The following is a 50,768-nucleotide window of genomic DNA, read 5'->3' as shown; positions in this document are numbered from 1 at the left end:
AAATGTGAAGATATGGTTTATATAATAATAATAATAATAATAATAATAATAATGACAAAAATAATTGTATTTTATTATGACTGTAAGATAAAGAAGTATTTAATAATAACCAATATATTAACTATGTATATTTCATTATTTAAATGATAACAGTTACTATTACAATAATCTTGCTCCACTGTAAAATAAAGTCAGTATTTATTATTATTATTACTATATACTGATCTTCCATTTACAGTACAATGATTTCTTTAAGTAATAAAATTAACACAAAGTAAAATTCATATTTGTAATAATAAAAACACTTTTGTGTTCAACAGATTTATAAACACTTCTCATTACAAATGTGTGAAGATGGTTGATGTGTGTTGTGTTTTAAATGTATGTTATAAACGACTCAAACTCTGTTCATTCACGAAACAAATTGATCTGAAATTCATTTGAAAACAGTATGTTTTTCTCTGTTTGATTTGTGAAGATTATTTGTGTTTGTTTTTATTCACACGTTGATCAGGACATTTGAACTTACTGTGAAAAATCTTTTCAAATTTGCAAACGTGTAGATTTATTTGTGTCTCACAAACAGAAGAGTTTCATCTTGTCAAACTCTTCACTGCAGGAGCACAAATCCTGTTCTGTCAATCACAAATCAACAAACTCATTCACTCTCAGTTTCACTGCAGTCAATCTGATTCAAAACACATTCACACACCACAATCAAACTATGTGACGTCATGGACACAATTTGCACATCTGATAATCAACATGTGAATTCATACAATGAGAGTCACACTCTTGTAGTGTATTTTCTCACAAGTACATTATTTTTTCTTGGATATTTAGAACAAATTCCACAAATTAATAAAGGTTTTCTTTTTCTGAAATCACTCACCATAATTCTTATGAATATAATATAATTTGCACTACAGTAGTCAGATTATAGTAGTTAATTGATGCAGTAATTATTTCTCTCACAGTGAATCACACCTTAGCTGATCTCAGTGTGGGACAGTCCTGAAACTGGAGTCTTTGTCCCGTGTGCTGCAGTGAATCACAGAGTGACTTCATTCACATTTCATAAAGACTACAAGTGATTTATAACATGTCTTATGGGAGACTCAGAAATTTGTTGCTCTGTTTGTGTCTTTCCTCTATAGGCTCAGACTCAGAACGAGAAGTGTCTTTTGGATGGGTACCTTTATCCCTTTCCGATGAGGAGGAGATTGCAATTTGGTACTTCTCCATTTCCGTGCTGTGATTGGCTGGTTCCATCAGAGTGGGGGGACACGTGGTTGCCCACCCTTCTTTCCTCCTGTGGAATTTATTTGCATAGTGCAAAAAAAAAAAGTTAGAAAAGTGTCACTAAAGTTTTGCATTTATCACTTTCCAAACCATAACCAGAATGCATCTGGCAATGTTACGAACACATTAAGTCCAAACATGATGGAAAAAGATTGAACTGTCATACATGCATTCATTTGTCCATTAACAGCTGAGTTTGTGTAAGATGTTGCACTACACATTGCTGTTACACGGAATACTTATTTCTCTGAATAAGTATAAGATGTGTGTGTTGTAGTGTGCATCAGTTTTAAGGTTTGAAAACATAGTTATGAATGGATTTGGATAGATCTTCAAGATCTCTCGTTTCACCCACTGCTGCTGACCTTCCTCCTGCCCTCTTCATCGCTGACTGTAAACAAATCTATCATTAAAATGCTTTTGACCTCAAACTGAGTCCAGTGAAAAGCACATGTTGTCTGTGTGTGGATGTGAGAGTCATCAGAGGATGGACCGTTTTCACTGGAAGGAGTGTTATTATGAGTAATGGACTCATAATTTGGAAGTGACTTTAAAACATCTTAATGATGGACTCATTTCTTACAAACACAGCTTTTGGCTTCTCAAGACATTAATGGCACAGCTGAACTGATTAAGCTGCACAAATAAAGCTAAAGTAAATCACTGACACAAGTGCAGTAGTGACACAGCAACAAATCTGTCTTGATGTTGTAATCTCATATTTCTCAACATGGTCAAAAACTCAAGGATTTCCTGATTTGAGAAGTCAAACCAAGTAGACGCACAAATCACATGAATCAAAGTGCCAGAGTCAATCACAAATGCAGTCACAATCTTAACACATTTGTCTCTCTCACTTTATACATTCATTTTGGTACCACCTATGACAAGCACTGGTACACCCACCATAGAGAGTGGAAGTGGGCCGTGGTTCTGCTCCTTTTGTAATCTTCTCTTTCCATGTGAAGCTTTATCACTCCATGTCAAAGATCCATTTCTGAGATTCGCCAAATAACATTGGCTGGTGGATGATGAAGGGTTCTTATCCTCCTTTTCATCTTAGCCAAATAATCCTCAAGTGAAAATCCAGATATTAGGTCCAAGATGAACAAGATGCATGTAATCATGAGGAAAACATGACACCATGCCTATATCTACATTGGTCTTCATCATCAGGCGTCCTTTCAAAAGAGATTCAGAAGAGACACCAGATGGTGATGGCGTCGACAGTGAGCTCAGTTTCATGTTCTGCAGGATTCAGATGATGATGACAGTCGTACTGTTGTAGTTTCACAGCATGTGGCCAATTGTCACTCCACAGAATTGGGCCGTGTACTGTATAGTGTCCCTCTGCCACATAATATTTATATTTGCCGCCAAACAGTGTGACGTCTGGTCTGTGTCCTTTCCACTGGCATCAGGCCACAAACTGTATTATGCCCGACTTCCAGTAAACTTTTCATAAATATGCTTTTCAGTTTTAGGGTTTAAGTGTATGTGAACTCTCTCCTTATAAATATTTTTTTTTTTCTGTATTGTTACTAATACTAGGGTGTTTATATTTTACTTTAATTGTGTTAATTTATTTTATTATGATTTCATCATTATCATATCAAACATGATAAACAGTAAGAATGATTTGTATAAAATGCACATTACAAACAAAATTATTATTTTTTATTATTATTGTTAATTACCACGTCACAGCATATTTTGTATGGGCTGGCCTGGAAGAGAAGGGGACAGACTGTGTCTAAACAAGATGAAGGAGACAAAGTGGAGCAGAGAGTGTCAGTAACACTGTTAACATCACGTGATGAGAACGGGAGGAAGTGAGGGTGAATCTATAGCAGATAGTGAGCGTACATTAGGCCAAATTTTTTTTTTTTTTTTTTTAGATTTAGTGCTTTTTATGTAAAGTATATGCATTATTATTATTTTATAAACAAACTGCTGTTTCCCAGATTGGTTCTGTCTCAATCTATCGAGAGCTACTAAAAAAAAAGATCTGCCTAAACACAGAATGTGTCAGAACACTATTCAACACTGTCATATTATATTAAACATTCAAATAATAGAAAATATGTGTGTGTGTGTGTGTGTGTGTGTGTGCGTGTGTGTGTGTGTGTGTATGCAAAAGCCATTGGTGCCATTTAAAATTTTCTTCTAAAACTACCATTTTTTTTATCAGGCTCCTATGTGTAGGTTCAGTAATTCCACTTAAATGGCAATGAATAGTTATTTTAATTGCCATTAAAGTGAACTAACTGAACATGTGTGTCACGCTGTTGTGTGTGCGGGCAAAGATGAGGAGGAGCGAGGAGGTCCGATGCATAAAGTTTATTAATATAAATCCACAGGGTAATAGGAACCAACAGGAAACAATAGGGAACCAGCGAACACAACGTAAAAAGACATTAAGAACCGACGATCTGAACAGGAACACAACCAAACTTATATACATAGAAACAACCAATCAGGGGGAGACAGGTGAACAATCAAACAGTGACGTAAATAATAAGAAATGGAACAGGAAGACCAAATAAGGGCAACACAGGGAAAAACACACAAAACCAGTCCAAACGGTCTGACATTGTGTTGTTTTATAACATTTTGTGTAACTGGCAGTATCAAATTTTGTATCAATACCGTATCAATATGAGCAGAAAAACAGTGAAGGAATGTCAAAGCTACATTTAAAAGTTGAATAGAAATAACAGTTGCTTTTAAAAACATAGGTATATATTAATAGCTGTTCCTTTTACCAACCTTGATTGAAACTGTCGTGGATTTTCTAATATAATAAAGCAATAAAATAATTGTGAAGACTGAGAATGAAAAACCAAAAAGAGAGGTTGTCTTTGTTTTGCTTTATTCTCTGCAGAGAAGAATGATCTGGTTTACACACAGCAGGCTGTGAGCAAAGAGATTCAGGTGGAGCTCACAGACCAGAGTTTTATAGTCAAAAGAATACATTTCAAAGTAACAAAATCCCTCTTCTAACCAATGAAATGGTTGAAAACACATCACCCCATGGTACCACTTGTCAATTTGTTAATGTCTAGTCACTTTCAGACTAGCCCGTCCCTGGTACAGCAACCATTATTAGAAATTAGTTCACTCTTACACAATATCCCAATCATTATATTCTACTTATAAGAACTAGTGATTATATTTCAAAGGTTAATTGATTAGAAAACATATGTGACTTAAATGTAATCAAATGAGATTAATATAATCAATGTGTTATATGTAATATATGTAATTAGTAGATTTTAAAAATTTCCATTACAAAACTAAAATGAAATCCCATGAAACCATGAAAACTTACCTTTATCTGACAGTGATCTGCTACAGACACCAAGCAGTGAAGCAAGATGTAGATTGATCCAGTTTGTCAACGTGTTCAGATTTTAGTCAAGGAGTAATATGACCCTACAGAAGAAAAAAAAAGAAAAAACAAAATCTTAGAATTTCTATAGGTTTTCTGACAACATGGTACAATGTTTACATTGTTTAATCACTGGTACTGTGTTGTAATTAGGGCTGGGTATTAGAAATAAATTTCAGAAATTTGATTAGATTTCAATCCATTGGGATTCCTAACTGATTCCAAACTAGATTTAAATTAAATACTGATTCACTTCAATATATCAGTACAGTGTATATGAATTTTTCAAGGAAAACAAATCTCTTAATGCTGTAAAACTATACTTTGAATCCTGTCAGCTGGAACATTATTTTAATAGTCAAGTAAAAAATGAACTGGTTTATAAACAATGCATGTAATGGAATTTTTATAGTAATAATAGGAGTTCAAATATAATTATTATGCAATATAGTTTATAGTTTAAATCCTTCACTTGAGAGTCCATTTAAATTCAGGTGCTATCTATTACACCCCATTACAGTGCCAAAAGTCAAAACCACATTTATTGTTTGAATTTTGTTAATAATAATAATAACAATACATTTAAAATATAAATAAAAAATAAAGCAATTTTTATTATTTCAAATGTAACCAGGGATTTATACCTCGCTTAATACATCTGAGATAGTTTGTCAGACATCAGATCTCTGCAGTGATTGGCTGGCTGTAAAACAGCAATGTAATGACATCATATAATTAAGATCAAAGAAACAGCTAGTTGAGCAAATAAAATTAACTGTGCATCATATAAGTATTTTAAGATTTGAGAAGTGGCCTGCTTGTCCTGTAATGATTCAACGCCACCTGCATAAAAGCTCACCGTTTAAATAAATGCATGGCTTAGACGAACTGTACACAATGTGTATATGAGATAACTATTCCTTACTTAATAAATTACTTAATGGGTAGAACTGGCCATGTCTATGGTAATAGATTCCAGTAGTTCTCAAAGTGTGGTATGAGTACTACTAGTGGTACTCGGGCTCCCTGTAGTGGTATGCAGAGGAATCACTAAATTAAATATCAATTTATGTTAAAACACAATACTATTTAATCCTTATTTAAGTAAAGTTTTTATATATTTCTTACATTTATATGTACAGTACAGTTTTTATTTAACCCTTACGTACAACACATTTTAATTTAATCATTAGTTTTTTATTTACCTGTTTGCAAGTGAACTGTGCAAAGCTGTAGTGGAATAGTTAGGCCTACTATGCTGCTGTAATGCTGATCATCATGGTGGTACTTGGCATAAAAAGTTTGAGAACCACAATTTAATTTTTTTTTTTTTTTTTTTTTTTTTTAATTAAGTAAAATTGATTCATTTAAAAAAGAAAAAAAAAAACTTTTCTGGTTGGATAGGGTGCTCTTGTAAGATAATAGCATTGGCTGTGACAAACTTTCAAGATGATCTTCAATTAAAGTGGCACAATTTGTTTACGTGAAATAAACTGCTCCAGCAAGTTTGAGCTAACGGATCTGTTGCTATGACAGCAACTCCAGGATGAACTTCAAATAACCCAAGCTAACAATCCTAGATCTGGTCAAATCGTCAACAATAAAGTCCAGCTAACTGAGAATCCACATACGAAGAACGGGTCCCTGTTCTATCGGAGCGCTTTTTTTTCACTTGAGTCAGCATTGCAGCGCATCTGTGCCACACATATGTGCTTTATAAATCTTTGACATACATCTTAGAATAATATGAGGCAATGAAAAGCTATTATGGCCTAAACATTTGCAACAATCTACTTCCACGATATAAATATGATACACTTACTGTGTACAAGCTCCATTTTCAAAAAGTTTCTTCTTCTCATAAATAATCTGCAGGTTTCTTTTGAACATTCTCTGAGAAATTATATCAGGCATGTTAGTTCTTTTCACTTAATGGCGGTTGGCAAACTAATTTATAGTGCATTACCGCCACCTACTGAGATGGAGTGTGGAGCGTTAATGAGGAGTGTAGTATAGGTCAGTGGTTCTCAAACTTGAAATTACCACTTCAGAAAATATTTGGCTCCATAATGACCAACATGAAAACACAGTAGCATAGTAGGCCTAACTATTCAGATACAGCTCTGCACAGTTTGCGAAGCAAAGCAGTTTTATTCCTAATAAGAATATTTATTGTTGTCAGCCACTTTAACATTGAAAAATAAATAAAAACTGTACTGTACATGTAAATGTAAAATAAATAAGTAAATAAAAACTTTAATCAAATAAATATTAAATTAAATTGTATGGTGTTTTAACATAAATTTATATTTAATTTAGTGATTCCTCTGCGTACCACTAGAGGGAGCCTGATTACCACTAGTGGTACTCGTACCACACTGGTATAGGTAATACATATTAAATGAGAAAATGATAATAATAATTGTTATTATTATTATTTTAATTAATTTTGTGACCTTTACAAGTACTAATACTATTTTTTTTTTTAAATGTGATGACTTTGTTCTCATTCATTTCTGTATATTTCTGTATTTTTTAAGGTCTTCCTAGCTAAAATATTTACTTTTTTGTTTCCTTCCACCCAAATATGAGCCAGTACCCATACAATTTTTTTCCTTGATTTTGTGATCTATATATTGAGTAAAGGTTTTCTAATAGTATTGTGGTTTACATTTGACCTTCATCAAACAAATCTTGTTTCTAAGCACTTGCCACCTGTTGGACTCAAGTGTGGATCAGAAACAGAGAAAAGAAAGAAAGAAAGAAAGAAAGAAAGAAAGAAAGAGAAAAGTAACTTTTCTTATTTGCGCCATCAAACCTGTTCATGTTTTCCTCAATGCTGCTCCAAGAATGTTTTTTTTTTTTTAGCGTATGCATTCCAAGACAATGCATCACAAGAATGCTAAACTTATATATGTACTCAATTTTTTGATTACCATTACAGTGAAATTACTAAACATAAATGTGGGAGCCTGTTTAAAATCCTCATTATAGAAGAAAAATATCAGACGGCACTTAGAGGCTTTTGCATCTGCATTTGAAGTGTTTATGCACACACACAGACACACATATATGTATTTCCTGCTCTGTGGCTTGTACCACTTCAGTTCCAGCAGTTCAACTACATTTGTTCTTCACTTTTGATAGTAGTAAGTAAATATCCCCACTTCAATCATGAAAATATGCTCCCCTCTTATCTACGGTTGAACCAGCCTATTCATGGGCTATTTTTTTTTTTTTTTTTTTTTTTTTTTGTTTTGTTTTTTCATTATTGCCTTGATCTAACATACAATTTTTTTGTTGTTGTTGTTGAACCAGCCTATTCATGGGTTATTTTTCTTTCTTTTTCTTTTTTTCTTTTTCTGTTTTTCAGTTGCAAATTAAGAGTCATTATTGCATTGATCTAACATGCATTTTTCATTTATTTATTTATTTATTATTGCAAAATAAGAGTTATTATTGCCTTGATCTAACATGCAAATGTTTGTTTGGTTTTTTACCACTTGCATACTGTATACTCAATCTATTTCTTTTTTTTCATTTCCAGGTCTGTGGTTTGTACTACTTCTATTCCAGCAGTTCAGATACGTTGTTTCCTCACTTTTGATAATAGTAAGTATCACACTAAATTCCACAGTCAATTATGTAGATGTTAACCTCCATTTTGTAAAAAGGCTCACAATCCATTTACTGTTTTGTGCCTATTCAGAAAACATATTTATCCAAAGACACTAATCCTAGCACTAACTGAATATCAGCTAAATTCTAGTGAAATTAGGCAATGAATATTGTTCTCTCTCTCTGATTTGAGCCATTAGATAGGAAGAAAAAGAAGAGAGAGTATGACAGGGAGTGGGTTTCTTTGAAAAGACTAAGCAAACTACAGAGAAAAAATGAGAATGCAGAAACTTTAATGGCAGCCAAAGAAGTTCAAACTGCAGACACAAATATGCTGGAAATCATGGAGAAACACAAGAAACACGAGAAACACGGAACAATGGAGACTGATGAACATAAAAAACTGAATCTGGAAACAGAAAACATCTCTGAAGATTCAGATGTTTCTGAACAATTTTCAGATGAAGACTCCCTGGAGATGGGTGATTCAAATTTAAATATAGCAAGGGACATTGCATCTTGGAGCATGGAAAATGGAATTGCCCATAATGCTATAGATAGTCTTCTGAAATTGTTGAAGAAACATGGAACAAAAGACCTTCCATCATGTTCGAGAACTTTGCTTGACACTCCAAAAGCTGTAAACATTCAGCAGAAGTCAGGAATGGAGTATTTCTACTTTGGAGTAGAAAAAATGTTAAAAAATCAAAGGCAGCAAGAAGGGCACCACAATGGAGAACAAGAAACTCCACTTTGCCAGCTAAACATTAATATGGTTACTGCTTTCCCTATTGATTACTTGCATCAAGCATGTCTTGGAGTCATGAAAAAACTTGTACTGACATGGATGCGAGGGCCAAAAGAGACAAGGATGTCTGCAGGACACATAAACATTGTAAGCAGCAAGATTGAAAACCCCCAAAACAGCATTCCAAATGTGTTTGCCAGGCGCCCCAGGGGACTGGATGAAATTGACAGATGGAAAGCGACTGAGTATAGGCAACTAATGTTGTACACAGGAAAGACTGTCCTGAAAGGACTTCTGAAACAAGAGTTGTATGACAACTTCCTGTGCTTCTCCACAGCCATGTGCATTCTTGTCCAACCAAGTCTCACAAGGAAACACTGGGAGTATGCAAGAGATCTCCTGAAATTCTTTGTGTTGCAATGCAGAGAACTGTACGGAGAGGGAAAACATGCAGAAGAAAACACCAGAGGCACAGATCAAGTGTACAAGGCCCAACAATTTCTTTGGCACTGACCAGACCTTCTTTGAGGTCATTGAAGAAGATGGTCTGGAAAAACAAGCACTACTATGTAGGATCTACGACAAGACAGCTCCCCTCTTCACAGAACCTTGCAAGAGAAGCAAGAGAAACAAAAATAAGGAGAGTATTAAAATCAGAGCTCAAATCTCAAGCAATCATGACTGAACATGCGGATAAGGACAAGATCATATTTCTTTACATTTTACATGCAGACCAGGGACATTTCTCAAAATCTATGAAATTTATGAATACATTTGCCTATAAAAAAAAGAAAAAAAAAGGACAGGAATCAGGAAATACCAAAACGTTCATGTAAATTCTAAGAACTCAGACTATTCAGGATTGACTCCAGGAAATCATGAAACTTTGTCAAATATCTGTAAGTGTATAATTAAAAAAATTATGTCTGTATATTATTTGCTACATAATTTCTCTTTTAATAACCAAATTACATTTTTTTTAGATTATTACCTACGTTGTGGTTGAATTTGAAAAAGGAAGACAGTTGCAATTGTGTGTCGAACTTGGATTGTGGCAAATGGAAATGTAAGTATTGCTACTGCTTATGTTTTGTTAAAAAAAAAGAAATGGAAAACAAACTAAACAGACTGTATAATATTGTGAAAGACTTTTCATTTTTTGACTGGTTTGTGATTGGGTATTTGTCTAAATGAACAAACAGGTTTTGAGCTGCTACTGGCCTCAATCTGAGCCATCAAAGAAGGCAAAAAAACGGAGAGCAGCCAGATAAGAAGACATGGAAACTTTTCAAGATAAGAATTATAGAAAAATCCTTTACATGTAAGAGAAAATTGTGAAACTGTAATTACAATGAACAAACATTGTAAACTGTTAAAAACTGTTAAAAACATTATTCTGAATTTAAATTCTGACAGTACACTTAGGCTGATGACACACAGGGTAACTTTTCAAGCAATTTTGTGAGGCAAATTTTTTGAGCAGTGTTGCTTGAGCACTTTCCCATTGAGAATGGGCAACAAATTTCCATCTGGATACTTTAGAACAGTTGTGAGCCCTGGTTGCCCATTGATAGCAACATTGCTCAAAAGGTTGCCCCATCGTCAGGGATAGACAGACAGATAGATCATTTTAAAATGCTTTAAAGGGTTAGTTAACCCAAAATAAATATTCATCATCCCCATTACACACAGACAATAAAACATACAACCTTTTTTTTTTTTTTTAATTCAAATTGTGACTTTCTGAATGTAAAGTTGATGTCCCACATGTAACATTAATATGCAAGCTATGAGGGTGAATGTCAGAATTTAAGCAAATATTTGGTTAACACCAAACAACCATGTGAAAACGTATGACCTATTGCACAACTAAGTAATTTTTCTCCTTTTTGGAGTCTGATAGCCACATTTCCCCTTTAACTATTATTCCCTTTCTATAACAGTCATCTGACACTATGGGGAAATCTTTTTCTCTAAAAATTCTGAAGCCTGATTGAATTATATCTGTGTCACTGCACAGACCAATATGATCTTGGTGCATCTAAACTAACAGACCCAAGAAAAGGATTTCCCTATAGCATCAGATAAAGACGCAATCAGATAAAAACTATCTCAGGGAACCAAGGTTACAGTAGCAAGTAAAACAAATGCCTACTACCAGATGGTGCAAAGGGATGGTTGTTACTATTGCTCAGGAGGGCTAAAGTTCTTACATTTTCTATTATACAATAATATACTTGATTCAAATAAATTTTATTTAAATAATTGTGTACTGTAAGAAAAGTATTGGCAAAATCTCACCTGTAGTAAATCATTATGAGTAATACAAGCTTTACAGTTTGACAGGAAGTTATTTTAAATGTTAAAAGTAATTTTAATTACAATGCATTGGATGTTTTAGCCCAGTCGGTGAAATTTTCAGACAGTCCTTTACCCATCAAGCGCGACAGAGCTTCAAAACTTCTCCAGTTTAAATTTACTGCGTCCCCCAGGCGGCGAACAGTCGAAACGGGGAAGCCAGGCGAGGGAACTAAACACAGGGAACTAGGAAACTAGGGAACACGGGAACAAGGGAACAAGGGAAACTAGGAACGTTAACAATGGAAAACACAACAACAATACTCCGTGGCTTGCAAGAGGGAAGTCCGGGGCTTTTATAGCGCTTCTGACTGGCCACAGGTGTATGGCGCAATCAGCGTGGTGAATGATGGGAGATGCAGTCCGGGGTGTAGTGCAACAGTCAGTGTGTGATGATAGGGTGAGAGCGACATCTGGTGGTGAGCGGACCGCAGAACACCGACCAGATTCGTAACAACTGGTAAATACAAAAATGTGCTGTTCACACTGGCAATGGTGTTCTGTCTTTTTACTGGTAAAGCATCATTCACACATTAGTTTTAAATTACTAGAAAACTTTTTGACATCATTGACCCGAAACTACCTCTAAATGACTGCACCTTCTGGTCTTGTGTTTGTAAACATGGAGGGGTAAATGCAGTGTTTTTGTTGATGTTTTTAATTTGGTGTCAAACATTCACATTCATCCAGCTGCTTTTTGTTCAGAGAAAATGTATTATATGACTTCACACCAAATTATACAGCGCAGAGTAAATGTGACATCTTGTGTCACAATGTTATGATTGGCCCAGAGCCATTCAGTTAATTTTATATCACAGCATTCTGAACTTGTATGTGTTCATACTGGTAATCTTATTCTGCCTTCACACACAGCATCATTTTGGCAATTTACTGGTAATACTACAACTTCTCATACCGAATGAATTTACCGGTATTTTTGAAAAATGTCCTGTTTACACATGATTCCTTATTAGTAATTTAACCGTAATTTAACAGTAAAGTCTGTATATGTGAAAGGGGCTAGATGCTTTTAAGATTATCTTACTAAAGTATAGTATTATACTACTAAATAATATTTATGATATTAAGTACAAAATTAGTGTGTGAAAATAGAGCACTTTAAGTAAATTATGGAAGGGAAGTGCACTTCTTTTTCATCTGGGTCAATACTACAAAAGTTACCAAAATCCATGTGAAACAGATTTTGGCAATCCTGGCTTGAACTACAAGAATTCATTCAGTTTTTTAAATCACTTAAGAATTACTGAAGAAACACTAAATTGTTTTAAGTACATTAAAGTGAGATTTTGTTGATGCATTATTATTACATTTTTTACAGCTCTAATAACAACTTATGCTGTTTAGACAAAATCTTACAGAATATTTAAACGGAAGCAACCAATGTTGCTGTGAACAGCTCATTTTTAACATCACTTTGCTTCCTGCTCTTCCCATACTTTTGACTGTCTCATGGGCTGATAGAGGGCAGTTTTCAGACAAAACTTCCTTTCAACTTGTTTTGGACTCTATACAAAACAGATGTCTACTGATGAAATTTGCTAATGAGACCAGTATTTCTGATGCAATAGAATAATCTAACAAATCCTTTGCTTTGTTTAGACTGACAGGTTGTAGACTCACTGGTCAGTGTTGTGAAAGTTTGTCTTCAGCTCTTCAATCATCAAACACCCAACTAAAAGAGCTGGACCTGAGTAACAATGACCTGCAGTATTTAGGAATGAAGCTTCTTTCTGTTGGATTGAGGAGTGCTCACTGTCAACTGAACATACTGAGGTTTGACTTTCACATTCACTCATTCATACTGTGTAGCAATAGGTGTGAGGAAAAACTTTTGAACTACTATGTGCTGGAAGGATCCCATTCCGTTATTGTAGGCAGCTTGGTTCCAGTCAAATCATGAAACAATGACAGCGATAGCAACATTTTAGTTTCTGGAGTTTAAAGTGAACAGTGTGTCAAAAAAAAAGGTGCTGTATACACCACAAGTTACCAGGGCTATTTATGGTAATGATTTTTTTGGTACTATATTCTCTAATATATTTTATCTAGAGGCAAACATGCTTCATTCAAACCCCTTTCACTCAGTGTGCATTGCTTCTCTCACCCACTAAATACATCAAGTGCTAAAAGAGGAGATGTGGTACAGCTTAACACAAGTAGTAGATACACAGTGTGCATCAAAATACATTCACTAAAACACTGCAAAAACTAAGAATGCAGCAAATGTAATTAATAATAATAGATATTGTTATTAATTATTTTGATTATGTCTAATTATTAATATTATTATTATATATACACATGTACAGTAGCTTCATTAGTCAAATAAAACTAAAATTTCCAGTTAACTTTATTTTCTGTACATGATGGCAACATTTTAAGTATATACATTTTTATTTGTTTTTAGTAGATATCCTACATATTTTGAACTAAATATAAAATGGCCCAGACATCAAGAGGAAAACCCTGAATCCCCATACAGTGTCTTTTCTTAGTCAAATGGCCTTCTGCCATATATAGGGTATTTAAATGTAAAAATAAAAGAGCTTGGGTAACACTTCATTTTGTTGGTCCCTTTTGAACATTCTGTTGAGAATGAAGAGTGTTGGGAAGATTACTTTGGAAATGTAATAGGTTACAGATTACAAGTTACCTTAAATAAAATGTAATAATTCTTATAACTTTTTCACTTACTTTATTAAAGTAATGTGACTGATTACATTTGATTACTTTTCTAAATTTCTAAGGTTTTCAATTGTAATCATTTTTTTAAATTAGGTGCTTTGCTTTGGCTCATGGCCAAATAATATGAAGGTAAAACAGCAGCAAAACTCGAGAGCTTGTTGATCTGAATGTGAGAACTTGTCATATTAATATTCGTATTTGTAAATTAAAATCTGCACTCACAGCTCTGATCTAAAAAGGCTAATCTTTCGATTTGCACACACAGACTCAAAACAACCGTGTTTTGAATTCGAAGTTGTAAATTAATAGCTACAAATATGTAAAATGACATTCACATAAACAAAATGACAGACACAAATGTGTACGACATATTTACTTCTGCACTTTACTTTTGCTGTACGAGTCGGCACTTACAACCTCTCAGATCTAGCAGTACAACTTCAAATCCTAGCGCTTTGACTTCTGCTACTCCTTATGCAGTATTCCTGTAGCAAAACTCACTTTGTGCACTTGTAAATCTAGAGGTGAGCGATAACTACACTGACTATGCTTTACAATAGCATTTTATTCTGGCAATATGACAACATTAATATGTTCTCATACTCCTTGGCCAATGTGACCAAACACCTTAAGTGTAACTTTTAACTAATAAAATAATTGTACTACATTTTAGCTCAGTTCTGTTTAGTTAATTTGAAGAGATTGTGGTATTAAATAATATTCACAATAATTATGATTATGAATAGCCATTTAAAATATAGCATTTTCTAATATGCTTATTATTTATATAAAATTGGTGTAGTATTTAGGGTCAAAATAGAGAAAATGTTTTTAAATTTCAGTGCAAAGAGGAAAATTAAGGGCATTTGGTGGCCAGAATGATAATTCATATGTAATGCCATGGTTTAACCACTAGATGCCCTTATGGCTGTTTAATTAATACATGTATTTAGCTCTTCTCTAGTTGCTCAAAACAGTATTGTCGGTCATAACTGTTTTTTGTTTGTTTGTTTTTCTTTTTCTTTTTAATGTACATTTAGACATTATCAAGCACTTGATTTTTATAAGTTAATTTTTTTTAATTTTTGCATTTAAAAAGGTTCATTAATGTCATCCCATGTTATTTTATGATACACATAAGCATACAACATAAGTGAATATTAATAAAAAAGTTTAAATTATTTTAAAATAAAACAGAAATAATAAAAACAACAGAGTTATGTCGAATCTCTGATACAGCGATATTACTCTGCAATATGCAGTAGGATATATACAGTGGGTACGGAAAGTATTCAGACCCCCTTAAATTTTTCACTCTTTGTTATATTGCAGCCATTTGCTAAAATCATTTAAGTTCATTTTTTTTCCTCATTAATGTACACACAGCACCCCATATTGGCAGAAAAACACAGAACTGTTGACATTTTTGCAGATTTATTAAAAAAGAAAAACTGAAATATCACATGGTCCTAAGTATTCAGACACTTTGCTGAGTATTTAGTAGAAGCACCCTTTTGATCTAATACAGCCATGAGTCTTTTTGGGAAAGATGCAACAAGTTTTTCACACCTGGATTTGGGGATCCTCTGCCATTCCTCCTTGCAGATCCTCTCCAGTTCTGTCAGGTTGGATGGTAAACGTTGGTGGACAGCCATTTTTAGGTCTCTCCAGAGATGCTCAGTTGGGTTTAAGTCAGGGCTCTGGCTGGGCCATTCAAGAACAGTCACGGAGTTGTTGTGAAGCCACTCCTTCGTTATTTTAGCTGTGTGCTTAGGGTCATTGTCTTGTTGGAAGGTAAACCTTCGGCCCAGTCTGAGGTCCTGAGCACTCTGGAGAAGGTTTTCGTCCAGGATATCCCTGTACTTGGCCGCATTCATCTTTCCCTCGATTGGAACCAGTCGTCCTGTCCCTGCAGCTGAAAAACACCCCCACAGCATGATGCTGCCACCACCATGCTTCACTGTTGGGACTGTATTGGACAGGTGATGAGCAGTGCCTGGTTATCTCCAGACATACCACTTTAATTAAGGCCAACAGTTGTATCTTGGTCTCATCAGACCAGAGAATCATATTTCTCACCATCTTGGAGTCCTTCAGGTGTTTTTAAGCAAACTCCATGCAGGCTTTCATGTGTCTTGCACTGAGGAGAGGCTTCCGTCGGGCCACTCTGCCATGCACTGTGAGCTGTAAGGTCTTATATAGACAGGTGTGTGGCATTCCTAATCAAGTCCAATTAGTATAATCAAACACAGCTGGACTCAAATGAAGGTGTAGAACCATCTCAAGGATGATCAGAAGAAATGGACAGCACCTGAGTTAAATATATGAGTGTCACAGCAAAGGGTCTGAATACTTAGGACCATGTGATATTTCAGCTTTTCTTTTTTAATAAATCTGCAAAAATGTCAACAATTCTGTGTTTTTCTGTCAATATGGGGTGCTGTGTGTATATTAATGAGGAAAAAAATGAACTTAAATGATTTTAGCAAATGGCTGCAATATAACAAAGAGTGAAAAATTTAAGGGGGTCTGAATACTTTCCGTACCCACTGTACATATGAAAGATGTTGCATTATTTGACTAGCAAATAATACCTGAATGACAAGATGAATGCAGTGTCTTAAAATCCTGTAAAAGCTAAGGATATTCAATGAAAATAGTTTACAACATTTTACAAATAACTGATACATATGCATAACATTTTTTTTTCTGCAATGCAAGTCACAATAGCTGGCATTGTTCACTGGTCATGCATTGACCACTAAAATGACTTATTTCGCACCCCAGCCCCGTCCCTGGCTCTGTTCTCTCACGTCTGCGTTTACAAGTGTACAAGTGCGTTTTGCTACAAGAATACCACAAAAGGAGTAGCAAAAGTCAAAGCGCTAGGATTTGAAGTTGTACTGCCAGATCTGAGAGGGTGTAAGTGCCAACTTGACGTTGTATAGCAAAATTAAAGTTAAGTGCAAAAGTAAATTTCGTACACGTTTGTGTCTGTCATTTTGTTTATGTGAATGTCATTTTACAGATTTGTAGCTATTAATTTACAACTTTAAATTTAAAACACAGGTGTTTTGATTGTCTGTGTGCAAATCGAAAGATTAAGCTTTTCAGATCAAAGCTGTGAGTGCAGATTTCAATTTACAAATATGAATAATAATGACAAGTTCTCACATTCAGATCAACAAGCTTTTGAGATTTGCTACTGTTTTACCTTCATAAAATAAGCTAATCTTTGATGCCTATTTTGAGTGTTTAGGAATTTTTTCCCTTTCACATAGTACTACTGCTGCCAAGATGGAAATGTCTAACTATACAAAATAAAGTCCAGATAGAAACCAGGCCTCTTGGAACTTTATTTGCATATCCCTGTCCTAAGCCATTGAGTGATTTATTAAAAGTAATAATATTTAAATTCAATACTAAATGTAACTGAAAGCAAGTGTAAAGACCTGAACAAGTTTATTTAAGTCTTGACTAAATACAAAATACCTACCCCTGGTTTTACAGACAGGGCTTAAGCCTAGTTCCAGACTAAAATCTGTTTCAGCTGAAAGAAACTTGCACTGACTGGTCATAAAATATATCACTGGCTTTGTTTTATCTCAGGATGCACACCAGTAAAAAAAAAGGCATATTTGTAAAAATTACTTTAATGTTGTTGTTGAACTATTGCCTTATCCTGGCTTAGATTGGGCTAAGCCCAGTCTGTAAACCCAGGCCTTTATTCCTATTTTTTATTTATTTATTTTTTTATATTATGCTGATTTAGTTATTGCTTTAACATGACCATTGAAACTAAAGTCTGATTCCAAAATCACACCATGATTCCTGACTTGTTTTCTTTTTAAACTTTAGAGTCAAAGGTTGTGTTCACCTTGAGAATGTTATTTTTATTTCTAGATACAATGATTTCTTTTTTGTCTTTGTTTAACTAAACATTTTGGCAAATGCAAAAGATAAGAGTCAGTGGGGTTGTAGTCTGTTTTTTATGTTTATTTCATAAAATAATTGGCTTTCAACAAATTAGTTGTTGACCATTAACTAATTTTTTGAAAGGCAATTGTTTTAGGACATAAAAATAAATAAAAAACATTATACACACAGTGCAGATTATGGTGATATTGTAATTGGGGAAAAGTGCTTACACTTCTGGATGCAAAATATTTTAACAAAATATTTTAGAATTATTTGTGCTCCCTTTGTAATCTGCTCCATCTTTTTGATTTTTATGCATGTGAATCGGGTCAACTAAAGTCCTAAGTTATCATAACTGTAATCTTAATTGTCTACCATCTCTAACAAATATATTGTACAAATATAAACAATATTTTTTAACCCTTTTCAGTTAAACATCTGTCTATATGTCTATCTATCTATCTTTTTATCTATCTATCTACTGTATCTATCTATAATGGATTCAAACTGATCCTAAGGCAGAAGTGATATTGTCAATCAGAATATTTCCTTTAATAGGTGTTGTGACAGGAGTTAAATACTGCTTTGTTCTTTTGTTTAGATTGGTCATCTGTAATCTCACTAGTCAGTGCTGTGAAAGTTTGTCTTCAGCTCTACAGTCATCAAGCTCATGTCTGAGAGAGCTAGATCTGAGTAACAATGACCTTCAGGATTCTGGAATGAAGCTTCTCTCTGCTGGGCTGATGGAATCTCACTGTCATTTAAAGATATTGAGGTATTTAAAAACACAGAAAAAATCTTTAAGCCCTTAAAATGCAAAGATCGCTGACAGCCTCAGATTATTGTTGTACAACATTCACAGCATAAAACACAATTTTACTTGATCTGTACAAACTGCATCATTAGATAAATTTAAAACTCTACCTTTAATATTTGACAGTTGTTTATGTTAAAACTCAGTTGCAGTGACAGTATTATCCTAGTTTATGAGATTTAGCAAATATATTCCCAAATAGAGATATTGGTCAATTGCATGCAGTGGGTACGGAAAGTATTCAGACCCCCTTAAATGTTTCACTCTTTGTTATATTGCAGCCATTTGCTAAAATCCTCTTTAGAAAGACCCTCTTTATTTGTTTTTGTGTTTTTTTTCCCTTTTTGAGTAAATAAAATGCTGAACTTTATTATTATTATTCTTATTATTATTATTATATCTTTTAAAAACAACATTATTAACAGCTATTTTTTATCTATAAACTGGTTTCTAAATGGTAATAATACAGAGGAACACAAGAACAGAAATGCTTAAATACTGTTTCTGCTGGTGAACGCCCTGCTTTACAGTGGGTTAAAGTATTCAGATCCCCTTTTTTCTCTTTGTTATATTGCAGCCATTTGGTAAAATCATTAAGTTCATTTTTTCCTCATTAATGTACAGCATCCCATATTGACAGAAAAACACAGAATTGTCATTTTTGCAGATTTATTAAAAAAGAAAAACTGAAATATCACATGGTCCTAAGTATTCAGACCCTTTCCTGTGACACTCATATATTTAACTTAGGTGCTGTCCATTTCTTCTGATCATCCTTGAGATGGTTCTATACCTTCATTTGAGTCCAGCTGTGTTTGATTATACTGATTGGACTTGATTAGGAAAGCCACACACCTGTCTATATAAGACCTTACAGCTCACAGTGCATGTCAGAGCAAATGAGAATCATGAGGTCAAACAAACTGCCTGAAGAGCTCAGAGACAGAATTGTGGCAAGGCACAGATCTGGCCAAGGTTACAAAAATGTTCTGCTGCACTTAAGGTTCCTAAGAGCACAGTGGCCTCCATAATCCTTAAATGGAAGACGTTTGGGATGACCAGAACCCTTCCTAGAGCTGGCCTTGGTGAGAGAGGTAAAAAAGAACCCAAAGATCACTGTGGCTGAGCTCCAGAGATGCAGTCGGGAGATGGGAGAAAGCTGTAGAAAGTCAACCATCACTGCAGCCCTCCACCAGTCAGGGCTTTATGGCAGAGTGGCCCGACGGAAGTCTCTCCTCAGTGCAAGACACATGAAAGCCCGCATGGAGTTTGCTAAAAAACACCTGAAGGACTCCAAGATGGTGAAAAATAAGATTCTCTTGTCTGATGAGACCAAGATAGAACTTTTTGGCCCTAATTCTAAGCGGTATGTGTGGAGAAAACCAGGCACTGCTCATCACCTGTCCAAAACAGTCCCAACAGTGACGCATGGTGGTGGCAGCATCATGCTGTGGGGGTGTTTTTCAGCTGCAGGGACAGGACGACTGGTTGCAATCGAGGGAAAGATGAATGTGGCCAAGTACAGGGATATCCTGGACGAAAACCTTCTCCAGAGTGCTCAGGACCTCAGACTGGGCCAAAGTTTTACCTTCCAACAAGACAATGACCCTAAGCACACAGCTAAAATAACGAAGGAGTGGCTTCACAACAACTCACAACAACTTAACAACAACTGTGACTGTTCTTGAATGGCCCAGCCAGAGCCCTGACTTAAACCCAATTGAGCATCTCTGGAGAGACCTAAAAATGGCTGTCCACCAACGTTTACCATCCAACCTGACAGAACTGGAGAGGATCTGCAAGGAGGAATGGCAGAGGATCCCCAAATCCAGGTGTGAAAAACTTGTTGCATCTTTCCCAAAAAGACTCATGGCTGTATTAGATCAAAAGGGTGCTTCTACTAAATACTCAGCAAAGGGTCTGAATACTTAGGGCCATGTGATATTTCAGTTTTTCTTTTGTAATAAATCTGCAAAAATGTCAACAATTCTGTGTTTTTCTGTCAATATGGGGTGCTGTGTGTACATTAATGAGGAAAAAAAATGAACTTAAATGATTTTAGCAAATGGCTGCAATATAACAAAGAGTGAAAAATTTAAGGGGATCTGAATACTTTCCATACCCACTGTAAAGCAGGGCTTAAAAATAAATAAATAATTGAATGGTTCACCAGCAGAAACAGTATTTAAGCATTTCCGTTCTTGTGTTCTTCTGTATTATTACCATTTAGAAACCAGTTTGAGTAGAAAAAAATAGCTGTTAATAATGTTGTTTTTAAAACTTTTTCTTTGCCTATAATAATAATAATAATAATAATAATAAAGTTCAGCATTTTATTTACTCAAAAAGGGGGAAAAAAAAAAAAAACAAATAAAGAGGGTCTTGATCTGGTCTTAGTGCTTAGTGCTTGATCTTGTGCTTGTGCCAATACAGCATCCTCTTTTCTAGATTTTGACTAAATGTATTAAACAAAAGAAAAAACTCTTAACGCTTTAAAAACATTAAAGTATTTTTTCAAGATATTTAAAAATGGTTGCAGCTGTTTTAAGAGGAAAGCCAGCATAAATTTGTAGGCTGTATGCCACATTTTATTACATTAAGAAATGTAGGCTAAAATACTGGCAAAAACTAGCAATAAAAATAAATAAATACATAAAAAGCAAAATATTAACAAGCATTGCAAACACAATTAGGTTAGTTCCCTTCTCTCCACAACAAATCCTCTGAAGTTGTATTTAGGATAAATATAACAGGCAAGCCAAAACAAACTGATTTAAAAGCGAAACTGAAGCCTGCCTCTTTCATTCTTCACAAATCCAAATTTTTCCATAATTGTGATGTATCTGGAGACTGAATTATTACGTATTATGTAAACTACTTTGCCATAGTCACAAGCCCCTTCAAAACATGCCCAATTTCACTGGACACCTGAGAGCCAACAGGCCTTAAAAAAGTTAAAGGAGCAACTCACCACCACCTGCTGTTTTTGGCTAAACGTTGGAAAGTAGCGATCTTATTCTGGACACAAATGCCAGCAATTTCAGAATCAAGGCTGTGTTGTCTTAACTGCAGCAAGGAGAGGAACGCATAATAGCATACGGAAGTCAAGAATCTGATGCCAACCAAGCAGAAGAGAAGAACGGAGAGAACTGTTAGCAGTAGTGGAGTTCACAGCACACCATATGCATAGACCATAGTAGTGTACAGTGGCTAATAAGTTAGGACTTCAAGGTTGTTCCTTGCCCTGAGTGCTGTCACAAAAAACTTGGCCTTACAATTCCGCCTCCTGGAGCCAGTGACAAATCCTGTATCTAAGGATGGCATTCTACCTGATAAAGGACCCCGTTTTGCCCCCAGATCATCCTGCCACAAGGTTTCCAAAAGGAAGCCTACCCCCTACCCAACAACCAGGCTGTCATTGTAGCAGAGGTTATAGTGTTGAATGGGTTTGCCATGAAGTAAATTAGCTCATGAGGGAAACGTATATAACTAATTACAATTAATTGTAATTAACTACACACACACACACACACACACACACATTATATTTTCATGGCTGTAGAAAATAACTTTTTACAGTACTAGTGTATTGAGAAGGGTCTGGCTGCAGACATGCATTCTCAGACATGCACTCTCAGACAACTGCACTTCTGCAAGTGACGTCACTTTTAGTCTATTTTATTTTTATTTTATGTAATTTATTATTTTTTAATTTAATCTCTCAACATTTTACAACAGTAGCCAGGTGGTGAAGACAAGAAAAAATAAACTAAATTACAATGTCACTCGCAATCGCCACTTGCACTCTCTGCTACCTGCAACGTCTCTTCCAATCCACACAAATCGTGCATGTTGCCAATGGAGACAAGACACTGTGGTGGTTAAACGATTAAAACTAATTTAACGCTAGAACCGCCAGAGGTCGCTGTTTACCTAAAACCGCCGTGCGGGTAAATTTTACCCATGCGCAAACAAGTGTTTTGATATTGCTAAAGAAGATTTTATTTCACTGTATTATGCCACTGTCTTGATAAAGAAGTGTCTAGTGTCATAAAAAAATTATTGTTTAGTCATCAACTTATATTTTTGCCCTGTTGTTTTGTTTATAGATTTTTATGCAGGCTACAGTCCGTTTTCATAAGTCAGTTTAACATAAACAAGACTGCGCTGACAAAAGGAATTAAAAAGAAGGAACTACATAATTATGTGGTGTAATATTAGAATTCATTGTCATTATTCAATAAATTAAAACAATTCATTTTATTTAAATTACGAAAATAGCCCATAGACGACAATGTGTAATAATAACTTGCGCACACCGCATAGGATGATGCGATGTCATATTCAAGTGCACAGCTTCACCTAATGAATGATTAATTTGTTTACTTATATAATTTATCATTTGAATAAGATAACAACACAAATAAACTTAGGGTAATCAAAAAAATATTGTAATCAAAAAAAAATGTTTTTTTTTTTTTTTTTTCAGGAAACGGCCAGACTAGAATAAATAGCAACACAGTAGTGAACAATAAACTATAGAAAATGCAAAACAAAAATGTAATATTCCAAAGTTTTAACAATATGTGTAACGTTAGGCTAAAACATCTAAATATGAGATCGCAGTCAGATGAGCCGTCAGATGCTGAGCCGACCCAGGACACATAACTCTCCAATAATCATGGTAATTTAGTGTTTCTAATACCTCTTCGTCAAAAATCAACTGCCTTCTTTTACTCATATTGGCTTTATTGAAACTGATAACCACTAATTCAGTGAGTAAAAGGCGCTGCCTAGCAATGTACAATGTAAAACATAACTGGCAAGATTATGACACGCATATACACACGGAAATACACGCATTATATAGTGGGTAAATTTGACCCGTGCTGGCACTTTTAGGTATAAATGCTCCGTTTTCGATCTGGTATTATCTAAACACTTTTTAACACCAGGAGATTTTAAATTACACAGTTTTAGTAAAAGTCAGTGACTGGGAGACTTGAGTATTTTATTGAAAATCTGTTATGTACATTTGAATAACAGGTACGGGTAAAATTGACCCCGTGGCAGTTCTAGTGTTAATAGCATAACGTGCAGGGTCGAGGAAGTCATCTGTAGGAGATAAAGACAAGACCCGCAAATCCGTTTTCCTCCTGTAGAAAACCATTATCACTTGATATGGCTTATTGTATTAAGATACATTAAGTGCCAGTAATAGATCAAATTTGTTATATAGTTTATTAATTTAATGTACTTCAAGGCAAGCATATGGCCATGAAAACAATGTGCAAACTTTCACTTTTATACTTGCCCAGCAAATGCTTAATGTGTCAAAACGGACTAAGATGATAAAGACCAAATTCAGTATAAACCTTATTGTTGACAAACTATATAGCCGGCAGATATGAACACGCAATAAGAAATGCATTAAGTGATATTAAAAGGACCAACTCCATATAGGCAAGCAGACGTGCCCAGAACGCAATGTGTTAAATAGACATTTTTCCTCCTGTAGAAAATCAATATAAATAAAACACAATGATATAAAAGGGCTGTAGAGATTATTCTATATATAATATATGCAGTGTTACGTTTTTCTGGGCTCACCTGCTTGTCTGAAGTTTTTTTTAATATTTAACATTTTGTGGAGGAAAACACTTTATACATATACATTATATTGATAAACTGTATATCGAATTTGATCTTTTAATAGCAATTAATCTTAATACATTAAGCCATATTAAGTGTTAATAGTTTTCTATGGGAAGAAAATGCTTAATGAGAGACTTTGGCCATTGCGTTCATATTCTGCTGTTCTGTGGCCACGGATTGGCGTGTCTTGTCTATATCTCCTAAAGGTGACTTGCAGGACCCTGTACGTTTTACTATTAAACCTGTTTTAATCGTTTAACCACCACAGCGTTTTGTCTCCATTGGCAGCATGCACAATTTGTGTGGATTGTAAGTACGTCACGAGTAGCAGAGAGTGCAAGTGGTGATTGCGAGTGACATTGTAATGTAGTTTCTTTTTTCTTGTCTTCGCCACCTGGCTACTGTTGTAAAATGTTGAGATATTCAATGCGCGCCAATATACAGTGCCGTTGCGCTCCAGGCGTCCCATGTTCGAATCCCGACTTGAGAACCTTTCCCGATCACGCCCCCATCTCTCTGTCCCATATCGCTTCCTGTCACTTCTGATCTGTCCTTTCATAATAATAATAAAAGGTAAAATCATGTTCTTCTGGGATTGAAAAGTGATAAAATTTGAAAAATGTTATTCTGACTGTTATTCTCCCAAGTGTAAAATTTGCAGCATGGCTGATCTTGCATTGACAAGACCCATACAAAACCTTTCTGACCTCAGTCAAGCAGGTTGAGAAATTCAATGCCACTCCACAGAGAATCCATGCCATGATTGTGGAGCAGTGTCATTGGGAATGGGATCTTATACTGTGATGTCTTAGAGAACGACCAAGCACAGTTCCAGTGGATTCACTCCAAATGTGGTGTTCTTTGACCAGGAGATAATTAAGCCCACTGACCTGGTCATAGGAATGCCTCCTAACATCCCAAAATCCACAGATATATGGTTCAAATGAAGGAAAGGTTGGATTTGGCACATTAAATCACAAGGAATGCACTAGGCCAATCTGTGGGGCATGCTAAACTGCAGTATAAGAGAGTGACGAGGTACCACACTGCATCACTGACTTTGTAGTGTGTCCTGGCCAAAGTGTCAGACAGTGGATCTTCGCAGGTCAAAAGCAGGCAAAAGGGTTCACCCACACCAAAAAGATGACAAAAAAAAATTATGGCAAGTGTAAAGTTAAGTGTAAACTGATTATTTATTTACAGTGCGCAAGAGGTGAAACAGTCTGAAAACAGCAGAAAAATGACCAAAGTTAAATATAAAGTAATAAAGAAAACACTGCACACAGAAACAAAACAGATAAATATATACACACACACGTTGTTTTAGTAGCAATTGCCCACAGCACCACAGTTGCAGGCTCGCTCACCAGGTAAATTCACAAACTAATGTCATCTTAACTGTTGCCTTGCACACTTTCAGATTGTCTGGCTGTATGGTGACAGAGAAAGGATGTCACTATGTGTCTTCAGCTCTTAGTTCAAACCCCTCACACCTGAGAGAGCTGGATCTGAGCTACAATCACCCAGGAGACTCAGGAGTCAAGTTTCTGTCTGAAAAATTGGAGGATCCAAACTGCACACTGGAAAAACTCAAGTATGTTGAGCCACCACAGTGTTGTGTGTACTTAATTATACTTACGAGGACTAAATATCCTAACTTACACAGTGAAGTAATATGACAACCCAACATAGTACTGCTCCTCACTAGTTAAAAAGGTTTATATATCAGCCAAAAGTGTTTTTAAATAAAGTGTTTAGGGATAGGGAATAGAAGATATCAATAACCTGAAAAAAAATCTAAGGAAGTCTATGAGATGTCCTTACTAACATAGTCAAACAAACGTGTGTGTGTGTGTGTGTGTGTGTGAGAGAGAGAGGTGTCTTGTCTTGTGTGCCTTTTAAAACTACAGAAGCCAACTGAATCTCCAATAAAACAAATTGTATGACAAGGGCTTTCTGGCAAATGGAGCAAGCAAGTCATGTATCTAACCTATTTATAAATTTGAAATAATAAATAGTCCTGTACACAGCTTGATAATTCAAATACACAGTTATGTATATATATCAAATTTACCTCAGATCTTGAAAAGAACCTAAAAAATTCAATTCAATTCTATTTAATTTCTTACATCAAAACGATTGTGAGAAATTTAGGACTTGTTTTTAATTCCTCCATTAAGTTTGGCCAACTTTTAAATAGAGTAATTAAGTCAATATTTTTTCATTCAAAACTCCTGTTAAGCATTTTCTGTCTCTGAAAGATCTTAGAGAGCCACACATGCTTTCTCCTATTCTCATTTGGACTATTTTAATTCTTTATATATTGGATCACACCAGTCCTCAGTGTCACAGCTTCAAATGATCCAAAATCCCACAGCAAAATTTTTAATAGGGGTCCATAAACGTGAATATATTAATCCAATTTTAACCTTTTTCAATTGGATGTCAGTGCATTGAAGAGTTGAATTTATAATATTGTTGAATTTTTAAATCTTTAAGTGGTTTGGCACCTTTTATTTGTCATATCATTTAAACATGAATAAATTGTTCAGATGCTTATAATCCACAGACAGTAATATTCTGTCCTATCCAGGATCAAGAGCGAAGTTGATAGGTGACTGTAGATTTGCAGTTGTCAGAACTATGTTATGGAAAAGTCTTATCTATGGCCTCCTTATATGAGTTTAAATTTAATTTTAAGTCATATATTTTTACCCTCGTGTTTAAGTTATCATAATCCATGTTGTACTTTTTTTTTTTTTTTACAAATTGTAATTTTATTTATTATTCTTGCTTCTCTTGTCTTTGTACAGCACAGTGGTTAACTTTTCTTGTGTTTATTTGTGCTTTATAAATAAATGAATTAATAAAATCTTTTTAAAAAGTTCATCAGTCAGGGTGAAATAAGGGTGAAATTGTACTCTGATTAACACTTGATCATGGCTGTGTATAGCTGTGTATAAGACAATATTTTGTTTTTATTTCTTTGGTTATATTTTTACTCATAATAATATTAGATACGCAGAATGTGACATTGTGTGTGTTTTGTAGTGTGGATCATGGTGGAGAGATCAGGATTACAGCAGGACTACACAAATGTATGTCTTTATACACATCTTTACTGATTTTGTTGTTGTTGTCGTGTTATACACATCTCTGTTCTTGTGTTCAGATGCCTGTTTTCTAACACTGGATCCAAACACAGCAAACACTCGTCTTATTCTGTCTGAGGAGAATAGAAAGGTGACACATGTGGAAAAGAATCAGTCATACCCAGATCATCCAGAGAGATTTGATGAGTGTCTTCAGGTTCTGTGTAGAGAGAGTCTGCTTGGACGCTGTTACTGGGAGACTGAATGGAGTGGATGTGGTGTTATATCAGTGACATATAAAGGAATCAGCAGAAAAGGAAGTCATGACTGCCGGTTTGAATACAGTAAAAAGTCCTGGAGTCTGGAGTGCTCTGATAACAGATTCACTGTCTTTCACAATAATAAGAGAACTGAGATACGTATCTCTTCATGCTCCTCTAAGAGAGTAGGAGTGTATGTGGACGTGTCATCTGGCACTCTGTGTTTCTACAGTGTCTCTGACCCACACAAACTCATACACTTGCACACATTCTCCTCCACATTCACTGAGCCCATCTACACTGGATTTGGGGTTTATGGTTCTTCAATGTCTTTGAGCACACACACACCTGACTGAACATACTCATACTCATTTTTTACACAGACATTTGCATATGCACCAAAGAAACTTAGTAAACCTGATCATCGCTGGTGATTTAACTTTCAAAATAATATAATTTTTTGAACATCTCAACATGGAATCAGCAGTATAGTAATATGTTTGATGTAATATTTGTTGCATAATGGCACTGTCCTTGTCATGTCATTCACAGGTTTATCTTTTTCTTTAAAATCTAATTTTAGGGTTGAAAATTTAGGGTTTGTTTATATGTCATAATCTCCTCTTTCTTACCAAAAGCTTATTTGAATATCTGCAAGATCACAGCAGTGCTGCTAGTGATCATGGTCTATTGGAAGCAGAGGTCATGTTAACCGAAAATTGTCCGTCATTTACAGAAATTTTTTATCAGTGATGGAAAAGTCTGAAGGCCGTCCGTTACTTTCACAGATTACACTGAGGGTGATCTATTGTAACTTTTAAATGTAATTCCCACCCTTGTCCAGTTGCTGGCGAGTACGCTCCAGTGTAGCAGCAGAGCACTGGATCCAGAACAAACATAAAACTGTCACAAATCTTTTGCTACGCGTTTGATTACAGACAGGTGAGTACCAAGTTTAAGCTGCAGTGGTTTATCACACCAAAACGGTATTTATTGCTTGAATTTCCTAATGAAATGGACAGAATTTGAAACAAAGTTTCACAAAGTTTAGCCTATTGCGATTTATTGGATGGGAGGCACACTATGTACTTTTTATTCATCAACTGAAAACACAGCATAAACCAAAAGATCGACTGGGATGTAAGAATCGATACTGGTTCATAAAAATGAGAATCTATTAAAATCCCACCCCTAGTGTATTTGTTGTTTTTAGTGTCCTTTGCTGTCACTGCAGTGTGTGGTGTTGAACATAAAAAATGGCGCACAGTCTTAGTTCATCTGTTCTCTTTAAAATAATGCATAAGCCTATATCATCCTATAGGTATATGTATAAAAAAAAACATGATTTTATACTGTAATAAACATATGAGTTACTGAACTTGTCTTGTAAATTTAATCTTGTCACATGAGTCAAGTCACCTTTATTTATATGAAGTTCCAAACGTAGGTTCGGAAGCAGCCTAATCATTCAGTCCTGTCAATCATCTTTACAAGCCTATATAAGCAGCTCTCACTGCACCGTCCCAGCCTCCATTCTTCCGGCATACGACCCCGCCCTGTCCGTGAATCCCAGCCCGACGAACTCCCGCACTTCTCCAACTAACAACGCTCTGCAAAGTCACGCTTAATCCGGCTCCAGTTTTAGCTTTCAACAAGGGTAATAGAGCTCGTCAACGACGTCCCGCAGATTTGCCCAGCCGCCTCCATCAAACGCCAAATGCGCTTCTCCCGCCCGGGTATCGTAAGTTAGGCATCTGCGCACTGCAGCCGCTACAGTTCCTAACTTTATCCAAATTACAGCTAAACCGCTTTCATCCATAAAATCTACCTCTCTTAAAATAGGAACGCATACAGCTCAATGTTTGAGGCATCAAACATTCATTTCCCACGAAAACAATCAGAAATTCAGCTCCGTTTACCTTATCCGTTGCTCCTTCCGGCCCACTCTTCTTCTTCTTCTTCTTCTTGTATCATTTATTGGTGGCTGACAAGCCAACTTATGGTGTATTACCGCCACCAACTGGACTGGAGTGTGAAGCTTCGACAGGGGTTACGACAACAAAAAAAAAAAAAAAATTCTTCCTTCCAATCCTGTAACTTTGAGATAATAGAGTATTTCTTTTTGCTCTCTTGACTGTTCTGAAGCACAACTTAATAGATTTGTTAAACTGAAATTAGTTATACTTAGATCCTTCAATTTCTTAGTCAACTCGCCTCTTTCTCTATTATATGCTGTACAGTGTAGAAGTACATGTTCAATTGTCTCTACTTCACTACAGAATATACACAATCCAGTTTGGTGTTTCCCTATTATGTACAATGAATGATTTAACCCAGAATGTCCTATCCGCAATCGTGTAATAATGATATCTTCTCTTCTGTTGTTGAGGCATACTCTCCCTTTACCAACTTGTTTTTGAATGCTATATAGGTGCCTACCCTTTATTCCCCTGTCCCACATTTCTTGCCACTTTTTATTGATTTGATTTTTGATTATTCCTTTTATTTCTGCTTTACTTAGTGGAATTTGCACTTCAATAGTCATATGTTTCATCGCCTGTTTAGCCAATTTGTCAACTGTTTCATTCCCCTGTACTCCTACGTGAGCAGGTACCCATATGAACCTCAGGATTATACCCATATTTTGTATTCTGAGCAGATTTATAAGTATTTCATAAATCAATTCTTGCCTTACTGTCGATGTCCCACCTGACAAACTATTTAGAGATAATATAGAGTCTGAACAAATAACTGCCCTTGTTGGCTTAACTTCCTCTACCCACTGAATAGCCAACAAAATTGCTATCAGCTCAGTTGTAAAAACAGATGCATAATTGGTTATCCTTTTCTGAATTTTGACTTGATATCTCTGAATGTATACAGCTGCAGCCGTATGCCCAGAAACTGGATCCTTTGACCCATCAGAGAATATATGAAGCATTGAGGAATATGCTTGATCCAAATACTGTTGTACTACGACATCCTTATGTATAGTTTTTTCGTTCTTAAACTTATATTGAAGATAAAAATCAACTTGAGGCATAGGAAGCAACCAAGGAGGAATATTTGGTATTACGACAGAAGGACTAACTGGAATATCAGTAATACCCAGATTCATAGCATCCTTATTTGCTGTCCAACCAAAACTTCTGATACCGTCATTTCCATATTCCCAACATTCTTTTAGTATTTCCTCAACTGGATGTGTCTCTGTATGTCCTTTTATATTAACCCAATAATTCATTGCTAATTTCAATTTACGCAAACTTATTGGCAATTCTCCTACCTCCACCTGTAATGCCGACAAAGGAGAGGATCTAAAAGCCCCACAACAAATTCTTATTGATTGTGCCTGGACTGTTTCAATTTTCTTAATCCAGGACTCTGATGCAGATCCATAAATAATATATCCGTAATCAATTACCGATCTGATCAGAGCACAGTATATTCTTTGTAAAGATTTTCGACAAGCCCCCCATTCCATCCCTGATAAACATCTTAATATATTATTACTTCTTTTACATTTTTCTAATACTTTCACTATGTGTGTCTTAAAAGTCAACCTACTATCCATCCATATTCCTAAATATTTTATTACTTTAACTTGTTCCAGTTCTTGTCCATATAGTTTCACTTTAATTTCAGGGATACTATTTCTCTTTGCAAAACAGACTAGTTGAGTTTTAGCAACTGACAAACGGAAACTCCACTTATTGGCCCACTTTTCCACTTCATTAACCACTTTTGGTTACATGTGAAACATTACGTCCTCTTTTCCATATCGCCCCATCATCAGCATAAAGAGATCTTCCAATATCTATTTTGACATTTTGAAAAACATCATTTATCATTATGTTAAACAATATAGGACTGCATACGCTTCCTTGCGGAGTACCATTATCTATTTTGTATACTCTAGAATATGATGATCCAACCCTTACCTGAACTGTTCTATTAAGCAAAAAATCTTTTATCCAGTTGAACATTCTACCTACAATCCCTATTTGTTCCAGCTTTATTAACAATCCCTCCTTCCAAATCATATCATACGCTTTTTCAATATTGAAAAATATACCTACTACCACTTCTTTATTGACTTGAGCCTTTCTTATATCGGTCTCTAAACATAATGCAGCATCTGTTGTGCTGCGTCCTTTGCGAAAGCCACTCTGATGTCTTGAAATAATCCCTTTCCTTTCTAATATATAATTCATTCTGCATACAATCATACGTTCCATTATCTTACATAAATTGGACGTTAGCGCGATGGGTCTATAACTTGTAACATCATGCTTATTCTTTGCAGGCTTTAAGACAGGGATAATAATCCCATGTTTCCACACAGAAGTCTTCCTATGCTCCATACTTTATTAAAAAGACGTAATACACAATTCAGAGAGAAACCAGATAAATTTATAATCATTGTATAGCAAATCTCATCCTTTCCTGGAGATGTTTGCTTAGCTTCTCCAACAGCTCTCTTTAGTTCTTGCAAAGTAAAATCCGTATCTATATGATCATTGGAAGGTCTTTTCTTCATCATAATATTTGGATGTTCTTTTTTACTTTCTTCTCTATTTATTTTCATTTCTTCTGTTATATTATCATTACTGTGTACCTTAACAAACACCCCTGCCAACATTTCTGCCTTCTCTACATTAGTCACAGCTATTCCTTCCCCACTACTCAGAGTGGGTATACCGGGATTTCTTTTAAATCCACCCATCTTTCTGATCATACCCCATACTTCACTAACATCTACCTTCTCCCCTATAGAATCACAATAATTTCTCCAGTAGCTCTTTTTAGCAGCTCGTATTACCCTTCTCACCTTGGCTTGCTCTTTTTTATATGAAATGAAATTATCAAATATATACGTCCTCCTAACCCTTTTAAAAGCCTTATTTCGATCTTGAATTGCTTTACTACACAATTCAGTCCACCATGGAACTGATTTCTTCCTTTTTATTTCTTTACTTTTGCCAATAATTTCTTCAGCTGTATTATACAATACTTCACATAATTTTTCATTGTATATTTCTACATCCTCTGTTTCATAATTGAGAATAAGCTCTTGCAGTTTTACCTTGCTTATATATTTAAATGCCTCCCAATTAGCCATTTTAAATTTCCACCTACCAATTCTATCCTCTGTAATTTCATTAACATCCATTCCTATTTTACAACTAATGACATAATGATCGCTCCCTATTGTAGAATCTTCCCAAGTATCCCACATACATATCCCTGCTAGACCTTCTGACACCAGTGTTAAATCTATAGAAGAGCATCTACCCCTGGCTACATCAATTCTAGTGGCTCTACCATCATTCATACATATCAGACTCTTCGAATCAATCATTTCTTCTATTACCTTACCATTATGATCAGTATTATTGCTTCCCCATAAAGTATTATACGCATTAAAATCTCCACACCATATCACCTTCTGATTACCCATTCCCATTACTTTTTCTAATACTTCCATACTTAATCTGTTGCAAGGATTGTAATAATTAATTACCTTAATACTCTGTTCTTTTAAAAATACCTCTACTGTAATTGATTCATGCTCATCACCCAGCTCTATAACCCTATATGTAACTTCATTTTTAATGAATATAGCCACTCCTCCCCCATTACCTGTCTGTCTATCCCTTCTAATACTTGTATATCCTTGTATCACAAAATCTAAGTGAGGTTTCAACCAGGTCTCTTGTATGCATATAATATGAGGTTTATATTCCTTATCTTCTATTACTTTCTTAAACTCTTGCCCATTCGCGATCAAACTCCTTGCTTTCCACTGTAATATTAATAATTCCATTAAGAGCCTCCACATGTTGACTGTGAATCTACTACTTGACCTTTAAGTTTTTCATTTACTTGTTCCAGAGTAATTCCCTCAAACTGTAGATGTTTCTCTGCTGCTTTAATTATGATTTTAATCCGCTCTGTTCTGCTTACAGTTTGTGCAGCACAGTTTATTACCTCAGCTAGAAACGTCATAAATTCAACTTTTCCCACTTTGAAGAAATCTTCATTTATTTTATGTTGCGATTGAGACGATCTGTTGTGTTGATTCATTTGTACAGTTAATCCATTTCCTTGACCCTCTTCCGTCTGTTTCACCTTTTTAATTGCCATAGCATACAAAATCCCCTCATGTATTCGAACATTCAGAATTTTCACGGCATTTTTTTGCGCCCCGCATCCCCCAAAGCCAGCGCTATGTTCACCTCCACAATTACAGCATTTTTGTTTTGTCCCTTGTCCACATTTCCCATATTCATGATTTCCACTACACCTAGCACATCTCTGATTTCCCTTACAAACAGCAGCAACATGACCATATTTTTTTTTTTTTTTTTTTTTATTGCATTTTTGCATTTTACAAAAACAAATCAATACAATACAGTAGGTGTCTTATATCAGCAAACATAATCGTCCAACATACAATGATCCATCAGCTTATGCTTAAAGAGCACAGTGAAGGGCAATAGCACCAAAGAAAAAAGCGATAATTAAATAAAATGATCAAACAAATGAATAAAATAAAATAAATAAAAAAAAAAAAAAAAAAAAAAAAAAAAAAAGAACACAATTAGCGTACATTCTCAAGGAAGTCCCAAAGTGGGGACCAGATGCGCCAGAAATCGTCAGATCTCTGTCGCAAGTCACAGGTCAGTTTTTCTAAGGGTAGAAAAGTGGTGATTTGATTTAACCACATAGTGGTAGAAGGAATATGAGGAGTGGACCACAACAAAAGTATACATTTTCTTGCCAAAAAAGAACAGAGATGTAACACAAGTTCTAGGCTATGATTAAGGTGCAATTCAAATTTACTGTTCAAGAGATAAATACTTGGAGATAATTCAAAAGATTTTCCAATAATCTTCTGAACCATTTTGTGTATTTCCTTCCAGTAAGTTTTAATCATGTCACAGTCCCAGAACACATGCATCACAGTACCAATATTAGATTTGCATTTAAAACAATACTGAGAAACGTTAGGAAAGATTTTGTGAAGACGGACTGGTGTTAGATAAGTCCTGTAGATGAACTTAAAACTCTGCTCATGGTTTGATATCGAAGCATTTCTGAAGAAAACCCCAGAACAGATCGACAGCCACTCTTCATCACTAAAATTAGTTTCGAAATCTTTCTCCCATATTACTTTCAAAGAATCAAAAGAAGAAGTTCCCACATTGGATAACATACTGTAAAAGACAGAGATTTTCTTTTTGAGAGCAGGAGAAGAAAACAATTGCTTCTCTATATCAGAAAGATCAAAACGTATTCCTTCGTTCTTTAGAATGGATTCCAAAAAATGCCGCAGTTGCAAAAATTTATAAAAATCATTACTGGGTAAGTTAAATTCCTGTTTTAGCAACTGAAAAGATTTCAAAACGCCATTATCAAACAATTGATCTAAATCCAAAATTCCTCTCAGTCTCCATGAGCGAAAGCCAATACTCTGAATAGCAGGGGGTAGGTCAGGGTTGAGTGAAATAGGAGATTTTAAAGATAGAGTGAGTGGGATACTCAAATACTTCAACACATCTTTCCAAGCTAAAAGTGTGTTTGATACTGTAAAAATGCTTAGGACTGATTCAAGTTTGTGCACATTGTAAATAAATGGTAAAGTATTTAACAAATTTGGAAAACATCTTGTAGATTCGATCCCTAACCACTGTGAATCTGTCCTGTTAAGAAACCAATTTATCATATTTTTAATCTGAGCGGACCAGAAATATAGCTGGAAATTAGGGAGTGAAGCCCCACCTAATTCCTTAGGTTTCAGCAAAACAGAAAATTTAAGTCTAGGTTTTTTATTATTCCAAATAAATTTTGAAAAAATGGAATTTAAATTTTTAAAGAAAACTGAATTCAAATAGCAGGGCAAGCTTTGAAATAAGAAATTCAACCTAGGTAGGACATTCATCCTTATTACATTAATCTTACCGAAAAATGAAATGGGGAGATTTGACCAATTAGACAAGTCCTGACTCATTTTAGAGATTAATTTTGTGTAATTAGCTTTGAATAAATCACCCAATATTGGTGTAATATTTATTCCCAGATATTGGAAACCAGAGGGAGCTAAACGAAATGGACAGTCAGAGGTGGCTTCAGGAGGAGAATACAGGTACAAGGCCTGGGATTTGTTTAAGTTAATTTTGTATCCGGAAAGAGTGCTATATTCATCAATAATGGAGAGGATTGCGTCAACAGAAGTCTCAGGGTATTTGAAGTATAATAGTACATCGTCGGCATAAAGAGAAATACGATGCTCCTCAGAGCCGATTTTAATGCCCCTTAAATTCGTACTCGCTCTCACTGCTGCAGCCAATGGCTCAATGACCAAAGAGAATAGAAGAGGTGAGAGAGGGCAGCCTTGACGGCATCCTCTACTCACGGGAAATGTATTAGAAATTAGCCGATTCGTATTGACCGTCGCCATAGGTTGAGAGTATAAGAGTTTAATCAATTTAATAAAATTAGATCCTAAGTCTATCCTCTCCAATACGGCAAAAAGAAAGGGCCAATCCACCCTATCGAATGCTTTCTCAGCGTCTAGTGAGATAATTAACGTGGGATCTTTATTTACATGTATATAATCTAAGATATTTAGCAATCTGCGGATATTATCAGAGCCATATCTAGATTTGACAAACCCTGTCTGGTCTGGTGAAATGACAGAAGGAAGGATGGATTCAAGGCGCCGGGCCATTGCTTTGGCCATAATTTTGTAATCTACATTCAGAAGGCTAATTGGGCGATAGGAGGAACAGTCCAAAGGATCCTTGTCTTTTTTCAAAATGAGACTGATAACCGCAGAGGACCAAGAATCGGGCATTGAATTTGAATCTAAGAGGTTATTAATTGCAGGCAATAAGATTGGGTTGATATCTTCCCAGAGTTGCTTATAAAATTCGAGAGGGAACCCATCTGGGCCCGGAGCTTTGTTTGAGGGCATGGACTCTATAGCTAGCCAGATTTCCTCTTTGGTGAAAGGGGCGTTTAGAGATGTTCTGTCTGTCTCAGAGACAGTAGGGAGGAAAATTGTGTTCAGATAATTTGACAGGTGCTCTTGCAAGTTAACACTCTCGGCTTTATATAGATTCCTATAAAAGTTGGAAAAAGTATCATTAATTGTCTGAGAGTCAAAGGTTACATTTCCTTCTGGGGTCCTAACTGCTTTTATAATTCTATCTTGTTGTGCTTTTTTTAACTGATATGCAAGCAAGTGGCTAGGTTTGTTTCCAAATTCGTAATATTTCTGCTTACTGAAAAACAATAGTTTCTTTATATGCTCAGTATGGTCCAAGTTTAATTTGGCCCTTGCTCTGTTTAATTGAGTCCAATTCATCTGATTCGGCATTTGTTTGTGTAAATTTTCTAGAAGGGTTACTTCAGCCTCTAACGCTCTCCTTTTTTGAGTCTTAACTTTCTTCACTAAAGAAGAATAAGAGATGATATGGCCCCTCAACACTGCTTTGGCAGCATCCCATTTTGTCGCAGAAGAGACAGGGGAATTCTGATTGTCCTGCCAGTAGTGAGCTATTTTCTGTTTGAGAAATGTACAAAAAGCATTATTATTCAAATGGGAAACATTGAACTTCCAAAAATTGGATTTCGGTATAGACACATTAATGTCAAAGTCCAAATACACAGGGCTATGGTCTGATAAAACAATAGGGCCAATATGACAGGACTTCACTCTGTAAATACAATCAGATGGTGTGAATAAATAATCCAGTCTGGAGTAAGATTTATGAGGGTGAGAGTAGAATGTATAATTTCTTATTTTAGGATGCAGTTCCCTCCAGATATCTACTAAACCTAAATCTTTACAAAAATTTTGTAGGGTAAGAGAAGGTTTGTGTCCTGTCAAGGTCTGTGGGTTAGATTTATCCCAATTGTTATCCATGACACAATTAAAATCGCCACCCAGAAACCCCAAGTTTCTACAGAGTTTGTTAAATTGCAATACTGTTCGAGATATAAAACTCGAACAATTTGTATTTGGGGCATACACATTACCAATAGTGAGATGTACTCCAAACAAATGGCCCAAGATTAGTACAAATCTCCCTTCAGAGTCAAACTCTGCATGCTCCAAACTGAATGGAATATCCTTGTGAATTAAAATTGCTACACCCCTGCTATTAGATGTAAAAGAGGAATAGTACACCTGACCTACCCAGTCTCTTTTCAGTTTACCATGTTCAGTGTCTGACAAGTGCGTTTCCTGCAACAGAGCAATAGCTATACGTTCTTTTTTGAGAGATGTCAAAATTTTCTTTCTTTTTATAACATGGCCAATGCCCTTCACATTCCAAGTTGCTAGCTTAACAATACCTTGCATGCAAAAAACAGAGACAGAATATTAAGATGCTGATGGATCGAAAAAAATGAGTCTGGTATATAAAAGACACCCAAACTGAACAGAACGGTATCACACACTAAACCTTGAGTGACGATGAACCCTCCCTCCCTCCCAGACCCCATCCCCGAACGATAGGGCACAAATAACACCAAAATGTCACAGAATAAAATAGTGAATGTAAACAGATCTGTCCTCATATGCCACTGAGAAAAATAGCTCCATCAAGAGTCGCTCCTATATAGACATAAGATGAAAACATGAATTAAATAACTGAACCCACTCCGAGAAAAAAAAAAAAAAAAAAAAAAAAAAAAAAAAATAATAATAATAATAATAATAAATAAAAATAAATAAAAAAAATATATAAAAAGTTGCAAACGGGGCAAGTCAGTCAGAGATGAACTATAAATTTGTCCCAGCAAGCCCCTCCAGAAAAGAGTGATTGTCGAGTGTGGTGAGTTCAGAAAAATGTAATCCTCCGAGAATTTACATGTGAAGAACAGAGTCACCTGTCCAGAGAGTCCAAAAATACTTTAGCCGAATTCGGATCATCAAACAGACGAATCTTCCCCATGTGTAGGCACCTGAGCCGGGCAGGGTAAGCGAATCCGCGGTATAGTCCTCGGGACGCCATCGTCTTGATTACTGAGCTGAACTCGCGTCGTTTCTGCACAACACTTGTAGATAAGTCTGAGTAAAACCGAAGCTCCTTGCCCTCGTGAGTGATTGTTTTCTTCAACGCTGCTCTCAGAATAGATTCTTTTTCGGTAAACCGCAAGAAACGAACAAGAACACTTCTCGGGGGTGAATTCGGATTATTAGGCGCAAATGAAGGAGACCTGTGAGCTCTTTCGATATCCAAGGTGAAGGAATCCTCCGGCAGATCTAGCCATTTGGGTATAGCGGAACGGAGAAAAGACGCAAATGAATCGGTACCTTCTGTTCCTTCTGGCAGGCCGACAATCCTCAGATTCTTTCGCCGGCCTCTGTTCTCTAAATCATCCACTTTCGACTGGAGTTGTTCCACTTCGGCCCGTAATTTAGTAAGCTGGCTTCCCGATTCTGCCGCCGAGTCTTCCGCGGATGAAATTCTTCCCTCAGCCTCCGTTAGCCTGGTCTCGATACCCTCAATCTTCTCAGAAAGGGTCACGAAGGAGCTTTGTAAAGAGGAGACAGAGCCAGCAATTCCGTCCAGTCGATTGGTTATCCCGTCGAGGCGAGAGCCGTTGGCTTTTATTTCGGAGAGCACCAGCGCCATGTCCGATTGGGGTTCTGTGGTATTAGCATTAGCGTTAGCTTCTACTAATAGCGCGGGTTGAGTGGTCTTCTTTTTGTCTTTTTCTTTAGCCTTTTGCGAGCGTGTTGAACCGAAAATCGGAAAATCTTTATCCGAAACTGGGTCTGACATAGTTGAAGATCGGTAAAATTGAATAGAATTAAATATTCGGAGGAAAAAAAATGCAAAAAAAGTGAATATTAGAGCGGAGCTAAAACTCAGGCAGCCATCTCGCTTTGAATTTGTATTGAATTGCAATTCTGCTTCCTTTAATTCAAATTCGAATTGTAATTCTAGATCCTGTTTTTGACATCAATTCAAATTCAAGAATTGAATTGGAATTTAGGAGTCATTCTCAATTCAATTCTGAATTGTGCACAAGCCTGGTAGCAGTAATAGAAACACAGTTAACAGTCACTGTCACGCTCTGAATATATAATTTTAAAGACTACCTACTACTGACATCTGAGATCCTGGGGTGTATTTGAATGCTGGTTATTGCTTAATTGCAAACAGCTCTTTACAATTTAAAGTTTATTTAGATGTAATAGCTGTTCAGTGGGAGAGGGCTACATCAGCATTGAAGAATGTATTTTCAGATGCACAAATGCAGCCTGTTGCATAGACAAAAAGCACATCTGATCAAGATGGCATTTGAAAATGACCTTTTCAGAGAAGAATAGAAAGAGTTACTGCTGGGGAGTTTTCACTCATCAAAGACAAGATTGCAGCTGTACTGAGGCTGAAGTTATGATTAAATATCTTGCTCATGTTTTAAAAGTTTGATGATTAGTCACAGTTGTCAGGTTGTTTTTAAAAATACCATTAAATGAACATGTATGGTTAAGCAGGCATAAATTGCTTTTGGTGGTGTTTTTTTTTTTTTGAAAGTAGAAACATTTTTTGTCTTTTTTCCAGAAAAATGAACAAGAATTCAGCACATTTTTCATTCAGGGGTGGCAAAATAAATAAACAGCTTTAATATTCGATGTAGGCGAGAACAAAACAACCCTTTCTGCTGATCAGCCAAAGATCAAACTGTGCCGCCATCGGTTCTTCTGCAGTTTGTGCAGAATGAGCATGAACAAACTGGAATCTGGGTTGAGCAGACTATAGTTTCCTAACATTCTCAACAGAGCGATGAATCAATGAGTCACTACGGAAACGGACGCTAAGAAAAAGCTTGCTATACTGCTTCTTTCATCTTTTGTTCAGTGGGCATTTACATACATAATGCATATCGCCACCAAATTGGTGGTTGTGCAATCACTTTTTCAAACTTTTTGTTTCCTCTTTAATCACTGAGAATAAGAATTATGTTTGTTTGATGCTTATTAATAAGACATATGATAATGTATTTTTATTACAGAAATACATTATAGAAAACATCTTGTTGCAAAAGGTAGAAAAAAAGAAAAGATGAGATGACAATAAAATAAATATTTTATTTTCTTACTTAGCCTTAAACATACCCAGGGATGTCACATAACCTGCTTTCTGGAATGCCACCCAGAACTGTGGTGAGTCTCCGAGCAACACAGCAGTGTTTAGTTTCTGAATGAATCTGCGTTTGAACGAATCATGTGAACCAATGTTTCAAAAGCTCATAAAGATAGCCGTTTACTTCATTCCTACATGAATCAGCCATTTGAGCAAATCGAATGAATGAATAACTCATAAAGACATTTACCTCCACCTGCTGGCAGTTTTAGTTTCTTCTTTTAGTATCATTTCATTAATAAAAATAAAAGGATAGTTCTTTTCAAAATTTTAATTCTTTCATCAATTACCCCTCATGTCGTTTCACAGTGGTATGACTTTCTTTCTTTTGGGCAACATAAAAGAAGGTATTGTTAAGACTTTTGGCAACAAAGCTGTTTTGGTTACCAATGACTTTGTATGAACAAAAAACATTGGGATATTTCTCAAATTATCTCCTTTTATGCCCCATAGTTTGTTATGCCGTTGTAGCCTGAAAAGTTTATGTGTAATAATTTTAGGTTGAATCAAATAAAATATTTCTAGCTACCATTTGTAAAATATGTTAAAAAATATCATGCTTTCTGCCAAAATTTTACTGAGTTTGTCTGTCCGTGCTCCCGCCTCCCTTCTGTTTCTCTCTCTTTCTATATCTCTTAGTTTATATACATGTGCATCCAAGTACATCTCCTCAGGAGTACAATGTTGAGATAGTGGTTGGGGCCTGAGTGCTGAAGGTTTTTGAGATCAGTCTGCTTGGAAAACAGCGCATCTGGGAAGAATTTACCTCTCTGCCAGAAACACTCTTAATAAGTCCAGAACACTCCCATCTTGCATAACCATATCTTGTGTAACACACATATGTAATACATTTCTTCATTATATTCTTCATTAAAATGTATGATTTCAACAAACATTCTAAATTCGATTGTCTTTCAGAGGGCTTTAAATTGCTGTGAATAAAGTGGACAAGTAAAGAAATTTGTGGAAGCTTTGACAAGGGCATGTGAGGTAACAATATTGTGGTTTTGGTGAAACTTTAACCAACAGTCTTCTTTAACATTAACAGAGACTATGATTTCTCACTTTCTGTGTGAAAACAAAATAAATAAAATAGGAAACATCAATAAATGTATATTTAAGTAGTGTAAAACCTATATACATGTTTTATTACTCATTTAGTACATGAAATAAGTGTTTCCATTGAATTTCTGCTGAATTTGTAAAGGGAAAAATAATTCTTACCGTTCCTTTTGCAAAATGTTCAAAGAACGATTTGTCCAGTAGAGTTCGGTCACTGCATCTGTCCGTGCCCACCAGTGTCAAGTAAATGTAATCGACTGTTCCAGCAAACGTCTGTTTGCCAGTGGTGACAGACACTGTGTACATGAACATTCTGCTCAAATAGCAGGACAATGTACAACAGAATTTCTTATTTCAACAGTTTTGAGGGTGTGGTCTATCAGTCATGTGAGGATAACTGTGTGGTCTTTCTCAAGAAATGGCAACACCAACAACTTACATTTTTAATCAAATTCTTCATATTTATGTTTTCTTTAAATGTTAAATTCTAAACTAAAGCCTAATTCAGACATGCAGTGGCTGTTCAGACATAAAAATCTATGCTCAACGTCACTGGCTCTGACAACATATTTGTGAAAATTAAAGACAAGAAGAAAGACAAGTGCATTATTGTGCTGGCTGCTACCCTAGTGAAAACAAAAAACTAAAATGTATATATTTCATGCTAAGTATATCACAAAAAATATTTTAAAATCATGCTAAGTACAATAAAAACATTTATATACTGTACTTGGGTGCGTAGATTCAATCAGTAGAGAAAAATACAAAAAGCAAAACAAATCCACACACCAAATGAAAAGCAACTTTCAAAAAAAGTCACATTTTTTTATAGAATAATGTTTTTATTTCTTTATTCTAAAGTTAGTGCACTTTAGAATATTTTTTTGTTCAAAGGACCTTGACTTTAAGTGTATCACAAATACATTTACAAAGTTGCGTACTAAATAAAAATACCCTGCAATTGTACTTTTAGATAAAAATAAACTGGTACGAAAAGTATGTAAAGTCTGCTAAATTGGAACAATTTTTATTTTTTTTACTTAATGCACTAAAGATATAAAGATAGGTTTGACTGTGCTAAAGTGGAACTTTTGCAAGTATGCTTTAGGTACACTTTATTTTTCCTGCATTAATATACTGATATTACACAGAGATCATACTATGTTTATTAACCCTCAAAGATCCAAATATTAAAAAAAAAAAAAAAAAAAAAAAAAAAAAAAGTGAAAAAATTCTTTCACCTTTAAAAAGTTGTTGTACGACAACAATGCAGAAATAAATGGGTTTTTACATTTTTTATATTTTGGTGAGTTTTTGTAATGTTTGTAATATTGCAACATTGGGCTCTTGGGGTTGCAGAATTTCAGTTTTTACTCACTATCAATGACATCTAAAGGTTCTTCTGCAGAGTGTAATGCTTCTGTAACCTTATATCAGTTGCTTATATGAATATATACATTAATAATCACAATAATGATACAATAAGTCAAAATTTTTATGAAAAATTAATTTATTGTAAAATATATGTACAGATTAGATTTACAAAATCTAAATGAAAACTTTAATCACTTGACTTCAAACTTTCATCACTTGTATCACAGTCCATCTCAAAGTCACTGTTCCCACTTTGGACAGCACCTGTGATATCATGAGATAAGACTGTCTTTCCTGGCTGATGGCCAGTTTTTGGGGCATTTTACATTAAAAAAAACAAAAACAAAAAACATTCACATTTGAAGTAGCCATATGGCCATATAGCCATATAATTTTGAGTTGGCTGACCTGTTCTTAAATACAAACACAGTCATGCTAAATGAAAGTAACATTGCTTAAATTATTTTGTATTAGATGATTTTGTATTAGTTAGTATCCAGATCTGGTTAAAAGGCACATAACTTAAAAATTGTAGTCCATGTGTTACGGGCACAGTTTGCTAGGGCCAGCCCACTCCAAACCTAAATAGGCCCAGTGCGGGCTTTTCCAGGCGAGGCAACAGCTTTGGGCTCACCGCAGGCTCTCTGTGAGCAGGCCACACTACCACACTATAGGACTGCCCACATTAATCCAATGATGGCCCAGATGTGAGCCTGTTAATAAAAAAAATTGAGGGCAGTTATTTTTTCCTTACCACTAAGGGTGCTAGGATGTTTTAGGTTTCCTTAAGTAAACCCATGTGTGTAGAGCAGGGTCCACTGCTCTGCACATTTTGCATGTCTCACATTATTTAATACATCTTTATAAATAACGTTAGATTGATGTGCGCATGCCCAGTAGCCAGAGCTGTTTCCCTTCTAGCCTTAGAGAGAGTTAGCAACAATATGGAAGAGTCTGGTGTTTGAGAGCTCTGGTGTGTTTTCATTATATGAGGTTGGATTATTCATTTGCTATCAGCCAACTTCAGCTATGGACAATGTTTGGACATTGATGTACTACAAATAAGACTTTCGCACATCAACTTTCACACGACGAAGTCCTGCAATCTTACACTTTGTTTTCTTTTTTCTTTATTTCTTTTTTTGTTTATTTTGTACATTTGTGTATTAACATTTTTTGAAACATGTATTAACCTGAATTGAATGTTTTCTATTTTGTATTTAATAAATCCATTGATTTAAAATTCCTTTGACTACTGTACATTTTTCACAATATAGACATTAGTTATGTGGTTGCATCCATTTTAGATGTATAATAACTGTTTTTCCCAAAGACTTAGGCGGGCCACACACTAGATGATTTTTAGGCCAATTTTGAGCCCGATTTGCAGCCCCAAATGGTCAGGGGGCGTTGCCCAAATCAAGGCCGGTAGTCGAATGTTTGATATTTAGGATTCTTGATTGGGCTGCCTCTGACGTGATACCCACGATAGCCAATGAGAGCAAGCAAGCATCACTTAACGGATGCTGCATGCTTTTAAAGCTGAAATTTGGCAGCCGCAAAAATGCCACAAAAGCAGAATACATCACCCATTTTCTTTTTTATACTTGTTTTTCACTGTGAGACATAATGACCACCAGGAGAACCAGCTGACAACGTCGATTATCTTCCATTTGTTTTTATTCCCTAATCACGTTTGATCTCGCAAGTCTCCGTGAGATTACGTGTCACTGTGAAATTGTTCCTACAATCAACAAGTGTGTGGTCTCACAGTCTGGTCAATTCGCCTATTGTGTGCATTCAGAGGTTTATAAAGCTAAAAATCATCTGAAACTATCTTTATGTCTGTGGTCCATGGTTTTAAAATTGGTTAAGACTTGAAAATCATCTAGTATGCAGCCAGCCTTAAGTTATAGTAGCTGAAAAGTATTTAAAGTGAAACAGATGTATTGTTATAGATCAGGGGTGCATCCTGTTCCTGGAGATCAACCTTCCTATGGAATTCAGTTCCAACCTGATTAAACAAACCTGTCTGTAATTATCCAGGGTTCTTTCAGAGCCTAATAGACTCTATGCACGAACACTGCTGACGTATTTCCGGTAGAATCTCGGTCAGCCTATTTACTTCCACATAGCGCATTCTCACATTCTATAGCGAAGTATACTAGCGGCAAAACTCTTTTATAAGATGCATTTGACAGTGATTTATAATCAAAGTATGACATATAGTATTATATAGTTATACATTATAGTAATTACCAGAAGGGCCCATTAGTGAAAGCTTGGGCAAAGGATTAAAGACAAGATAACATTTGTTGGAGATTGATGATTTTAGATTTATTTTCGTAATAAATGATATAAACATGTATATTTTATACAATGTTGCCTGCACTGCAGGAATATAAATTTTTAAATATAATAAACATTGAACAGTTTCAATACAGTACTGTAAACGTAAATATAACTACTTAGACTGTACTAAGACTGGCGGAAAATGAAAAGTTGCAATATGGCTAGGAACCATACTGTCATTCCGGCGTAACAATCAAGGAACCTTACTGCCGTACCATGGGTGCAGCAGGTGCAATGATATTATGCTAAGCTATGCTAAAAGTGCTACCGCCAGACCCGGCGACCGGCTGAATGGATTCAAAAACGGTAAAACACATCTGTATAACTCTAAGGGAGTTGGAAAATGAACCTATTTTCAAAAAAAGTGGAGTGTTCCTTTAACAGATTCGTTCAAACAGCTGATTCATACAGAAACAAGGCAAGCAACTGCCTTTATGAATGGATTACTGAATCACTTACTCACTTGATTCATTAAAAAAAACGTGGATTCATTCAGTAATGAAGCACCGTTGTGTTGCTCGGAGACACAAAACAGTTCTGCTGTGGCAACGCAGGCTGCACAAGCAACATCTGGCACAACACGGGTCGTTCGGTGCATCTCTATTTAAAACGTTAACTTTGCTTAGCTAAAGTCTTGATTGTGTCCTCCTACTCTCAAACTATGTGGCTTCTCTGACTTCCTCATCGACTTGAAACATGTTGCCCTCACGCAGATCTCTCCTGGCACTTGATCCTTACTAGAAACTGGAGATATTACTGATAGTAATGTTCATAAAGTAAAATCCAAAATGTATATTAATAATAAAAAAAAAAAAAAAAAAAATCACATAAGATGCAAACAATGAACATAAAATGTAACTAGATAGATATGTAAATAAATAAATACAAATAATGTAAAGACATGTATAAACTGAGAAACGGAGATGGCTAGAATCAATATTCATATAACATTGTAGCATGAGAATACTCACTCTTAAAATTGTCAGTGTAACTCGAAATATATTGTTTGAAGCCCTTCTCTTTCATACTGTTAAGCTGATTGCCTCACGATACGATTAACATCATTCACAGTTATCTAGGGAAGCTCTTGTAAACAGCGGGTGTAGTATGTCATCCTCTCCTGCAGCATTTTCACACAGTTATTGTCAATAGCCAGTAGACTGAGACCAAATGCGGAAGTGATCGTGCATAGAGTCAATTAGTTGGATCAGGTGTGTTTGATCAGGACCAGGGTTGGGCACCCCTGTTGTAGATTAATAGTGTGAGCTAAGTGAGGGCTGCCTGTGCAGGGCCAGCACTAAGGGGCCAATGTTTGCCAATGAGCAAAATCTCAGAGGTCCTGCGCTGGCAGCCCGCTGGGGGCCTTTGGGCCAGCCCTAAGTGGACCCCTAAAGGGCCAGTGCAGACTTTTGTGCAGGGACGCTACCATCACTATCATTGGATAACAGGTGTACCTTCTAAAAAATAAATTTAATAAAATAAACTTACACACATTTTAACTACAACAGGGTTCGTACAGATGCTGTAAAGTGAAATTCCAGGACTTAAGTACTTTTCAAATTTTGAAAGATAAAACTAAAACTGCTAGATTAGTCTCCCCAAATGCATTTAAAAAAAAAAAAAAAAAAAAAAAAAAAAAAAAAAGCATTAAATTCTACAGCTCTGTGGCATGCCAGCTTTAAGCTTCCCCTCTTTGAATATTTGAAAATAGTTTAAATAATTTGTACACATTTGAAAGATATATTGGAGAATCTTATCTTTTAAGAAAGAAAGTAAAAATAAATAGTTTCACTATAAATGAATGGGTCTTTTTATAAATTTTTTATTTATGATATGAAATTTTATTTTATTTATATCATATTATAGATTACGGTCACATTACATGTGAGGAAGGGGCAAACAAAGACTAAGGTTAAAGATAAAGTCTTTATTATAATCCACAGGTAACTCTGAAAACAGGTAAATCCACAACAGGAAGGCAGAAACGGTCACATACACATTGACGAGACCAGACAAAAAACACTGAACTGAATACAACTTATAAAGGGGTGCTAATGATGCAAGGACAGGTGTAGGTAGTTAACTAATAATGACTTAACAAGGAACGGAACAGGAAAAACCATATATGAGCAAAGAAGGGAGAAACTAACAAACAGTGTGACAGTCACACTGCTCAGACAAAAAAAAAAAAAAAAAAAAAAAAAAAAAAAAAAGCCCCAAAAAGTTTAGTGACACCCGAGACAGAAAAGAGAAGTTACCTGAAGTTTGCTTGATGTATCAAAGGGGTGTCCAATTCTGCTGCTGGAGCACTACTGTCCTGAGCCACAATTCAGCACAAACCCCTATTTAACAAACCTAAACCAGCAAATCAAGGTACTACATATCCTAAGAACTTCTATTAAAAAAAAAAAAAAAAAAAAAAAAAAAAAAAAAAGTTGTGTGAGATGAACAAAGATGTATTATAACGAAAAGTCTTTAATAAAATCCAAAGCAAGGGTACATCAAGACAGGAACAGCAGGAAGACACAGACAGACAGACCATTAAGGTCAGATAACAAACAATGAACAGAATCAAACTTATAAAGGAGTGATAACCATACAAAGACAGGTGTGGGTGATTAACCAATAATGACTTAACAAGGAACGGAACAGGAAAGACCATATATGGACACAAGAGGGAGAAACCAACAAAACAGTCCAGCGGGGGTGTGACAAAGGGCAAAACCAACACAAACAATCCAAGGGGTCTGACACATATTAACATTTTAAGTTAACTATAAAGTAATTTTTATGTATTTTTGTTTATTTAATTCTCACTTTTATTTTAAATTATAATAGTATTAACACACTTTATTATTTTATTAACAAAAATGAATAAATTATATTATTGTCACTTGGTGTTATGACTTTTTGAATTATTAAGAATTTAACATATTCATATAAGAAGCTATGCATGATATATTTCATGAATTATTTTTTTTCATCATTAACTCTTAAGAATCATGTACTCAGTTCTTCTATGATTTTAACACGTACACTGTGTGCTGTTGCTATGTTAATTTTAAATCAGCACTGTGAGCAGTCTCTAATTTAGCTCAGACACATATGTGACCCTGGACCACAAAACCAGTCATAATGGTCAATTTTTCAGAATTTTCCAAATTATAAATATGAAGGCTGAATAAATAAGCTTTCCATTGATGTATGGTTTGTTAGGATAGGACAATATTTGCCCGAGATACAACTATTTGAAAATATGGAATCGGAGGGTGCAAAAAATCAAAATACTGAGAAAATTACCTTTAAACTTGTCCAAATGAAGTTCTTAACAATGCTTATTACTAATCAAAAATTAGGTTTTGATATATTTACAGCAGGAATTTTACAAAATATATTCATGCAACATGATCTTTACTTAATATCCTAATGATTTTTGGCATAAAAGAAAAATCAATAATTTTGGCCCATACAATGTATTTTTGGCTATTGCTACAAATATACCCCAGCTACTTAAGATTTTGTGGTCCAGGGTCACATATATGCATTAGCCCAATGCAGAAACATATTGACAAAGCACTCCAGTTTGTACACCAACATATTGCTCTATTTTTTTTAAAAGAACAAATAATAACACTGTTTCATTGTAGAATGACTGGACTCACCTCCTCCTGCCCTTGGGAGTTTAATGATCTGAGACTAACTTAAGTCTGGACTCTGTGAACTTGCTATTGACCCTGCTGAAAAAACAATAGAAACCATCACAGAAACTCTAATGGTTTCCACTACAAATACCATAACAAACATTACAAACATCTACTTTTAACCATTAAAACCATTAAAAATTGTTGTGTTTTGGGACATATTCCATTAGCATTTATTGCTTGTAACAAGCCACCAACAGGGACCATTAAAGTTTCCATTAAAACCAGTACATTTCTCATTTTCACCAGTAAAACCATTACAAATTATGTGATGGTTTCTATTGTTTTGTTTTGTTTTGTTTTTCAGCAAGGGAGAAACGGCTCAAGACTTTTATTTTGGTCTGGCGATGTGACGTCACAAGGCTGTGCCGCACTCCTGCATCCGTGATTCGGCTGGAGAAAGGTATGTGTTTTTAGTGTTTAAATAAATAAAACTCATAATTCATGAAACATTTCATTATCAATTCATAATGCATAACTCCTTATATGAATATGTATGTTCTGGAAGTGGAGTTCTCCTTTAACACAATTCATATGTATGCATAATCAGAACTGTGCATACTTTACACTTAAATTAAAGATTAAATGAATAGGGGGCGCTAGTGAGCAGGCATGGAGTAGGTTGTGTTGTGGGTGAGCTCCGTAAAGTTTAAATAAATTCATTTCAATTTTGAGCGTTATATGTTCTGAAATTGGCACTAAAACATCCTGTTTCGGAATCTCAACTTTTGTTACGTTACTGTGATACGTAAATGGCTAAAAGTCTGCGACAATACACCTACACGGGGAAGAGTATTGCAAGTAGGCCGGGCGCCTCGAGCAACGATCAGAAATCGCCGGAGAAACAAACTGAAATGGCGGATACTAAAGCAGAAATCTTGTCGCTGTTGAGAAATGATATCCCCACGCTGCTAAGGGCTGAACTGAAGACTGTTCTTGCGGACGAGTTTAATAACATGCGGTCAGAATTACATGCCGTCAAAACGGAGGTCGTCGGCAATATCGCACTGCTACGCTCAGATTTGTAATCTATGAAAAAGACAGTAACCGATATGGAACATGGACTGTCTGCGTGCTCGGACGATGTGACATCATTACAAGGATCTGTGACAAAACTCGAAAAGGATGTTGCAGCTTTGCAGGAGAAGTGTATTGATATGGAGGGGAGGATGAGGAGGTCAAACATCCGGATACTAAACGTAGCAGAGGGGCCAGGTTCGAGCTCTCCAGACTCGGTCTCAAAGCTGT

At 35.5% G+C, this 50,768-nt stretch overlaps 1 protein-coding gene across 1 annotated transcript; it reads left to right on the top strand.

Moving 5' to 3' along the window:
• The first annotated feature begins 11,619 nt into the window (after nucleotides 1-11,619).
• LOC127160420 (ribonuclease inhibitor-like) lies at nucleotides 11,620-29,570 on the top strand. Its single transcript, XM_051103058.1, has 5 exons — nucleotides 11,620-13,211; nucleotides 18,643-18,816; nucleotides 25,931-26,104; nucleotides 27,562-27,608; nucleotides 27,683-29,570. The coding sequence occupies exons 1-5, from the start codon at nucleotides 13,156-13,158 to the stop codon at nucleotides 28,216-28,218; spliced, it is 987 nt and encodes a 328-aa protein (XP_050959015.1). The 5' UTR covers nucleotides 11,620-13,155; the 3' UTR covers nucleotides 28,219-29,570.
• Nucleotides 29,571-50,768: the final 21,198 nt, after the last annotated feature.

The sequence above is a fragment of the Labeo rohita genome, unplaced genomic scaffold, assembly GCF_022985175.1.
Source record: "Labeo rohita strain BAU-BD-2019 unplaced genomic scaffold, IGBB_LRoh.1.0 scaffold_346, whole genome shotgun sequence".
Lineage (NCBI taxonomy): Eukaryota > Metazoa > Chordata > Actinopteri > Cypriniformes > Cyprinidae > Labeo > Labeo rohita.
This window is presented reverse-complemented; position numbering and strand designations above follow the sequence as displayed.

Coding starts and splice junctions, on each gene's coding strand:
- LOC127160420 (XM_051103058.1), top strand. CDS start 13,156: ATGAAGCTTCTTTCTGTTGGATTGAGGAGTGCTCACTGTCAACTGAAC. Junction 18,817..25,930: donor TGTCATTTAAAGATATTGAG/GTATTTAAAAAC, acceptor GCACACTTTCAG/ATTGTCTGGCTGTATGGTGA. Junction 26,105..27,561: donor TGCACACTGGAAAAACTCAA/GTATGTTGAGCC, acceptor TGTGTTTTGTAG/TGTGGATCATGGTGGAGAGA.